The sequence below is a fragment of the Myodes glareolus genome, chromosome 23, assembly GCF_982192425.1.
Source record: "Myodes glareolus chromosome 23, mMyoGla1.1, whole genome shotgun sequence".
Taxonomy (NCBI): domain Eukaryota; kingdom Metazoa; phylum Chordata; class Mammalia; order Rodentia; family Cricetidae; genus Myodes; species Myodes glareolus.
In genome coordinates this window covers 21310756-21382844 of record NC_142048.1, presented here as the reverse complement: position 1 = coordinate 21382844, position 72089 = coordinate 21310756, and positions in this window count along the sequence as shown.

Genomic DNA, 72089 nt, shown 5'->3' with positions numbered 1-72089 from the left:
GGTTTTAAATAAAACTTCCCATTTTTGCATTGTTTGTTTATATTTAAAATTCCATAAAATGATGACATTCAGAGAAATTATTTCATGAAAAATGGCACGTCCTGCTTTGGTACTGGATCTGAAACACCATAAATTAAAATAAGGTCTTCTTTTGGGAGTGTATTATTGGGGCCTCATGAACAATTTATAAGGAAACTGAGATTTTGATATATAACTCAGTTCAACAAAGGTAGCCACCTAAATTGTTCCGGGCATATTTCAGGCTAAGATTTCAATCTTAGACAGAAACATCAAATCCATCTATAACTCTTTCTGAAACCTATTATCAAATGAAAAAAAAATTCCTAGCTGACTTCCTTATCTTATGATGGGGCTTTGACACTTGAATCAACTAATAATTGTAACTGTTTCATAGAAAAGGTCAAATTTGACAAATGGCCCCTTGCACATGGCGAAAACATTCTTTCACTGTCAGGTGAAGGTTTTACTCGAGAAATGCACTATTACAGTATAAAAGATATTTAGGAAGTTGACAATATATACATATGACCTTTCAAACAAAACAATGTTCTCATTTATTTCTTCAAGTATCTCCTTAATGATAAAAACGCAAATTGCCACAAAAGACCATCAGAAACAGAGTGGATGAATCAGTCCCTGAGGCCACAAAGGGAACCATCTGATCAAGGGGAAAAGAAGGTTAAAAGCAGGGAAGATTAAGCCGGTATGTAAAAATGTTCTCTGGCAGCTAACCAGCAACAGCAGTCATAGACAAATTAAAAAAAAAAGTAGTGATATCTCACTCAGTGTTACTATTACTGTCATTAAAAACAATGACCATAAGCAAGTGGGGAGGAAAAATAAGGTTCAGTTTACTTACAATTATAGTCAGCCTGTCAACAAAGGAACTCAGGGCAGGTACTCAAGGCAAGAATCTGGACTCAGGAACTAATTAATGTAAAATGCATGAAGGAAAGCTGCTTACTGGCCAAGTCCAATGTTGAGCAAGTTTTCTTACAGCACACAGGACCATCAGTCCAAACTTGGCCCCATTCAGAATGGACTGGAACCTCCCACATCAATCACTACCTACAGACATGTATGGCTCCATCTTATGAGGGAATTTTCTCTACTGAGACTGTCTCCACACAAATGGCCTTAGATTATGTCAAGTTGACCTAACAATGTACAGTACAAGTAACTTCCTCATAAAAGCTTGATTAAAACTGTCATTTAAATTAACATATAAATGGAAGCATAATATATAATACAATTATATATTATGTATATATAATATGTATTTATTTAAGATAGAGAGACTAACTTAACCAAATACATTTTATTTCTCTCATCAGTAAATAATTTTAGCAATGTATTTTTGTTGTGCATAGAGTTATTTCTTTTATTCAATTAAAATCAGTTGAAATATCTTTAGAAGTACTTAAACAACCAAAATGATAATATTATTTTAAAAGAAAGTTTCTGAGAACCAAAGACCTGTGTTATTGACTAAGAATTAAGTCATTCATGGAATCCCCTTGGCCAACATCTTAAACCGATGCAACCCAGTTCCAGTACTAGAAACCTTGCCTGGCTACGAAAGATGGCTGCTTGAGGCTCCCTATCCTTTATTACTAGAAATCCTCACCAGGGTTGCCCTCATAGGTTCCAAGAAGTTTCCACTGCATTAGGTTTTCACACTATTACCCCAATTCTTCCCAATTCCAGCTGTCTCTCCTCATACTCTCTTGCTCCATCCCACCCCCAATACCAGATCCTTTCCACTTTGCTCTCCCACTGCATCCAGTCCACCCACAGAGCTTATTTTATTTTCCCCTCCCAGAGAGATCCATTGTCCCCTTTAGAGCTTTCTCTTTAGCTAACCTCTCTGTGTTTGTCAATTGTAGTTTGATTATCATTTATTTAACGTATAATATCCACAACATCCATTTACAAGTGATTATATAGTATATTTATTTTAGTAGGACTGGGATTACTTAACTTGCTACTTCAGTCTCTGTGAGTCCCTGTGAGGTCTGATTAGGTGATTTGCTGGCCCATCTTCTCTTGATATCTTCCATCCTTTAGGTTCCTCTAGTGTTTCAGCTCCTCCTTCACAGGGTTCTTCGGGAGGGGGCATTTTTCTTCTAGTTCCACCCAATTGTCCATTTCCCTGCAACTTTCACAGTATTTTTTTTGAGTCAGGATTTCTCTGTATAACAGTCTAGCTCTCCTAGTCCTCACTTTGTGGACTTGACCGGCCTTGAATTTACAGAGATCTCCCTGCCTCTGCCTCCACATTGCTGGTATTAAAGGCATGCACCTTGATGCCCAGCTGATGTCAACTTTTTAAGACCTTAGGGCTACTCCATTGTGTAACGATTGGTGAACATCTAGGTGGTTTATAGTTTATGGCTATTATGAGTAAAGCAGCAATGAACTAACTTAGTTGAGCACATATCCCTGTGGTGGTATGGATCACAAATAACCTAGATTGAAGCTAGAACAGAAGGTCACTGAAGCTAGAACTCTCTGAAAACTGACAGCCAGTTCCCATGGCGAAAGACAGCATCCACACAGCTAATTTAAGTTAGAGAGGTCAAGCTGGTGCCTGCACTGAGCCTTCACCCTAACATTCTAGTGTCTTTTGGTACTCCCTACACCACAGAAAGAGACACACAAACACCAATCCAATCACAAAACTCTTGACTTACAATCTCTCCTGCCTAAAAGATGTGCTGGGGCAATGGTGACACAGAACTTGTGGGAGTAGACAACCAATGTTTGGTTTAACTTGAGGTGTTTACTATAAGAAGCCTATGCTCTCCATACACCATAGGGATGACCAGGACATGGAGAATGGATAGTGCAGAGGCCTAGGATAGAACCAAACACAACAGGAATTGTTTTTTTAAAGAAAATCAATGAAATGATTTCTAATGACATTCTGCTATACCTATAGATCGGTGCCTGGCTCAATTGTCATCAGAGAGGCCTCCCCCAGCAGCAGATAAAAAATGTGCAAAGACTCACACACAGCCAGACATTATGGAGAGAGAGAGAGAGAGAGAGAGAGAGAGAGAGAGAGAGAGAGAGAGAGAGAGAGAGAGAGAGAGAGAGTCTAATTTGGAGGTCTTCATAGAGTCCTCTCCTATCAGATTAGAAACTCTGTGGAGGAGGAGCTGAAAGACTAGAGGAGTCTGAAGGATGGAGGATACAAAGAGAACACAGGCCACTGAATCACCTTATCAGGACTCACACGGACTTCCAGAAACCGAAGTAGCAAGCACGGGGCCAGCATGGATCTGGACCAGGTCCTCTGTGTGTATGTTATGTTATTGCTGTTAGCTTGGTACTGTTGTGCGACTCTTAACAGTGGGATCAGGTGTATCTCCGATTCTTGGCCTGCTCTTGGATGCCTTATTCAGCATCAATATGAGGACTTTTACCTTGTTTTGCTGTAGTTTGCCCTGTTTGGTTGTCCTCTCATTGAGACCTGCTCTTTACTGAAGAGGATTAGAGTGGGAATGAATCTGGGGGAGAAAGGAGGTGGTGGGGAGAAGCTTGGAGGAAGAAAGGAGGAAAAGTTGTGATTGGGATGTATTTTATAAGAGAAGAATCTATTTTCAATTAGAAAAAATTTTAAAAACAATCCATCAATATAAATGTTTTATATGCCTATTATATTAGCTCAGCACTATTTGAATATGGAGGAAATAATAAGGATGGCAATTGTTTTACTCTGAAAGAACTAATATGAATGCAAATACAAATTTAGCAAATGATAAAATACAAGATTTTGCTCTGAAATAAAAATCATGCCACAGGGCAGATTTGGTGACAAACACAACCCCAGCACTCAAGAATCTGAAGTGTAATTATGAAACGGAAGATGCTCTTACTTAAGTACAGAAATAAGTAAACAATTCCAGCACAACTGCAAGTGAATCACTCCAAGCACATGAAGATGAAAATGAAAGAGGATGAAGAGACTGTAGTTTTCAGTTTTGCCATCAGAGTATACTAAACTTTCTCTTCAGTTGGGATAAGAATAGAGAAAACCAGTGTTTCAGTGGTGATATGGAATTCAATCCTGGGCATGGTGGCATAAACCTTTAATTCATGACCTCAGAGATTAAATGCAGGAAACCTGGGTTTGAGGCCAGCCTCGTATATGTTTCCAATTCAAGGTAAAGCTGTGCTATATGAGACTCTATCTTTATCAGTCATTCAATCATTCAATCACAGTGGTAAACAATTCTTTAATTGGCAAAATGAAGCCCTGATACTTCGGAGATTAGAACAAAAATGTAAGTGTTGTCACTTTATAAACAAGAGTTATCTCTACTCAAACAAATAGTAAAGAGGAATACTTTGAGAGAGAACTTCAAGAAGTGTGTGCCCCGAACCAGGGGTCAATGAGAGAACTACTGAATCAGAAAGGAAGTCAGTTTAATGATAGAGGAGGGTTATCTGTCTACTGTGTTATTTTCATTGGTCAATAAAGAGACTGCCTTGGCCCTTTGATAGGGCAGAAAATTAGGTAGGCAGAGTAAACAGAACAGAATGCTGGGAAGAAGGCAGTGGGGCAGAAGCCATGGAGCCAGCCACCAGGTCAGACATGCTGAATCTTTCCCGGTAAGCCACACCTTGCAGTGCTATACAGATTATTAGAAATGGGTTAATCAAGATGTGAGAGTTAGCCAGGAACTAACTCTCTAGAGATAATGGGCCAGGCAGTATTTAAATGAATACAGCTTATGTGTTATTATTTCTGGGGCTAAGCTAGCCGTGCAGGAGCTGGGCAGGATGAAAAGCAGGCCTGCCCGCAGCCCCTCACTACAGATGGCGCCCAGACGTGGATAACTAAATCCACAAAAAGCCTGAGAAAGCTTGGGAATGAATAGAGTAAAGCATGGTTTCTTGGTAGCAGCTATTTCTCGGGTCTGCTCTGCTTGCTAGACGCAAGCAAGCGTTCTCATCTAAGAGAGGCTTCTTGACTCAGCTTTAGCTGCAAAATCCTGCAGCTCTTTTAAGAGGTCCTGCCATGAAATACTTAAACCGTGTTGATGAAAAGCTGAATGCATGCTTTTCAGTTTCAGCCATAGCAGGAAAAAACCTGCACTGTTTTAAAATGCTGTCTTTCTGGGCTGCCCTGCCAGGGCAATCTCTGACTGTTTCAGGCAGGCAGTCTGACTGAGTGTGGTCTGTGAGCACAATGCTGCAGCTTGCTTGCCAGCAAGGACCTTGAAACGCCATAGAGTTGTGGCAGTGAACACAGCTCTGGCTGGTATCTCAGCCACGGGGCTGGAAAGCTAAGAAATGGGCTAATTCCAGCCGTAAAAGCCACAGTTTTAGTCCTCTCCTTAAAGGCTCATGTGGTCAGAAAAAGAGAGATATGCAGTAAAGAGAGATTCAAAGAGGAAGAAAACCTCTAAATATTTTACAGTGTGTTAAAAATATATATGCAAGCTAAAAGTTAAAGTTCTTAATGTAAAAAAAAGGAAGAAAGAGAGTAGGACAGATTAAGACATACAAGACCTATAAATGGGTCACAATGTTGGATGACTGTACATAGGCTTGGGACAGAAAAGTAAAAAGTTAATTCCTTTAAAAAAAGGATAAAGTCTTTAAAAAGACAGAATAAAGTAAAATGATAGAGTAAAAATAAGCCACGTAAAAATGGAAAATTCACAGGAGTCTGGATTCTTTGTATTATTGTGTTTTCTTTACAATTTTTGACTATGAAAGAGCTAAGTACAGAGAGACATTTCATTATATGGGCTGCCAAGCTAAACCAGAATGGATATCATAAGGGTATAATGACTTTCAAATTTGGGTCTAAGGATATGATGCTTTGGAGAGGGTCTTTTATTTCACAGAGGATGAGACCCTGTGGATTGCTTCTATCCCAATATGGTATGATAGACCACGTCCTCCTGAAAGGTTGCTGTGAACACCCTCAAGAAATTACTTCATTCAACTGCCAACTGAGATGAACCTGGCAGACAGGTTTTACCATGAAAGACCTGATTAACAGCGCCCCTATACAGCAGGAAGAAGTTTGGAGAGAAATAACTACGTCCATATTCCCAAATATTGTTTATAAATGTTCTTTTACATTTAAAGGGGGATATGATATAGATATGAATAATTTGCATTGGTATGGATTTTAAGGTCAATTTTGTTATATGTATATACATTTCTGATCTTGATTGAGGTATTGCACAATTAAAAAACTATGAGAATAATGAGAGAAATTGAGGCAAAAATGACTCACAGTATAAAATTAAAAAAATATTCAATAAAAATTAATAATTAACCCATGGGAAAAAATCTATTACCCTCATAGAAACGCTCCCTCTTGCAGGAAGGAGGGAACTCAGAAGTTCGTGAAACTCACAAGTAATTTTAAAAGGCCCCTTTAGCTCTGGAAACCCAGGAGACTCACAAAGACCACAACAGATATTATATGAGCAGTAATAATTACTGATTGGGAGGAAACTCCACTGATAAAGTTGCTTGCAAGGTATACGAGAAATTCCTAAGGTGTGGCTTGAAGGATCATCAGCCATGCTGGTGTAGGTTTTGATGATGCCATTTTCAGTTACTCAAGCTCTTGGAATAACACCCCAGGTGAACACTGATCTACCAAGACAGCCTTGGATGGAGTAATTTCTCCATACTGCCATATCTATGGTTATGATTTGCTCACCCTTCTTTAGAAAAACTCATTCGACAAAAGATAAAGAAGCACCAGTGTAGTATTCCAATGCAGTATTATATCTAGAAAATGAATATCAAAATTAGGCTAACTTAGTTTCCTTATGAAATTTTCTCTATCACAGTTTATTTATGTAATTAGACAAATTCGTTTGTCTAGTTTATTGCTTTCTTTTGAAAAAAATACATACATTATAATGCCAAGTTCACAGCAGTATTATGATTTAAAGCAAAAGGATGGAAAAATCATGAATAGAGCAATAATAGTTAATTATTCAATCAATGCTATAAAGCTCAGAATGAAGAAAAGCCCAGAATTGTTCACTGTTCATTTTTGCCTTTTTAAAAGAACTAACACAAATTACCCTCAAGATATGCCACAGAAAATTATAAAGAAGCTATTCAAACTATTTTTGTGAAGTTGAGATGAATCTATTAGTAAAATATGAAAAGAAAGAAAATAATCGATTAATGCCCACAGTGAACATAGATCCAAGAATCTTCAACAAAGTATTAACAAATCAAACATCATGGACAAGCAATCCAGTTGGTTTTATGATAAGGATGCCAAGATGGGTCAAAATGCAAAAATCAATAAATATAACATATTGCATCATATAAAAAACAAAGATAAATTATATAATTACAAGAAATGTAGAAAAACACCTGAAAAATATGAAATTGCTTAATAATAAAAATCTTTGAAAAATTGGTGTGTAGAATGATAATACTTCAACACGATGAAGACTGCATATAAAAAAGATCTGTCTCTAATATCACAATGTAACTGGGGATAAAATGAAACACTTTTCCACTAAGATCTTGAATAAGAATATGGAGTCTACTCTGGCAGTTCTTATTCAAAGTAACACTAAAAAAAATTAGAAAAAGCAATTACAACATGAGAGACACAAAGACACACATATATAAAATAAAACCAAAGATTTTCCAGTATTAAAAATATGATTTTAAATGAAAAAAAAACTAATGTCCAGCACAAGACCAATACTGCTGGGACTGGGGAGGTGGTTCAGAATTTAAGAGTACTCTCTGTTCTCACAGCAGACCCTGGTTTGATTCTCAGCACTCACACTGTAGCTCACAGCCAAGTATAACTCCATTTTCAGAAAATCTGATTCCATCTACTGTCATTCATGGGCACCAAACATGCACATGGTGCCCAGATATACATGTAGGAAAAGAATCTTATATATTAATATTTTTTAATTAAAATTATATTATAAAGCATGTCCCTTGATCAAAATGAAAAAAAGTCAAGTAAAACTTAAATGTATTCTTGATATATAAGCATACCATGTCGAGGTCTATTTGAAAAATATTTTGAGCTACAATGCAAAAATTATACAGAGAAACTGACAAAATATGGCCTGATTTTTAGATGTGTTAATATCAAGGCACAGCGCTGGTTCAGACCAGAGTGGAATGCCCAGGCATTTACAATGCACACCAGATGGAAGTGATACATGCTGAATGGCATATCCTCTTGATTACTGTACTTTAAAGTATGTGAGATTTATTATGAGCCTAATTCCAATGCAATGAATGTCATCAACAGATTGTATGATGGGTCATTTTCACTGTGGGGTGTAAAAGAATTACCAGGAAAGTTGACAGGCAAAGCGTATTAGAAAACAATCTTGTAAATTTGATTAATGACACTTGCAAACCCACATTTATCCAAAAATAATGTTTTCTGTCCATATGGTGACATTGGGAGTCTTAGGCCACCTTCTAGGAGATCATAAAGATGATAAACAGATTTTTTAAAAGAGTCTATTTTGACATTTTACAGGAAAAACATTGTTTAACTATTTGTATTAAAATCTAAGTAATACAGAAGAGGGATTTTTTAACCAATAGAAATCCAGTGCACTCAGCAATCTTTGGAGTCCATACCAAATTGATCACACAGAGAACAGGCCACACTTAATACTGCTCACCAATGGAGAGCCTACACTTTCAGAGCAGCTGCTGTCCAAAACCATTATCCACTGAAATAAGAATGTCATCCACTTCCCCTAGGGTCTAGATAGAGGATGCTTGAAGAGACCCCGAAAATCAATAAGTACCCATATTCTGAGTTATTCAGTTTCCACTGCTGATCCCTAGCTGTACCAGGAGCAACTGGAGACCTTGGAGACTTGTCAGCAGCTTTGAAGATGATTGGTTACAATTAAGCAATGTGTTTTCACAATTAGGCTGCAGGGTATTTGATCAAAGAATATACCAGAAGAGGCAACTTTCTCCCTGTGTTTACAATGAGCTTCAGGGTCTGGATCAGAGTTGTCAAACATATATAGCAAGACAAACATGTAGTTTTAATCTCTAGTGACTTCATTAATAAGTAAACTAAGTGAAACTGATTTTTTTAAAACCATTTGAATTCCATCCTAATTATTTCTACACGTAGTTGGATACTTTAAAACACATCTTCAAAATTCAGTATGTGTTTTAAGCTTATAGATGGCTCAATTAAAAACAATGTATGTAATTTGTTCAAGAGTTGTATAGCAGAATGTGGTCAATTCTACTATTATGAACAGCAAAGATGTTAATTGCATCTGGTACCTAAATTTCCTATTTGTATCCCCATTGTACTTCAACTAAGGCAGATTAAGCAGAACATAAAACTATAGGCAGAAGTTTATGTTCTGCCAGAATATCCCAAATAGTTACTTTTAAATACTTAGAAAGTAGCTCAGGCTTAATACTAACTAACTCTTACATTTTAAGTTAACCCATAGTCCTCATATATGCTCTGCCACATGGTGATACATTTTCTAAGTACAGCATATACATCTTGCTCTCTGTATCTGCAGTTACTCCTCTTTCAGTCCTGCTCCTTCCCATCATTCTTAGTTTGGTAGCCCCACCTACACTTCCTGCCTGGCTACTGGCCAGCCAGGATTTTGTTAAACTAATTTGAGTGATTTAGAATACTAAAACATAGTTTAACTTCTACTACTTTTGATTCTTTTTTTATTTTTATGAAAATAACAGAATATTTAGTTTAGATTAGTTTTCCTTTGTAGTTGTTTTTCATTTTAGGTTTGCTTTATGTTTATGGGTTTTTTTCCTGAATATCAATATACTATGTGTGTCCCTAGTTGCCAGAGAGGCCAGAAGAGGGAAATAAATTACCAGGAACTGGAGTTACACATGGTTGTAAGCCACCATGTGTGTTCTGGCAAGTAAAACTCAGTTCACAGGAAGAGCAATCAATGCCCTTTACTTCTGAGCCGTGTCTCCAGGCCTGAATTGCTTTTGAAAGCTTAACAACAAAAATATTCTGTAGGAAAATAGGCAAACAGGTGTCTTCAATTTAAGTGACTTAAGCTGTTCTTAGAAATATGAAGGAAAGTCTAAACAACCATTTAGAGTATCTATTGATGGGGCTATCTGGGAAGGAGCTACAGAAACTAGAGCAACTACACAGGAGCTTTTCAGCAGATTCATCATTGTGTTAATTGAATTTCTGGATCCAAGATAGAGGTACCACTGTCCAAGATTACCCCCTAGAGTAATTCAGCTTCAAGTGAAGAAATGGCAGAGTTGACTAAAGTGCAAAGTCTAGACTATAATGTAAAAGCAAACAATGAAATATATAAAAAAAATTATTCCCATGGAAACCTACCCAGTACTTAGGAAAGGCAGAAGAAACAATAAGGTTTAGAAAAATAACTCATTCAACAGGTAAGATTTATGTATTATAGGGTTAGTTCTTTTAGTGGTTTGAAAGAAAATGGTCCTCACAGGGAGTGGCAGAAATAGGAGATATGATCTTATGTTGCTGTGGGGCTGGGCTTAATCTCCTATGATTATGTTAAGCCAAATGTCATAATTCTCATCCTGTTGCTTGTGGATCAAGATGAAGAACTCTGAGCTCCTTCTCCAACACTGTGTCTGCTGGCACAGTACCTTGACCCCCAGTGATGATAACAGATTAAACCTCTGAAACTCTAAGCCACACCAACTAAATGTTTATAATCCTTTTTAAGAGTTTCCATGCTCATTGTGACTCTTCATAGCAATAGGAAGCCTAGCGTAAATAGAAGTTAGTACCAGGTACTAGAATATTACTATGATAGGTCAGCCCATGCTTTTATTTGAAGGAATATGGACCGTGAGACTAAGGATTAAAAAGCAGGTAAACACTATAAGTGCTACTTAATGGGTCATACTAGTAGGAACAAAGAAGAAAGTAGTGCTGAATGCGATTTGATCTGTGGAGGGCCGGCCGAGGTCAAAATGTTTCAGAGGAGAAGAATTCTGATACGTTGTCTAGAGAATTCAGTAATATTCCAGTGGGCTTTGATGTCTCCTATGCACAAGTCATAACCTGTGTCGTAGGCCACTTCTTACTGTCTATAGTTTAAAATGTAGAATTCTTAGCTCCTTCTCCACCAAGATGTCTGTCAGAGATCTCCATGTTCCCCCATGATGCTAATGGATTAAACCTCTGAAACTATAATCCACCCTAATGAAATGTTTTCCATTAGAAGAGTTGCTGAGGTCATGGTGTCTCTGCAAAGCAATGGAAATACTAAGACAGTTCATTTAAATATATTTTCTCATTAAAGCAAACATTTTTTAAGGATTTTAAGCTTACTATTTCTTTCATATCTTCATAATAGAATGTTCCTTTTCCCTATTCATTCTCATTAGAGTATTTGCAAGAATTTTAACTTAACTTAAACATGTTTAAATAATTGTTATTATATATAATTATGCACATGTTGGCTTATATAATTATTTTCATATTCAATATGCATTGTGTTATAACTCATTTCAATTAAATAGCATATATAGAGCATTTATTCTATGAAACAAACACTTTAAAATTTGGAAACAAAAAATGTAAAAAGAATCTCTTTCCTGTCCTTAGATCTAGTACTTTTATGCTATACAGTTTGGGAAATAATAATTACTATAATAAATCAATGTCTAACCGAAACTAAATTTTAAAATGACTATGATTTTTTTTCTTCAAATGTGGAGTACCCAAGGATTTGAAGGACATTTTTATAAGGCCAAAGAGGGCATCAAAAAGAAAAATAAGACATAAAATCAACATCTAAAGCCTATTTTCTTCTTCATCACAGCCTAAAGAAAGCAAGCATCATGTCAATGCTAGTATAAGGTTTTTTTTCACATGGCAAGCCACACTCTGTCTTCTCATTATATTTTCAAGAATAAAAGTTTTACAAACATTGTTTAGCATGTAATTTCATTTTATGTCATAATTTTATTTCAATTTGTCATTTTTGAAGTTAATTTTAAAGACTATACAAAAATGCTTTGCCTTTTCATTGAATATATGTATTCTTTCCTTTAAGTAGAGATAATCAAATCTACCCTATGCATAGGCCATACCGCCAAGCATAACTCTGAATGGAAGCCTGGAAAATATCTACTGTTCTCAGAATAGTCAAATTTTTTAATGGAGAAGTACTTTATAGTTCTATAAAAGTGCCTGATATAATCAACAAGCAAAGAAAAAAGACTGATTTTGTTTTGTGGCTTTAAACAAACTCTCCATGATATTTTTCCCTATTTTTTGAGTCTCTGGGAAGGAGGGCACAATTATATGACAGAATAAACCCATCTGCCTTATATCTTAATATTAAAAAAAGGCAAGAAGTGACCAATATTCTGTACTTCCTCTAAATGTAAATCAGAGTGATCTAAAGCCTGCTAATCTAGTCTTACCTTTGTGTGAGAAGTCCTTCTGTCTCTGTGTTGCTTTTATTAAATAATGAATAAACAACTGGCATGGCATAAAGCATGGAAGGAAGAAGGTAGAGTCAGAGAGATGCCATGGAGCCACTGCCATAGATAGACATGTTAAAATTTTGGTGGAAGACCATAACCTCATGGTAATGCACAGATTACTAGAAATGGGTTAAAATAATATGCAATAGTCAGCCAATAAGAAGCTAGAACTAATGAGGCAAGCAGTGATTTAAATAATATAGTTTCTGGGTGATTATTTTGGGTCTAAGCTAGCTGGACCAACAAGTGGCTCAACTTGCAACAACTTGGCAGACCAATATGGTGAACTAAATCCATGTAAAAGCTGAGAGGGCATGGAAAGAAACACTAAACACAAAAAACAAAGTTTAGCTATATTTTTTTTTCAATTGGCAGGTTGCCACAGCTCCTTTAAGAGAGGTCTTATAGATTCAGCAATAGCAACTGCATGGTTTCGAAACAGCAGATTCCTGGCCATGGGCTATGCGGTTGGCATGAACTCTGGCTATTTCTGGAGACCAAGAAATTGAATGGGGTTTGTGAGCAGAGTGCTGCAGCTCACTTGATGGCAATATCGACCAGCTGAGTGTCTGGAAGCGGGATGGCGTGTGGCTCTCACAAGCAGCAAACAGCTCCACCATGATGGAATGGGCACAGCAAGCAGGAAGTACCATATATATATACATATATATATATATATATATATATATATATATATATATATATATGCTGAATTTGCCTAAAGGTGAGATGGTCCTTCAGGGTTCCTGCTATATATATCATAGTAATGGTGCAGCTTAAGTTTTAGACTGGGCAAACAAGGAAAAAGTATTATATGTGCCATAGCAATGGTGCAGCTTAAATTCTAAGAAGCACTTAGCATTTTAAAAAGCACTTTCGGATAGTAAAAAATTACAGATATGCAATAAAGACAAATCCAGAAGAGTCATAGTATTGTATAAATATATGTAGGTTTGGGAGAGAGAAGAGAAAGAGTATAGAGAGTCATAAAATAAAGTTGATGCTTTAAATAAAAGGTGAAGTCTTTAAAGAGGCAGAACAGATAGTCATAGATTAAAAGGAATATATAAAGAACAAGGCATGTAAAGCTGAAAAATTCACAGAGAGTTTAGATTATGTATATTATTGTGTTTTCTTTGAATTTTTGACTATGAAGGTGCTAAGTACAGAGAGACATTTCATTGTATAGACTGCTAAGCTAAACCAACATAAATGTATCTTGATTCCAAAATTTGAGTCTAAGGATATGTTGCTTTGGAAAAGAGGCTCTTCTTTTGTTTTCACAGAAGATGAGAACCTGTGGAGTACGTCCAGATCAATATGATTTGATGGAACAAGAGCCCCTGATGGTTGCTATGAACACCCATAGAAAGAAAATACTTTGCCCAAAAAAAAGGAAGCACTTTAGAGAAAATATGCCCATATTCCCAAATATTGTCTATAAATGTTTGTTTACATATAAAGGGAGATATTATATAGAGATGGATACTTTTCATTGTATCCATCATGGATCGTTTTTCATGGATCTTGGTTTATTGATACACATTTTAGGTAAATTTTGTTATATGTATATTTCTGCTTTGATTAAGGTGTTTTGATTGTGTAGTTCATTTAAAAATGTAATGTATAATTAAGAAATATAGGTTAATAGATAATCATTTATAATAGTCAAGCTTCTAGTCATGTTAGTTAGATTTGCTAGGTGTATAAAGATATATTTCAGTTCGATAGGTATTCTTCAAATCTTTCAGAGGCCTTCAGAATATGGCATTTAAAATGTTTAAGAACTTAAGACTTTTCATGACAGTGAGACACGTCTGCTCCTGGCAGCACTAGTTACATCAACAGGAAGATGGGCATCAAAGAAATCCTTATGAAGTTTGCTAGACATTTGGGCAAGAAACTGCTCTTGCCTATACTGCTTAACTAGACATGCAGTACCCACAGAGAAATGATTGCTAGATTTGCCCAAATGTGAGATGGTCCTTCAGGGTTCCTACTACATGAAAGAGTCTGCTAGACATTCTGTACGACACAAAAGAAAGTGACTGACAAACTGTCAATGTAGGTGGAACTGTCTTTCACATTTCCTGCTTCATGGATAAGTCTGCTGGATACTATGGGACTGTGGGCTGAAGATTGGATGCCCCAATGGTACAGAAGAACTTTGGGTGACTGTCCAGACAGTGAGATGTCTGTCAATTCTAGAATTTTGGAAGTTGCTTACAATGCACTTCCTGTTTGCCTAGGTAATAAATCCTTCTGGAGTCTTTGATTTAGTTGAAAAATTTCAAATTATAGTTACAGTTTTCCTTAATTATGATAAAAGATAAAATAGATATAAATAATATTGTAACTGTAATTTTTGCTTAATAACTTTTTTGTTATATTTAATTTTACTATGTGAAAGTTAAAGCCTTTCTATTTGTTTAAACAAAAAAGGAGAAATGGTGTGGGAGATCCTTCTGTCTATGTGTTGCTTTTATTGGTTAATGAATAAAGAACTGGCTTGGCCTATAGCATGGGAGGAGTCAGAGTCAAAGAGTCAGGAAGATGCCGTGGAGCCATGGTTGGAGATAGATGTGCTGAAATTTTGCTGGTAGACCATGAACTTGGGGTAATGCACAGATTACTAGAAACGGGTTAAATTAATATGCAAGAGTTAGCCAATAAGAAGCTAGAGCTAATGGGACAGTGATTTAAATAATATAGGCTCTGTGTGATTTATTTTGGGTCTAAGTTAGCCATGCAGCTGGGAACCAACAAGCAGCTCATTACTTGCAACATTACCCTTTAAAGGTCTTACCAACTGGTCATTAGTCATACAAGCTAAAGAACAAGCCTTCATGCTTTGCTTGACAGTTGAGTAGATATACTCATATTAAAACCACATAATAAATAGTATCCACAATTATCTTGCACTACCTAGTATAAAAAAAATTTGAAGAGGACCATATGAAACTGCATGAAGAGTTTGGAAAAGAAATAGTTCTGTACAATATATTCAGGGACCTTTTTTTAGATGTCTAATATGTTGGTTGCATTTGAATCTCCATTCTCTCCACCTACATATTATTTTGAATTCTTTCTATTCCTTCTCTCTGGTGAATCCCCTCTCTTGTGACACTTGTGTTCTTATTTGACAAAGAATAATAATATTATCATTATTGTTTGAAGTTCTGTTTATAGTGTTATTAAAAACAAACAAAAATGGTTTAAGAATTTCCTTGTATAAACCCGATTTAAAAAATTATTCTTGAAGGCCAGTACTCACTACACATCTGTAAGTGTATTGAACTAAAAAGTAAGAGAACATGAGTAATAATTATAATAAGATTTGCCCTTGAATTTTGTCATTAATGTAAGTGTTTTCCCTTAATAATTTGTGAGACAGAGTATAAAGGACTTGGCATTTTCTCTAGAAAGGGAAAAGAATGTGCATTGCAACAACAGTAATTTTATTAGCTGAATGGGCAAAGAATTGAATAGTTGACCTTTTTAATAGAAATTACCTACAAATTCAAAAATGTACTATGTCACTGCCAAATATTTGTTTCTACTGCAAAATGTTAAATATGGTGAAATAACAGGAGTAGCATTTAAACATCCGATGTGAATCTTTCTAAATAAATTGGACAGACTTGTTACAATTTCCCAAACAAGATAAATAATATCAGCAATTTCAAAACGTACTATTAGTACCAATTTATTAAAATCAGGTTTTAAACCTTTTTTTAAATTGTTCTTATTGAGCTATACATTTTTCTCAACTCCCCCCTTCTTCCTCCTCCCTTCTTCCCTCTCCTGTGACTCCCATGCTCCCAATTTACACTGGAGAACTTGTCTTTTTCTCCTTCTAATGGAGATCAATGTATGTCTCTCTTAGGGTCCTCTTTGTTGTCTAGATAATCTTGGGTTGTAGACTTTAGGTGGGCTTTTCTTTGCTTTATTTCTATAAACCACTTACAAAGGAGTACATATTATATTTGTCTTTCTGGACTTAAAATGACAGAAAATATACTCCAAGTTCAACCATTATCAATGCATTCTATTATAGCAGGAGAAATTTTTCTGTTCTGTCCATTCCTACTGGACTGGTTTCTCTACCACCTGCCAGTCCTCGAAGTCACTTATAAATAATCACTCAGAGGCTAATCTTAATTATAATTGCCTGACCACTCTTTCAGGCTTCTTATTGACTAGCGATTACTTATAAATTAACCCATTTCTTTTAATCTACACATCAACACTTGCCTCACTGCTTAATGAAAATGTTCTGGCATCTGATTCCTCCAATGGCTGCTGGCTTCTCTCTTAACTTCACCTTCTTTCTCCCTATATCTAGCTTGGCTTCCCTACCTAGCTATATTCTGCCCTGCCATAGGCCAAATCAATATTATAAATCAACCAATAAAAGCAATACATATTCACAGCATACAAAAGGACAACATTCCATATCATTCTACTAGTGAAAAAATGTTCTATCAATATTAATATTTATATCAACTATGTCAATACATGCCAACAACATAACAATTCCATAGTGATACATCAAATGAATGACACTTAAGATACAGCTAGATCTAACATTTCTTCTTTACCACTCATCAAAAATTTTTTATTTCAGAATAATCATTCTTCTTGAATTTACTCTTGCAAGAAAAACATTATCACTCATGATATCTGAAACTAAGATGACACCAAAATTTTTAACACTACCATGAGCAAAAGAAGACAGCAGATATTTATGTATAGATGATAAGGAAATCAAGGTGCTACTCACTTAGAAGTTTCATCCCTACTGTATAGCATTCACAAAGCTGAAAGACAATAAACATATTGCTATAGAAAAAACATCTATAATCCCACCTAGATATGAACCCCAAAAGGTACAACAATGACCAGACTGAAAATATATACAAGTTAATCCCTTTCCTTTTTATTTAAACAAAACCACGAAACTATTATGGAATAATCTTTTTGTAAATCATAAATGTCGCTTGTATGTGTTTAATAATAAAATCTAAATAGCTATTAGCTAAGCAAGAGGTATTGGTGGAGAACCAAAATGAGAAAATTATGTTTAGAAGAAGGGCAGAGTCACCGACCAGATGGAAAGGAGGCAGCATGGGCAGTACAGAGTAAAATAAGACAAAACTTAGATTGAAAAAATGGGCTAATTTAAGATGTAAGACTTAATTAGCAATGAGTCTAAGTTATGGCCAAGCTTTTCTAATTAATTATAAGTCTCTGGATCATGATTTGGGAGCTGGCAGAAGGGATAGAAAATCTGCCTACATACACTAATGCAATAGTGGCATGAATGTTACAAAAGTAGTCAATCGTTTCCTAATTGGTTCTAAGACCTGCTCCAAGAAACCATACTTGACACTGTTAAAGGAGCCAAGAACCTGTGACTAGATGGGGTATAAGCAGTAGGTCATAATCTAATACCATTATTTTGCTTAATGAGCATAGTATTAATATGCTTCCCAATGACTTATTGCTATCTTCATAGATGAGAAGAACTCTCAGCCTTCATCAGAGAAGATTTTCATTGCAATTGATAGAAATTAACACAGAGGACCCTAGTTGGTGAACATGGAAAAAAAAAAACCAGAAACTGTAGAATGCTCAGTCTTAAATGGGACATACATTTAACACCACTCCCACAAAGCTCAGAAAATCATTTAAGAGAAGGCAGAAATACTTTTAGAAACAGGCTTGATCAAAAAAATCAAGGAAGCAGTATTTTTCAGATAAAACAGTACTGGTGCATATAGAAAGTCACAGGTTTTATGACGGCATGTACAAGACTTTCACAGAGAAAATCCTATCACAAAGGTGGGGAAGGTGAGCGTGAATTTCCAGCACTATCTCTAGGTTTATTGACATTTGAAAGCTTCTGGGAGAGAGAGAGTCAGTTTTCTTCATGATGAGACTATCAGTAGGTTAAATATATGTCACAGCAGGTCCCACTCCCAAGACTAGCTGAACAACACTCACTGTACATAATAGGAAAAGATAAAAGAAATCACAAAGCTAAAGGTAATTATGGGAGGTATTACAGGGGAGTAAATATGTTCAAAATACATTGTATAAAATTTTTAAATAATATATTGTTTTTTAGTGTTAGATTTCAATATCATAAAATTGACCCACCGTGATCAAGTAAGCTTCATCCTAGAGATGAAGGGATCGTTCATAATATGAAAATCTATAAATGTAATCTTGAAATAAACAAACTGAAAGAAAAAAATGATTATGAATATCTCATTAGATGATGAATAATACTTTGGTAGACTCAACATCTGTTCATGACAAAATCTTGGAGAGATACGAGGAACATATCTAAGCATAATAATGGTAATTTAGAGTAAGCTTATACCCAACATCAAACTAAATGGAAAGAAACTCTAAGCAATTCCACTAAAAATGGGAACATGACAAGGCTGTGTACTCTCTCCATAACTATTGAATATGGCACTTGAATTTCTAGAGAGAGGAATAAGATAACAACTGGAGATCAAGAGGATACAAATTGGCAAGGAAGAAATCAAATTATTGCTATTCACAAATGGTATGATAGTATACATAAGTGACCCCCAAAATTCTATCAGGGAACTCCTAAAACCAATAAACACGTTTCAGTGATGTGGCTGGATACAAGATTAACTCAAAAAAGGGGGGAAAAGATCATTAACCTTCCTATATACAAATGAAAAATGGGCTGAAAACAACACCCTTCACTATAGCCTCAAATAATGGAAAATGTATTGGTTTACCTTTAACCAAGCAAGTGAATAACCTGTATGACAGGAACTTTAAGTCTTTGAAGAAGATATCAGAATATGGAAAGATATTTAATCTCACGATTAAAATAGTAAATATGGTAATCTTAGCAAAATAATCTACAGAAATAAGAAACTCCCCATCAAGATTCAAACACAACTCTTTACAGACCATGAAAGAATAATACTCAACTTCATATAGAAAAACAGAAAACCCAGGATAACTAAACCAATCCTGTAAAACAATAGAAAAATACACATACCTATGGATACCTGATTTTTCCTAAAGACTCCATAAAAACACAGTGGAAAAAAATAAAGCAGCATTAAAAATGGTACTGATCTTTGTGGGTTGGTATTGAAGAATGCAAATAGATCCATATCTATCACCCTGAACAAAACTCAGCACTAAATGGATCAAAGACCTCAAAATAAAGCTAGATAGATGCACTGAAACTGATAGAAGAGAAAGTGAGGAATAGCCATGAATGCCAATAGTAGAAGCATTTAGGCCAATAGTTAAAAAATGGGACGTCATGAAACTGAAATGCTTTTCTAAGGAAAAGGATGCTAATGGTAGGACAAAATGGCAACCTAAGAAATGTGGAAAAGTTTCCACCAACTCCACATCTGACAAGGGACTGAAATCCAAAATATATGAAGAACTGAAGAAACTAGACATCAAGAATAAAAAAATCCACAATACTCCAATTGAAAAAGGAGCTACAGATATAAACAGAGAAAAACAGAGAATTCTAAGCAGAGGAATCTCAAATGGCCAAGATGAACTTAAGGAAGTGTTCAATCAGCTAAGCAGAGGAATCTCAAATGGCCAAGATGAACTTAAGGAAGTGTTCAATCAGCGAAATGCAAATCAAAATGATTCTGAGATTCCATTTTACAACTGTCAGAATGGCTAAGATCAGAAACACAAGAAACAGCTCATGCTAGTAAGGATGTGGACAAGAAAAACACTCTTGCATTGCTGCTGGGAGAACAAACTTGCACAGCCACTTTGGAAATCAATAAGGCAATTTCTCAGAAAATTGGGAGTCAATCTACCTCATGATCCAACTATACCACTCATGGGCAAATACCCAAAGGATTCTCCATCCTAGCACAAGGATATTTGCTCAGTTCCATTAATAGCAGTTTTATTGTGATAACCAGAATCTGGAAACAACCTGGATGTCCCGCAACCAAAGAATGGATAAAAAGAACATGGTCCATTTACACAATACAATACAATATTACTCAGTTCTTAAAAAAATAACATCAGGTAAATGGCTGAACTAGGAAAAAAAAACCTTCCAACGTAGTCCATTTACTCAGTTCTTAAAAAAAAAAATAACATCATGAAACTTGTAGGTAACAGCTGAACCAGGAAAAAAAAAACAACAAAAAAACCTTCCCATGCTGAGTGATGTCATACAGACCCAAAAAAAGACAAACATGGTATGTACTCACTTATAAGTAAACATTAATTTTAAACTAATGATAATCATGTTACACCCCAAAGACCCAGAGAGGCTAAGTAACATGGAGGGCTTAAGGGGGGAGGTCAGATTTGGATCCCCTTGAAAAAGGCAAATAGAAGAAATTTCACAGGTGCACTGGGTGAGGGTGGGCATGGAAATAGGAGGTACCTGATGAGGTAAGTAAGAGGGGAGTAGTTGGAGAGATGCTTGGAATTGGGGAACATTTCTGGGGTAAGGTGGTGGTGTGGGAAGTGGTTCTGTATATGTGTTGCTTTTATTGGTTAATGAATAAAGAAACTGTCTTGACCTGCACAGGGCAGAATAGAGGTAGGTGGGGAAAACTAAACTGAATGTTGGGAGAAAGAAGTCAGAGTTAAGAGACACTATGTAGCCACAGCAAAGACAGACACAGATTAATGGAGATGAGTTAGTTTAGGATGTAAGAGCTAGCCAATAAGAAGTTAGAGCTAATAAGCCAAGCAGTGATATAATTAATACAGTTTTTGTGTGGTTATTTCAAGTCAGGGCAGCCAGGAACAAACAAGCGGGCTCCTAGAACAAGATGGAAACCTAGTGCAATGGAAAGTCCCAGAAATCTATGAGTGTTTCCGTAGCCAAGACTCCTAGTAATGGGGTTCTGGAGCCTGAACACTCCATCTTCTCTAACCAGGCAAGGCTTCCAGAGAGAGATTGGGAAATCAACCCATCCACAAAACCTTAGACATACAATTTGCCCTGTCTTCAGACATACAATTTGTGCTTGAGTAAAGGTGGGAATGACCAACCAAGGACTGATCTAACTTGAGAAATATGTCACAAAAAAAGAGACCATGTCTGATGCTTCCTGCAAGGTCAGAAACCAGAGGCAGCCTGGAGGCCAAGAATAGTATTAAACACACAACAGGCAAAAAAATAAAGAAAAAATAAAAATAAAAAAAAATTCAAATGGTCCCCCCCACTGCTGCGGGCCCTTTGTCTCCTGAGTCCTGGGAAGACCAGCTAGCCCTGTTGCCCCGCAGAGCAGTTCTTCCCAGAGAGGTGAGTGGGTGCTCACCGGGGCAGCCTGCCTGCCCACGAAGAGAGCACAGCCCCCCCCCCCCCCCGAGCTTCTGCAGCAGGGTCTTCGGTGTTCCAAGGGACCCCTCCCCTCCCCCCACTGCTGTGGGCCCTTTGTCTCCTGGGTCCTGGAAAGACCAGCTAGCCCTGTTGCCCTGCTGAGGAGTTCTTCCCAGAGAGGGCTGAGGAGCTCTATCCAGAGAGTGCTGTGAAGTCCTACCCAGAGAGTGCTGAGGAGTTCTATCCAGAAAGTGCTGAGGAGTTTCATCCAGAGTGGGGGAGATGGGCAGGCAACAATGCAAGAATTCCTCCAACAACCTGAAAAGCAACATGACATCGCCAGAATCCAGGGAGCTCGAAACTAGAAGAATTGAACACCCTACTCCAGAAGAAATAGAAGAAATCGACTCTAAGCGCTTCTTTATGAAAATAATAGAGGAACTTAAACAGGAGGTGAAAATCTGCCGTAAAGAAATGGAAGATAAGTATAACAAAAAAATTGAGGAAATGAGTAAAGAAATGGAAGAGAAATATACCAAAAAGTTTGAAGAAATGAGTAAATCCGTAAATGAAATTCTGGGAAACCAAGAAAAAACAATCAAACAGGTAATAGAAACAGTTCAAGATTTGAAAACTGAAATGGAGTCAATGAAGAAATCACAAACCGAGGGCCGGCTGGCTATGGAAAATCTGGGTAAACGAACAGAGACTTCAGAAACAAGCTTAACCAATAGAATACAAGAGATAGAAGAAAGAATCTCAGACTCTGAGGACACCATAGAGAAATTAAACACTCTGTCCAAAGAAAACAGCAAATCCAACAAATTCTCATCACAAAACATTCAGGAACTGTGGGACACAATAAAAAAACCAAATCTAAGAATAATAGGAGGAGAAGAAGGAGAAGAATTGCATTTCAAAGGTCCAGAAAATATACTCAACAAAATTATAGAAGAAAACTTTCCCATCCTAAAGAACGATATTCCTATGAAGGTTCAAGAAGCATACAGAACACCGAATAGACTGGATCAGAAAAAAACATCCCCTCGTCATATAATAATCAAAACACAAAGCATTCAGACTAAAGAAAGGATATTGAGAGCTGCAAAAGAAAAAGGTCAAGTAACTTATAAAGGTAAACCTATCAGACTTACACCAGACTTCTCGATGGAAACCATGAAAGCCAGAACGTCCTGGATAGAGGTACTGCAGAAACTAAGAGACAATGGATGCAAACCCAGACTACTTTACCCAGCCAAGCTATTGTTCACTATCAACGGAGAAAACAAAATATTCCAGGATAAAAACAAATTTAAACAATACGTAGCTACTAATCCAGCCTTACAGAGAATACTAGAAGGAAAATCACAACCCAAGGAATCCAACATTCCCAACACTGCCTACATTAACTCAGACATCTAGCGACCCTTCACAAGCACAACTCAAAGAAGGAAAACACATACACGCTACTACCCAAAAAAATGACCGGAGTCATCGATCACTGGTCATTAATATCACTTAATATCAATGGTCTCAACTCACCTATAAAGAGGCACAGACTTAGAGATTGGATACGAAAACAGGATCCAACATTCTGCTGTCTACAAGAAACACACCTCAACCACAAAGACAGACACCTACTCAGAGTAAAGGGTTGGGAAAAGGTTTTCCAAGCAAATGGACCTAAGAAACAAGCGGGTGTGGCCATTCTAATATCTAACAAAATCGACTTCAAACTAAAATCAATCAGAAGAGATGGAGATGGACATTTCATACTCATAACAGGAACAATTCATCAGGAAGAAGTCTCAATCTTGAATATCTATGCCCCTAATATAAAGGCACCCACATATGTAAAAGAAACTCTTCTAGAACTCTAGGCAGTCATCAAACCACACACACTAATAGTAGGAGACTTCAACACTCCTCTCTCACCAATGGACAGGTCAATCAGACAGAAACCTAACAGAGAAATAAGAGATTTACTGGAGGTACTGAATCAAATGGACTTAACAGACATCTATAGAACACTCCACCCAAATAGGAAAGAGTATACCTTCTTCTCTGCAGCTGATGGAACCTTCTCGAAAATTGACCACATACTTGGTAACAAAGCAAACTTCCACAGATACAAAAAAATATTAGTGACCACCTGTGTCTTGTCAGATCACCATGGATTAAAATTAGAATTCAACAACAATGGTACCCCCAGGAAGCCAACAAACTCATGGAAGTTGAACAGTCAACTACTAAATCACCCCTGGGTCAAGGAAGAAATAAATAAAGAAATTAAAGTCTTCCTTGAATATAATGAAAACAAAGACACAACGTATTCAAACCTATGGGACACAATGAAAGCAGTGCTAAGAGGAAAGTTCATAGCACTAAGTGGCCACCTAAAGAAAACAGAGAAAGCACACATTGGAGACTTAACAACACACTTGAAAGCTCTAGAAAAAAAAGAAGCGGATTTACCCAGGAGGAGTAGAAGACTGGAAATAATTAAACTGAGGGCTGAAATCAACAAAATAGAAACACAGAAAACAATTCAAAGAATCAATGAAGCAAAAAGCTGGTTCTTGGAGAAAATTAACAAGATTGACAAACCCCTATCCAAACTAATCAAACGGCAGAGAGAGAACTTGCAAATTAATAGGATCAGAAATGAAAAGGGGGACATAATCACAGACACGGAGGAAATTCAGAGAATCATTAGATCTTACTACGAAAGTTTATATGCCACAAAGTTGGAAAATGTAAAAGAAATGGACTTTTTTTAGATAAGTACCATATACCAAAGTTTAACCAAGACCAGGTGAACAATCTAAATAGACTTGTTAGTCGTGGAGAACTAGAAGCTGTTATCAAAAATCTCCCTACCAAAAAAAGCCCAGGACCAGATGGTTTCAATGCAGAATTCTACCAGAACTTCCAGGAAGAGCTAATACCTATACTCCTTAATGTATTCCACAATATAGAAAAAGAAAAGTCACTGCCAAACTCCTTTTATGAAGCTGCAGTCACCCTAATACCAAAACCACACAAAGACACAACCAAGAAAGAGAATTACAGGCCAATCTCACTCATGAACATCGATGCGAAAATTCTCAATAAAATACTGGCAAACCGAATCCAAGAACACATTAGAAAAATCATCCATTATGATCAAGTAGGCTTCATCCCAGAGATGCAGGGATGGTTCAACATACGCAAATCTATCAATGTAATCCATCATATAAATAAACTGAAAGAAAAAAATCATATGATCATTTCATTGGATGCTGAAAAAGCGTTTGACAAAATTCAACACCCATTTATGATAAAGGTGTTGGAGAGACTGGGGATACAAGGATCATACCTAAATATAATAAAAGCAATATACAGCAAGCCGAAAGCTAACATCAAATTGAATGGAGAGAAACTCAAAGCCTTTCCACTAAAATCAGGAACACGACAAGGCTGTCCACTCTCTCCATACCTCTTCAATATAGTGCTTGAAGTTCTAGCAATAGCAATAAGACAACATAAGGGGATCAAGGGGATTCGAATTGGAAAGGATGAAGTTAAACTTTCGTTATTTGCTGACGATATGATAGTGTACATAAGCGACCCCAAAAACTCTACCAAAGAACTCCTACAGCTGATAAACACCTTTAGTAACGTGGCAGGATACAAGATCAACTCCAAAAAATCAGTGGCCCTCCTATACACAAAGGATAAAGAAACGGAGAGGGAAATCAGAGAAACATCACCTTTCACGATAGCCACAAACACCATAAAATATCTTGGGGTTACTCTAACCAAGGATATGAAAGACCTATTTGACAAGAACTTTAAGCCTTTGAAAAGAGAAATTGGGGAGGATACCAGAAAATGGAAAGACCTCCCCTGCTCTTGGACTGGGAGAATCAACATAGTAAAAATGGCAATTCTACCAAAAGCAATCTACAGATTCAATGCAATCCCCATCAAAATCCCATCAAACTTCTTCACAGACCTTGAGAGAACATTAATCAAGTTTATATGGAAAAACAAAAAACCTAGGATAGCCAAAACAATCTTATACAATAAAAGAACTTCTGGAGGCATTACCATCCCTGACTTCAAACTCTATTATAGAGCTACAGTATTGAAAACAGCTTGGTATTGGCATAAGAACAGAGAAGTCGACCTATGGAATCGAATAGAAGACCCAGATATTAACCCACAAACTTATGAACACCTAATTTTCGACAAGGGAGCTAAAGGTATACAATGGAAGAAGGAAAGCATCTTTAACAAATGGTGCTGGCATAACTGGATGTCAATCTGTAAAAAAATGAAAGTAGATCCATATCTATCACCATGCACAAAAATCAAGTCCAAATGGATTAAAGACATCAACATTAATCCGTCCACTTTGAACCTGATAGAAGAGAAAGTGGGAAGTAGTCTACAAGATTTAGGCACAGGAGGCCTCTTCCTAAGTAGGACCCCAGCAGCACAGACAATAAGAGAAACAATGAATAAATGGGATCTACTGAAACTGGGAAGCTTCTGTAAAGCAAAGGACACTGTCAGTAGGACAAAAAGGCTGCCTTCTGACTGGGAGAAGATCTTCACCAACCCCTCATCAGACAAAGGTCTGATCTCCAGAATATACAAAGAACTCAAGAAACTAGACACTAAAACTCTAATTAACCCAATTAAAAAATGGGGTACTGATCTGAACAGAGAATTCACAACAGATGAACTTCGAATGGCCAGAAGACACTTAAGGTCATGCTCAATCTCCTTAGCGGTCAGGGAAATGCAAATCAAAACAACTTTGAGATACCATCTTACACCTGTCAGAATAGCTAAAGTTAAAAACACCAATGATAGCCTATGCTGGAGAGGATGTGGAATGAGGGGAACACTCATCCATTGTTGGTGGGAATGCAAACTTGTGCAGCCACTTTGGAAATCAGTGTGGCGGTTTCTCAGGAAACTGGGAGTCAACCTCCCTCAGGACCCAGCAATACCACTCTTGGGAATATACCCTAGAGATTCCCAAACATACTACAAAAGTGTTTGTTCAACTATGTTCATAGCAGCACTATTTGTAATAGCCAGAACCTGGAAACAGCCTAGGTGCCCCTCAATAGAAGAATGGTTAAAGAAGGTGTGGAACATATACACATTAGAGTTTTACTCAGCGGTAAAAAATAATGACATCTTGAATTTTGCATGCAAATGGATGGACATAGAAAACGCTTTACTGAGTGAGGTAAGCCAGACCCAAAAAGAGGAACACGGTATGTATTCACTCATAAGTGGATTCTAACCATAATTTAAGGTCTTTGAGCCTATTATTCGTGATCCTAGAGAAGCTAAATAAGAAGACGAACCTGATGAAGATTATTTAGCTATCCGCCAGGAGGTAGGAAATAGTCAAGAGTCCCAGGTAACCTTGGGTGCATGGGGGGGAGGGTTGTTGGAAGGGGAGAGGGTTAGAGAGAAGGGAGTAGGAGAGGAATGGTGAAAGCTCGGTTGACCGAGATGGGGGGAAGGGAGGAAGGATGAATGTGGGATCAGGGAAGAATATATTTCAACTAAGGGAGTCATTTTAGAGTTTACAGGAAACTTGATTATATATGGGATCCCAGGTCCAAGGAGAGATCCCCAGATTGTTCTCTGGACAGAGGAGGGGGTGCCTGAACCGGCCTTGGCCCGTGACCATACTGATGAATATTTTGCTTATCACCATAGATCCTTCATCTGGCGTTGGATGGCGATACAGATGGAGGCCCGCGTTGGAGCACCGAACTGAGCCCCCCAAGATCCAAATGAGGAGCAGAAGGAGGAAGAAAATGACGAAGGCATCTGTGATTTTCAATAGGGAATCTGATATTTCTCAGTAATAAATTCCAGTAGAATTTAGGATATTCAATGTATAAACAGCTAAAAATATAAGAAATTGCTGCTTCAGAATGCTAAGAGGGTAAGGAATAAATATTATTGAAAAGTGATCTGGTCACTATGAGTCTTATAAATTATCCCTCTCATTAAATGAGCCTTAGTTTAGATTGGTGAGAAATGAGCATGAAACACTTCTATCAGGGGGATGATGAAAAAGTTTGTCTCCAGTCTGAATTAGGAATCACAAGAAAATAAACACCAATATATTCTTTGGTAAATACTCGGCAGTTCCATGTATTGATATAATTACCTTAAAGGTATCATAGCGTCCTGATAGGAAGATAATTACATGTCTTCATAATAATTTTTCTAGTATCAGGTCTTTCTGTGAAAATACATTATGACTTAACATGGGTAAATGAGTTTCTAGGTAGCCACATTACTCAATATTTTCTCTAAAGATTGATATTCACAAAACCATAACAAATAGTTGAAAATAATTTATTACTACCAGTTTAAACAAAAACATACATTTTCAAGAACTTATCTTCAATAGGCATATATTAATTGTCCTTAGCTTTTAATTTTGGTGTGTAGACTCACCACTTGATAATTGTGTTAAAAATGATCACATATATCAATTACATTCATGATCCTGTGAAGTGTTTTTAAAGGTTAACTTTATTAAGTATTAACTACATAGTATAAATTAATAACATTAATAAATATGTATGAAAGAAAATTAAGGTCCAAAATACAATGCTTCTAACAGCACATGTATATGTTTTCTTTAAATATAATTCAACCTCCAGTTTTATTAACAAATTTCTTATCTTTAGTAATGAATATGTAAACAAGTTCTCTACATATAATTATAAAATAGACAAAGCTATTTTTATTTTTTGAACACAATGCAAAATACAAGGTATGATAATGGTCATCAGGACTGTAGCCACTAAAACCATTTTTTTTCTTTTTGTTGCATCAATTTTGAGTGATTACTTCTTAATAAAATGCTAGGCTAACAATTTAGAAAAGAATTTATGAAAATCCAGTTTTACATCTGTTCCATCTTGGCCAAAGAACGTGGAGTTCAAACCTATACTTGCTCATCAAGGCCAAGAAACAGGATGTTGGGCCAAAGGAGTAGCTATGGGATGTTTTGCTCCTCAAAGACCAGACAATGGGGTTTTTGACTTAGGGTGTGACTACTGGGTGTTTTTGAGATGTAAGCAGGTAATTTTGCTTGCTTGTTTCTTGTATCATGGAAAGAAAGTCTTTTGTCCCCCCCTTTTGGATGGAATATATAAGGAACATGAGTAAAATTATTGTGGTTGTTTCACTATTCACTTAAAGCCCTCTTGACTGACTCTTCTATCTCTTGTCTATTACTTTCCTCAATTCTCACTATTCTTTTCAGGCACATGTGAACAGGTAGGTCAGTCCCAATAAGAATGAAATTCCTGACATGTGTTAGAAATTTATAACATCAATTATGTAGAATGTCCTTAGCATATGGGCTAACAAGTATTAGACTAAATATCCAGAAACATAGAGGAAGCACAATTAAAAATATTTATCCAACTAGCTTTATATTGAAGATAGAGTATTCTTTCAAATTTAAACTAGTATTCAATCTTATAATCAAGGTCTTGGGAAATCACTTATCTTTTTATTTTATATAAATTCATATGTACTTATTCATACACATTGCACACATACACGTGAAAATGAGGTTTCTCCAAATAAAGCTGAGTTTAGTATATGTCTATGTGCATAGACAAACATCTTTAGAACATAGTTTGGTTCTAAATCAATTTTAATAAACAACTGAGTTCCCTCCATCAGCTCCAAGCAAAAGCTTTTAAACAGTTTTGCTGTCCCACATATGGTGTCCCTCAAATGGAGCACAATTCAAATCAAATTAGAGAAAATTCCTGTATCCAGTGGCCATAGTGTCACTATTGCACGAGTGGGCATATCTTTTCTTATAGATATTTCTCATAGTTCATATAGCTCACAATTGGATAAGACCACAGATGCCTTCTTCTACCCCAGTGCTACAAAAATTTAATCCATATACTAATTAAGGAATTTTAGGTACAGTTTTCCACTGGGTTTCTGTCTCATTATCACTAAGCTTTTACAGTTTCTTAGTCCTCTCCTTAGAGACTTGTAGCATCTCAGCACATCACATCATTGCAGAATCTCTACTCTTTTTACTTTTTGCCAGAACAAATGTTGACCTTTACAGTCCCCTGAACTTCTTCATTTTCTTCTTGTGTTCCTTTTACTTTTAACAGGGAGACCGCTCTCTTTTCATGAGGCTGTGCCTGTAAGTATGTATTTGAGATCCTTCTCTATAGAAAGCAAAGCATGTTGAAGTCATTGTCTTCCTACCATCAAGACCAGTTCTGAATCCAAATACAATGTTGGTTTGGATAACTGTTGCGGTTCTGGATATTTTGTTCAGTTTTTCCTGAATTTCTGTCTTTATTATCACAGCCTTTCTAGAGTAAAGGACATCGATGACCATTATGATCATTTTTTTCCTTTGAATCAGATCATTAGTCATGAACTAACTGGTTTGGAATGTTACTGTGTCTTTCTTCATGGTGACAGCTTCTATTTTTATATCAGAAAGTACAATTCATACTATCTCATTCAAATTCTACACTTATTTCTTTTAGTTCCTTGATATGGAACTGTAGGCAAATAGGTAGATATTTCACTTGATGCTTCTTTTTTGACAAAACAGAGATTACTGATTTTCAGATCTTGGTTCAATACATGTTATCTTTCATGTTAAACTTGAAGATGCTCAGTCGTTAACTGTAATGCCAACTATAAGTGTGATTTAGCATAAACATGTCAACAGTTCCTTAAGGATAGCACTGTAGACACTTCACTTTAAAGGGGAAGACTTTTAGGTTAGATGAAAACATATAACTTTTAGGCCTTTAAAAGAAATGCACTGAAGAAGGACGCTTGAAGGAAATCTCACACTATCTCAGAATTGAGAATAATAGAGGATTATTTATTTAGGGCTAGACTCACAGATCACAATCCTCTGCTGGAACAGGGAACAGCAACTGAATACAGCAGCCAGAAAAGAGGCCGGGCATGTATTTTTACATCAGCATCAATAGTATAAGAGGCGATACCCAAGAGGGCAGGTAACTTAAAGGCTACTGGTGGTAGGAATTTCTACAGCAATACACTTTCAATCTTAATAGGTAACTGAAAAGGTAGACATCTAGGCTACAGAGATTTTTATAATTCAATTTTTTGTTTCTCAGAATTTTATACATGGAATTATATTTATATCGTTTCTATCCCTCTATTACCATGCCCTGAAATTCCTTCTCAAGTTCATGAGGACCTATGTTCTTCATAATTATCAGACACATACACACACAAAGAAAGAGTGTCTACTTAACAAGGTTCATATATGCTTGGGTCATCACTTGGGATTGGATAACCTAAAGGGTTAATTTCTAGAGAAAACTGACCTTCCTTCTCTCTCAGCAGTCATTGATTGCCTTTGCTTTTTATCTAGCAGTGAATCTTGAAAAACATTCCCTGTTTATGTTGGCATGTCAACTGGCATTCTCATCATGCAAGTCTTGTTTTGGCAACAAATGGGATGTAATTTCATGGTGCTGCTTCATTGTCACCTTGGGAAAACACCATCTCACTATAGGCATCCTAGTCCTTTGAATGTAACAATCCCTTTCCACACCAGTCTTCCCAGTATTCCCCAAGATTTTCGTAGATAGTTGGCCTTGTAGATGTTCCAATTATTATTGAGCACCCTCACAATCACTTTTTCTGCTGTTTTGCATGTGTGATTCTGTATAATAACCTTTGTCTGATGCTTACTTGATGAGAAATAAGAGTTATGCTTTTCTGAAATTATTGAAAGGATTATTAGAATAATGTTTGAAATTATATTGATTTAGGAAAATGGATGTAGTAGGTTATTCTCCAAAATCTAGGAACTCAACAATCCTGAGTTGTTTGTTAGATTTACAGTACCTGTCATGAATTCCCTCTTATTTATCAGGCCAAAAGTTAAATTATATAGCTATTCGCTTCTCAAAAGATCAAACTGTCACTGTTAAGGATATCTTGCAGAATTGGCCATTATTGTGGTTCCATAGGTTTTACTATTGGTTGGGACTGTTGGTAAAATTCTCTTGTGTCAGCTTTCATAGTGCCTTCAGATGTGATGACAGACAGTGCTCAGTGAGGGGACTTCCATGTCAGTGGAAGCTAGATTCGTCTATCTGCTGTGTCAGAAGTGTGTGCCTTCTATAATATGATCTTACTTTCAAGTGTGTGAGTCGACAAAGGATAATGGTAATGCCATTGTTAATTTATGAGTCTCGTCAATCCCATGAAAAACCACCCAAAAAGGAGGTTTTCTTGAGTAGCATTGGGAATTTTATAAGATAACCAATGGGGGAGAGGAAACCAGTATTATTACCTTTTGTGGCATAGCTTTTTTACACACATATAACAAATAAATAAGCTGTAATTTTAAAGTGTTTTAAGGCAATACTATATGTATATATATATATATATGTGTGTGTGTGTATGCTATGATATATGTATATATATATATACATATTAACTTTTATTTGTTTAGTAAAAAAGCCAAAATAAAAAAGGCATCAAACTTGATTAGAATGAAAAGTGGGGAATCACATGTGAAACTGATGTTGAAGATCTCAATTCCATACTTAAGCCTAATAGATAAAAATAAACAGAAAACTTCCAAATCTATGAAAGACAAATAACGCAACTAATCAAAATAAATCAACAGAAAAAGTTAGAACAAATCAATCAATGGCAGATTATACCCTTAATAGTCAAGAACTCATGGAACATTTTCTAAGAAAAAAAAATGCACGTAAGGCCATAACCCAAGCATTATTAGATTTTAAAGTATTCAATCAATAAAATGTATGTTCTCCAACCATGGAATTACACGTTCTTAATTAAACAGCTGGTCTTTTCCAGTTTCTAAATGACACACAATCAAAGCAGAAGATATCAAAACTGAAAGGGGGTATTTATTTTAAGTAAACATACTGCAAAGGGCAAGGTGTCTAAGAAAGCACAATATTACTAAAGACACACACAATCATAAACTTACATTTGAAACTATGTTAGGACAAAAGAGAATGTTTACATAATTTATTCAGGATTAAATCTAGTATCATACACAGTCTAGGCAAGCACTCTATTGTGAGCTACATTTCCACCAAGGTCTTAGGAGAGAAATCCCTAGGACAAATCTAGTAACTTAAAAAGGCAAATACAAGTAAGTCTATTATATTATAAAAAGTCGTATCTACTAGGTTATCTATGTAAAAGAGTAATACATTTTTATTTCCAGTAAATGAGAAAACCTAACAGGGCTTACTGCTGGTGGGAATAAAGAGGAGAAGTAATTGTAAAGGTATAATGTGGCAGATATGCAGGATGAAAAGGAAATCTAGAGATATAGAGTGCAAGATGAAGACTAGAGCTAATAAAATTGGGTTGTATCAGAGATTCTTGTTAAGATGATTTTAGGTACTCTTTTCTGTATAAATGAAATGCTACAATGTAATAGATATAGTAATTGAAATTATTATACTGATGATTTTACTTTTTCTATATGACCATATAATGCTAGATTTCTAAGTTCAAATATACATAATTAAACAAGAGTGACAATGCCAAAGGGCTAACAAGGAAGTGGAAGGATTAGAAGTCTCAAACATTAATGATGAAAATGTAAAATAACTTAAACATTTTATAAAACAATTTAATAGCTATAATATGTTAAACATATACCTATCATTTGATTCTTTCATCCCTAACTCTGGTCTTTATTTAGGCACTAAGAGACTGAATCAATACAAAATAGATATATCTACAATCATACATTATGTACATATAATTATTAAAAATAGAAAACATCTTAAATGTTCATCAGCATGTTGTAGGCTGAGGCTGCTTTCTCATTTCCTAATAGCCCGGACCTAAAATAACCACACAGAAACACCTTTATTTGTTGACTGAGGTTTTATTTCCCACCAGGTCCCACATACATTTAACCACAAAGAAATACAGAGAGGTCAACATTAGTTATAAACTGATTGGCCCATTAGCTCAGGCTTCTTATTAACTATTTCTTATATCTTACATAAGCCCATAATTCTTGTCTGTGTTATCAACGTGGCTTGGTATCTTTTTTGACAAGGCAGTCACATCTTGCTTGCTCTGTGTCTGGATCACAACTGCAGACTGCAGAATCCTCTTTCCAGAATTCTCCTGGTCTCATTGCCCCACTTCTACTTCCGCCTTGTCACCCCAACCTATACTTTCTGGCTGCCAACCAGTTAGCATTTTATTAAACAAGTACAAGAAACAAATGTTTACAGGGAAAAACCATTATCCCACAGCACTTCTCCCCCTTTTTTAAAAAGAACAAGAACTCTGAATCTAATATCCTTTGTTTAGCCTTCTCCCGACCATTATCTATAACCAAAATTCTAAACAAAGGAAAATATCCATAGTCCATTTTAGTCCATTTTTTGGGAATGTGGACAGTTTTCTGGGTTACTTTCAGCTGATTGGGGGCATTAATAATTTTATGGGGACCTAAAGAAAATTTAGAATTATGATCAAGTCATGACTAGAGTATCCTGTGAGACTTGATCATCTCAACCAGCAGTCTTGAGGCTGCTATCAATGTAAACTCAGACATCTGGGCCATCTGTTCCTATTGGAGATTTCTCAGGGGTCTTCCTTGATCAATCTTTATTTTTCTTAGCTCAAAATAAATCCATAGCCTCTCATTTCCTGTGGAAACAAAAGCAAAACCTCTTCTCTAAAATAACATAGCTTTTGACTGCAACTCTGAAATCAAGATATTTGCAAAATATTTATGTTTTATTAATCAAGCAACATTTATATTCAAATGTCTTTTACCAGTTATTGCTCCTTCCTCAGCTGTCAAGCAATTAAAAGACAACATAATAATATATAGTATCCAGACTCTCTTTGTATTTTCCATCTTTATGTGGATTTACTTTAAATTCTATTTATTTCAGTTTTACTTTTAATTTTTGGCTTTTTGAGACAGGGTTCCTCTATGTATCTTTGGCTATCTTGGAATTCACTCTGTAGACCAGGTTCTTTGAAACCACAGAGGTCTGCCTGCCTCTGCCTCCTAAGTGCTGGGATTAAAGTTTTGTATCACCACACCTTGAAATACCAGAGATCTGTCTGCCTCTGCCTCCCAAAAGTTGTGATTAAATATGTGTGCCACAACACCCAACTACTCTATTTCTTTTTTATTTTGAGAACTTTGTCTTTGTATTTCTCCCAAGCCTACATATGTTTTTAAACACACTGTAAACCATTTAGAGGTATTGGCTTTGAATCTATTTTTACTGTATATCTTTTTTTCTCTGATCACATGAGTCTTTAATTTGCTTAGTGATATGGCTAGAATTAAAGCCATGGCTTTGATGGCTGGATCCAGCCCATTCCTTAGATTTCTGAGATTCTAGTCTCATGGTAGAGGTACCAGCCAGAGTCATGCTTATTGCCACAACTCTATGGTTTTTCAAGGTCCCGGCCACCACCAAAAAGCATATGGTCAGCTTTACATGAACACCATTTAAGTGTTTCATGGCAAGACCTCTTTTAAAAGCTGCAAGGTTTTGCAGCTAAAGCTGAGTCAGACAACCTCTCTTAAATGAGCATTTGCTTCTAGCAAGCAGAACCCATCCAAGAAAGTGCTGCAGTGCTGCTATCAATAACCATACTTTACTCTATGTTTTTTGTCTAGATTTTTTTCCCAAGCTCTCTCAGGTTTTATGTGAATGCAATTGTCCACACGTTGGTCATCTCTTAATTAAATTACTGCTTGACCTATTAGTCCTAATTTCTAATTATCTAACTCTTACATCTTAAAATAACCCATTTACATTATTTTATATTTTACCATGAGGCTCGTGACCTACCAGCAAAATTCCTACCAGCAAAATTCCAGCAAAAAGATGCAAGATGGTAGCTTGCATCTTTCTCCTCTGGCTGCTACATGACATCTCACTGACTCAGCCTACATTCTCTCAGCATTCTATTTAATTTACATGCCTATCTTATTCTGCCTTATCACAGGCCAAAGTAGTTTCTTTATTCATTAACCAATAAAAGCAACACATATACAGAAGAACATCCCGCACCATTTTTCCTTATCTGTCCAAATAAAAAAAGAAAATTTTGACTTTAACATCGTCAAATCACATACAACAAAACAGTTATCAAGCAAGAATTATAGTTATAATATTTATATCTACTTTATCTTTTATCATAACTAAGGAAAACTATAACTATCTATTCTTCAACTCCATCAAAATCTCCAGAAGGATATAATATTACCTAAGTAAACAGGAAGTGAAGATATCTGGCAGAAATGAGAAGACATGAGACACAAACGAACCCACTTAGGAGTTTATTAAGAAGGGTTGTGCTCAACGGGCCTGAGGAAACGGTGTGGAAGGAAAGAGAGAGTGTAAAAATGGTGGGCGGCATCCAGCTTTTAAAGGCTTCTTAGCACATGTACACAGCGGGAAAGACATGCCAACTTCAGATGCTGAGGACGGGTGACACTACTCCTTGCACCTGCATACAGGGGCTTATGCATCAGATGCTGATGATGCAGATGGTGGGCAACCCACAGATGTGCACACAGAGGGTACATATGCCTGCTTTAGAACCCAGAAGTGCAACCTCATGGGTAGCTAAAGAATTACAGGAAGTGCATTGTAAACAGATTCCAAAACTCTGGAATTGACAGAGACATCTCACTGCCTACACAGTCATCCAAAGTTCTTCTGTTACATTGGGGCACTCTTCTTCAGCCTACATGCCCATAGTATCTGGCAGACTTTTCCATGAAGCAGTAAATTTCAAAGACAGTTCTGCCTATTTTGACAGTTTGTCACTCACTTTCCTCTGTGTTCTGAGGAAACACTCTTTTATGAAGCTGGAATCATATAGGACCATCTTACTTTCAGCCAAGTTTAGCAGTCAGTTTTCTGTGGGTCCTACATGTCCAGTCAATACAGCATAACATCAAGCAGTCCAGGCAAGAGCAGTTTCTTGCCCAAATAGTTAGCAAACTCCATAAGGAGTCCCTTTGATTCACATCATCCTCTTGAAGTAGATTGGTGCTGCCAGATGCAAATGTGTCTCATTTTCATGAAAAGTCCTAGTTTTTAAAAACATTTTAAATGTCAAATTCTGTTAGTGTTTGAAAGGTTTGAAGAATAACTATTCACCTGAAATTTATCTCTGTACATCACTACATGTACATCACTACATGTTTGACTATTATAGATGGCTATCTATTAACCTGTATTTCTTAATTATACATTACATATTAAATGAACTGCACAAACACAATACCGTAATCAAGAACAGAAATATATATATGACAAAATTGATCTAAAATTTGTATCAATAGGCCAAGATCCATACCAATGCAAAGTATTCATATCTATAGCATATCTCCCCTGAAGTGTAAACACATATTTATAAATAATTATTTAGGGAATTTGGGCACTGTTCTCTAGACTACTTCCTGATGATTGGGGACACTGTTAACCAGGTCTTTCAAGGAGTATCCTGTGTGGTAGGTCCATCTCAACCAGCAATTCTAAAGTCATTATAGATGTTGGATCATCTGGCCATTGTTTAAGAGGATTTGTTTGATCAAATCATATAAGTCTGGAAAGAATTCACAGGATCTTATCCTCTGTGGAAACAAAAGTAGAACCTCTTTTCAAAGTCAACATATCCTTAGACCTAAATTTTGAAGTCAAGATGCCTTTAAAATATTTGTGTTGGTTTGGATTAGTAGCCTGTAAAATGAAATATCTCTCCTCATTCACAGTCAAAACATTCAAAGAAAACACAATAATATGCCTAATCCTGACTCTCTGTGTATTTTCCATCTTTATGTGACTTATTTTCTGTACTCCTTTAATCTGTGACTGCTTTACTCTATCTCTTTAAAGATTTTGTTTTATCTTTTTTAAAACATTTATGTCCTTTTATAACTGTCATATTCTTTTTCTTTTCTATCCCAAGTCTATATACATTCATCCAACACTGACACATTTAGAGGGTTTTTTTATCTGAATCTGTCTTTATTATGTATCTGTATTATTATTTTCTGACCAGAAGTGCCTTTTTTATGCTAAACGAGTATGGCTAGTATTAACACCATAGCACTACCTTTTGTCTCCACCCAGTCCAACATGGTAGAGGGTGTGTTCACTGCCTCTGAGAGCCATTCTTTCCACCCTAGATCCAGGGTTGGGTCACAGCATGTCTGTATTGCCATTAAACAACTTGTAGCACTCTGTCTACAAATCCTATTTAAATACTCCATAGCCAGACCTCCTGAAAGAGTCAGAGCTATTATTTTCTGGTGAACTAAGAACCTGCTGTTTTTTTTAAAGAAGCTGCTTAGGTTTTTACCACATCTTTCTAAAAGGAGCCGCAGTGCCCCTGCTCACTGCAAGCACATCAAGAAAAAAAATGTGGCTACCAAGAAACTGTGCTTGGCTCCTGTTTTTATGGGTATAATAACCCTCTTTTTAAAAATAGTTTTTTAGGCCTTATGTTAATCCATGCCACAGACAATGGGCATCATTCACCTATATCCTGTAAAAAGACTTAAATATATTTCATTGATGGTAGGCTACCTAGAAAGAAATGATAATTGTTTGCATATACAGTGATATTTGTCAACCTCAAAATCACATTGAATAAGAAGACTCAAATGTTTTATAAATTTGTGAGAAATGAAATGAACCCATAGAATAAGATGGTAGAAAATCTGTGATCTGGAAATAGGAGGGCACAGAGAGTACATGGATACAGACATGGGAAATTTTAGAGACTATGGGTACTTTCATCACCATGCTTATGCCTATGCTGAATGTATATACATGAATATGTTTAATTGAGTTCACAGAAACATTGGTGAAGGATACATAGACTTAAATGTCTTTTGTCCAAATCCAAAATATATTCAGGATGAACACTTTTATAACAATTTCAATTTTAATTGAAAAGTATTATTTTAAAAAAATTCCATTCCAAGACATATGTTTGGTGAATAGTTATTTCTTAGTCAAGTTCATGCTCCAAAGGAACAACTAAAATGACATTTACTTGGATCACAGTGAATTAGACAGTAAATTGAATCTTACATAGAAATTTTCAAATAAGAAATCTGACATTACAGAAAATGAATCTATTATCTGAAACTACTTGAAAATAGTGACTGATGCAAGTTATAGTCCAATAACTTTGTCCAAAGAAGTATTGTCATTAGCCTAGTTGAAAAACAATGCATTACTAGGAATTAACTTTAGTGACATTTCAAAGGTAGACTGAACCAGAGTTCAATGATAGAGGACCCAGTTTCGTGCTGTATTTATAACAATATTCAAACATGGAAAATTTTAAATCTACTGATTTTAAAATTCTCAGTGAAAGGCAACTTGATATTCACTTTGTTGATCAAACAATAATTAGGATGACTTGAGATGTTTGCATACCTAGGCAAATGTGGTTCTGAATCAAACATACACAATTATTTTGCATGACATATTCATCCCTTCTTGTCTAATTACATGTTTAGTACATGTGCAGTTCCCTTGGAACTAATCCAGATCTCTGGCAATAAACATGATTGTATAGTTTAAGTGTGACAGCAAAATTAGTTCATTTGCTTTTGTGTAAGATACCTGGCTCAAACAAGGTGAATCAGGACCAAGGTTTGTCAATTGTTACTCTAAGAATTGAACAGTAAGAGGACAACTTACCCAACCACTGATTTTGATGCTTAAGAAATTAATCCCTCTGTGGGAGCTTGGTTTGTTTGGATGCTCACCTTTATAGACTTGGATGGAGAGGGGAGGACCTTGAACTTCCCACAGGGCAGGGAACCCTGACTGCTCTGAGAACTAGAGAAGGAGGGGAAGAGGGGGAGGGGAATGGAAAAGGGAGGCGGGAGGAGGTGAAAATTTTTAATAAATAAATAAATAAATTTTATAAAATGAAATTAATCCCAAATTACAGCTCAACAAAAACCTTGAATGTTAAAGGTAGCCTTCACATAATGGGAGTACTAAACAAGTTAAACTACAAAGGACTTACTCTCAACACAGAGAAGAAAGTTTCTGAAAGCATTTGAGCCACCTAAATTTAGCTATGCCTAAACCAAAGCCAATTTGATGAAAGTTTCTGATCTCGATGTATCTTCCTTAAGACAAAACTCTCATAGTATTCCTAAATGTATTAATTTTTAGCTCTGACTTTTTACTTCTCAAGTTGTCTAGAATAAGTATGAGAGTTATATTTATTAAACATTCTGCTAAGCTGACATCCACTTGAATTTCAAGCAAAGACTGAATTCTAATTTAAAACATAATTATCAGTTAAGCCCATTTTATTATGACCCACTTTAATCAGAAATCTTACACTCACGGTGAGGTCACAAGCTTCACAATTGAAGAACACTGACTTGGTATAGGCTATTACATTGAGACATTAGCAGGAGTAATGAAAAACCTCTTGGGCCATGCTTTGGGCATGATTTCAGCTGCTGCCATGCCTATTCTACCACTTTTCTGAATCTTTGAGTTGCCTAATAGTTTTACAATAAACCTCTCGTCTGCTTAAATTAACAGAGAATTTTGTTGCTTCACAATGTTGAAACTTAAAAAAAATGTAATTGGGTAGCCTTTTTTTCTACCCTACCATTCTTCACATTAAAATTCAGGCATTTACTTTTTAAATTTCTTTCTTAACTAAACTTGGGGTACAATACCATTGTTCATATTTATATTTTTCCAATGCTTGCATATTATCTCCATAAACTAAGATCTTATGTAAAATCAGTATTATTTTCTTAGTAATATAATTTTCCTAATGTATGATGCTCTCTAAGTCTAACTTCAGTAAAGAGTGTGTGGGGCAGGAATATTCACAAAGTATATTGCCATTGTTAATTTATTTTGGAATGGTCTTAATCATCATATTTGTCTGTATTAGTGTGACTCAGAGAAGACCCATTTGTATTTCAATCTAAAGTGACAAAATGTTAGAAATGATTGACTGAACAATTCTTACTATATGCAGAAAATTCATTCTTTTGTACGATTTTTAAAAAATTTATTTATTTGTGTGTGTGTGTGTGTGTGTGTCTATGTGAAAGTTATGTCATGAGTGTGTCAGTATCCACAGAACCCAGAAAATGGTGTTGGAGTCTCTAAAGCTGGAGTTGCAGGTGGTTGGTTGTGAGCTGCCACATATGGGATACTAGGAACTTAACTCTGGTCTTCTGCAAAAGTAATGCATAATCTTAGTTGTTGATCCATCAGTTTGGCCTCAGAAAACTCACTATTTATACATTATTTCACTTGTAAATGAGACACACTTTTTTCTCTGTGTCATTTTGATACAAGCCTTTGCTTATCCAGATGGGAAAAAATATCACAAACCATTCGAAGTTCTGATATCTAGATTAATTTTTTTTGGCACTAAGTAAATACAGCATTTTGCTAGTGTGGATACTAATCTTCCAGACAGTGCATAATTGCCCTGTAAGAAACAAAGCTCTGTTTAACTTTTTTTCCTCACTTTCATTCATAGACATTATTAAATGTATGAACTGTTAAATATTGTATAAAATGAATATATTTATTACATGTGACAATATTACCTAAGTTAGAGTGCATAAAAATATCTAAACATATTATTTCTGTATTTGGCATTATAATAGTATAAAGATATTTATATTAGTTTATCCAATAAGTTGGCTACAAGCATCATGTATAATCAGTTACAGAAAGGTAAAATACAAAATGATATCTGGATTTATTTGGTTTCTCTTTCCAATTGACAAGAAAAAGTCTCAATTAGTTGGGGATAAACTAGCCTTTCCTTTTCTGTTGTTGATTAAACCATTCTCCTGAGAAAGTGTTATGATCTCTTTGAAATATATTCATCAGAATTTAAGTAGAAGATGGACAAATACACTTTAATAAGGTTTAATAAAATGTTTTACTGTGCTGACTGTATTATAAACAATAGGAAGCTGGTGAGTATCTAGCATGGCATGTTCTAAACTAAATTTCTAGTCAAGGAAAATTATGAGGAATCCAACCATGCTTTTAATTTCTTCAAGAGAGATTACATTGACACCATCTTTATTATGTTTAAGCAGCTATAGAGTGATAGCCAAATTGATGGTCTAGAAGGAAAAACATTTTATTGAAGTTGGTGACAGCTTAAATAGAGATAGGATTTGCAAGCTGAGATGCCCATAGCCTGAACAGGTTCAAAAGAACCAATGAAAACCTTGAAAGACAGGTGACCATGTAAGAAGAAAATAACCCCAACCATCAAATTACCTCTGTATAAAGGCAGCTGTCTTAGGTTTCTATTGCTGGGATAAAACACCATGAACAAAGCACCTTAGGGAGGGAAGTGTTTGTTTCGTTTACTTCCACTCCACAGACTGGTGGCACACAACAGTTGCTGCTGTCCAAAGTGGCCAATCCTTTGTGCTGACATCTTCAAAACACGTAGATGTCCATGGCAGGTACGTTGTACCTTCATCAATAGTACCTCCTGGGTGTCCTTAAAGAACACTGACTGCTATTTGCTGCCAAGCATCAGTTTCTCTCTATGAACTTTTCTGTCCCAGGACTTCTACTACATCTGAGACTGAACCTTCACTGATAGCTTCTTCTGGCCTCTCTTCAGAGTCTCCAGCCCTGAGACAAACAGCCAAGGCCCAGTTGCTGTGATCCCCTTCAAGCCTTCAAAACCAGTAACACTTGGGCTGGGTGACTCTAACACATTATCAAGTTCAGCTGTCAGCATGCGATGCAGGACTACTACCCACAACCATAGCTTCTGTGTGCCGACCCTAAGGAAATACTTCCAGAAGATTCCTCCTCAATGATGCTGGTCTATTACTCACGGATGATTCTTCTGCCTCAGCTGCCCAGCATTCATTGACCCAGAAAATCAACAAATTTACTGTAGTAATTCTTAATTGAAATCATCACACAAATGACTTTGATAAGTTATTTAATGGACTGTCAAACTTTGCTCTGAAACTTGGCAAGCCAGGCCATGATAGTCTGAACTACTGTCAACATTATCTTATAAGTTCTCACAACAGCTCAGAAAACTCTGAGCACTCAGTTGCTTTTCTACTCCAATGTTTCAAAGTCCTTCCATAATCCTCCCCAAAATACATGGTCAGATCTGTCAAAGCAATAAGTCATGACTTGATACTAATTTTTAGAACGTAAATAATTTTTACCTCCTCCTTTCAACCCTAGGCACCCACAGCAGGTGGGCGACCTGACCCAATCCCTCACCAGCTGCAGAACTCTGGAGAGTGGGCCCTGCACCTCACTTGGGCAGCACAGTACAATTGACCCCGTAGACAGGTATGTGAGTAAGCCAGTCCTGAAAACATGAGACTAGCATAGCTGATATTGCCTCCCTGTCTGAGGTATGGTAATGGGAGTGAGGGAAAGGTGTCCTCCTCCTTGCCCCTAGTGCCTCCAGGTGGTGAGGGAGCTGACCCCCCCCCCTTTATCAGATGCAACACATAGAAAAGCTGGCCCTGAACTCAGCTAGACAATCACAGTGGTGCTGACCCTGTTGACGGGAGCACAGGTGAGACGCCCTGAGATCTTGAGCATGGGAGATCTAGTCACACTTCTCGTTGGCCATAAAGAACCATAGACAAGGAGATGGGGATGTCCTCCATCTATCTCTATGCCTGAGGCAAGAGGGAGAGTAGGCCCTGAAGTCATACAAGCAGAAGAGTTGTTCCTGCCCCTGCCAGCTGTAGCACTCAGGTGAGTGACCTCTATGTCTTACCTGGGCAGCACAGTAGAGCTCACCCTGAAGGTGTAGATTTGGGAGAAGTAAAAGCAGAGCAGGCCCTATCCCTCACTTATTGCTGCAAGGGGTGAACTAGCCAGGACAATGCTGAAGAGCTCACCCTGGTGGTAAAGGCGGGGGAGCATTGGCAGGATCACTATTTATGCAATGACCCAGGCCTAGAACCCAGATTATGAGTTGATCCACCCCAACAATCATCCTAATCTCTGAACTACTAGAGCACGTGAAGAAGACAGCTCTGCAGACCCAAAACTGCAGAATCTCCATGACACAGAGCAACAGGAGAATAACTAAGAGGAATCCCAGGGAGGAAGGACCCAGCATCATTAGTGTAGCAGAAACCAGGGGCCTAGCACCAGACCAAGGACTCTTTGCAGTGAACACTTGCAAGTTAAAGATAGATGGATAAAGGGTTTACTGTGTGACTCACTGTGTAACCCTACAGCTTCCATGATGAGATTTTTTTCCTTTTTTCCCCATTTTTCTCTTAAATTTTATCTTATTTTTTGTGGAGAGGGTGGATACTATGAGACAGGTAATAAATGAGATTAAGAACCATGATCTGAAAGCCACAAAGATTAAATAAAAAAATAAAAATAAATAAGTAAACAACTTTTAAAGTTATTGACATTTTAGAAAGATTTTTGTACACTGTAGAGATACTACAGATATTTTAGAGTACACAGAGGCTTTGTAAAAGATAACGTGCAAGAAATACACCCAGGTGGGAGGGGGGGCGGAATTGGAAACTTTTATAATTTAATAAAATTTACTATAAAAAAAAAAAAAAAAAAAACAAGAAAAAAAAAAAAAAAAAAAAAAAAAAAAAAAAGAAATACACCCAGGTCCACTTGTAGTCTTCAGGAATATTAGAAATGCTTTTAATTTTTAATATTAAATTTACATCACGCAGACTGAAAACGACAACCTAATCTGTATTTACCTCACTTTCTGCAACAATATTTTTTTCATTTTTCTAAAATATTTGTCTTAGCAAGACTCTGCAACTTGTTGAAATCATGTACCACACTGCATGTAAATGAAGTACTAAAATTTGCTGCTAAGATAACTAAATTCTACAGAGCACGATAATTTTGATGAGGAATAGCGACATCACTGTCACTCCTTGCTGAAACTGAAATCAGCTCTTCAGGCTGAAGAGACTCTCTTCTCAGCAGCTGCTACACCTTACAGAATCCTGGGGTGCAACCTGCTGTGCGTGGGACTTTTCCTGGGGAGATGCAACATCCATCTTTTCACCCAGAAAGGAAGTGTTTGACCTACCAAAGTGTTTACAGCACCAAAGTCTAACATTGTGAGCCACTGATTTTTATTGGAGTTGCTTACAAGAATATGGGTGTCTTAGTTTCTTTTTTATTGCTGTGATAAAAGACACACACGAAGACGACAACTTCGAAAAAAAGAGTTTAATCAGCTTATGCTTCCCGAAGCTTAGAGCCTATGATGGCAGAGAAAAGGCATAGTGAGTGACTCTCAGCAGCTGAGAGCTCATATCTTGATCCTGAAACAGGAGGCAAAAAGATCTACCTCAGAATAACATGGGCTTTTGACACCTCAAAGCCCAACTCTAGTGACACCTCTTCCAAACAGGCCACACTCATTAAACTTCCCCATGAAGTGTCACCAAGTTGGGGACCAAGGTTTCAAACATACGACTTTATGGGGACTATTGTCATTCAAACCACCACATTCAGCATGTGGATCTCATAAACTTGTAGCTATATCATCATGCAAAATTCACTTAGTCAAACTTCAAAACTCCCCATAGCATTTCACAGTATCAACACTGGTCTAAAATCCCAAATTTAAAGTCTCTCCTGAGACTGAAGGCAATCTCTTAACTGTAATCCCCCATAAAAACAAAAATCAAATTATATAGTTCCAACATATAATGTCACAGAATATACATTACCTTTCAGAAAGGGAAGAAATAGGACATACTAAGAAAATATTGGAACAAAGAAAACTGGAAACTCAGCAGGGCAAACTTCAAATCCTTTGGCTTGGAATACATTATCAAAAGGCTTAGATGTCTCTGCCTTTCCATCTTTGCTGCCTATAGCATGTTTCTCTCTCTTGGGTTTGTTATATTCTTTATTTACAGACCTCATTGTTGGATATTCAATGACTTTGGCATTCTAGCATCTTGGGGCCTCCAACACAGTCCTAATTATTCTTGCACCAGTTTTATGCAATAGCCTCTCAGGCCCTTCATGAAGCCACTGCCATGTCACACATTGACTGACCTCAGCATAACTCCTTAGCTACAGAGGAGGAGTCTACAACCCCTGTACTCTTGAATCCTTTGTATCTCTAAAGTTAGAACCATTTGGACAACACTGCCGTGTTCAGCTGCCCTCTTGAAATCATGCCTGCCCCTTAGGTTACATTTGCAGCAGCTGCCTTTCCTTTTTACTTTTTCATAGTAGAAAATCCTTAGACTTTTTCTTTCACAATTTGGAAACTTAGCTGGGTGTGGTCTTACCCTGAGGATAGCTTTCCCATCATAACAATATAGATCAGGCCTTGCCTTGATCTCCTTGTCTCTTTATCTCTTTCAGAATAATCATTGTCTGTGGTGTTCTTTATCTCTTCAAACTAAAGGGTTTGCATTTTTTCCACATATGCTCATTTAAGTGTAGACCACCACAACTATGATTGCTAATAACTATGTGACAGAGGCAATATTATCGTCCTGAAATCCTCTCAGCCATTAAAAAAATTAACTTATTATTTCTAAATTTATTCTCAGGCAAATTCTAAGACAAACGCAGAAGGCAGCCATATTTGTCTACAAAATATCACAATTATCGTTAACGCTTTCGCCAATATTGTTCTCCACTGAAACCTTTTCATCTGGTCCTCCATATTCCACAATGTTCTTAGCGCTACAGACATCCAAGCTCTTATCAGGATGGCCTGTTAAGCCCCACCTACAGTGATCAAGTTTGCTAGTCCAAAGTCCCCAAATCATCCGCATTCCTAAAGTAAACAAACAAATAAAAAACCCAACAACCCCCCACCCCCAAAAGAAGACCTGTCGCAGCAGTAACTCATTTCTAGCACCAGTTTCTCTTAGATTCTTTTCTATTGCTTTGAGAAGACTCTACAACAAATCAACTTATAAAAGAAAGGTGTTAGTTGGGCTTATGGCTCCAGAGATTTAGAGTCTATGATGGTGGAGGGAAGGCACAGTGACAGATGGCTGTGAATCTGGATCCACAAGCAGGAGGTGGAGAGCACATTAGAAATGCCATGACACCAAAAGACTGCTCCCAGTGACAAACTTCCCCCAACAATGCCACATGTCCTAACACTTCCCAAATAATTCCATTAACTATAAACCAAGTATTCAAGCATATGAGCCTATGGAGGCCATTCTCATTCATCCCAGAACACTGAGTGAGGAGGAGCTTCCACGAGCAGAAGTAACTCAAAGACAGCTGCATCACCAAGCCCACCCTTGGTGGGCTTGAAACCTGGAAGCTGGAAACCTGGAGCACCCTATAGCCTATATGCCTATTTAGGCTATATGCCTATATCCGCTCAACACATTGTCAGCTGTTGTTTTTCAGGCTGGATAGCCCTGGCCTCTTCCAAACAGCTCAGCTGATACTGTTTCTTCTAGGTTGTTCAGCTAGTCTCAAATTCTTCTAGGTTTCTCTGACTTTCTTTCAGCAGTCTTTATCATTTATACACTCCTGGAGAGGAAGGGGTCTAGTGACACAGGTTGGCTTCAAGGACTTCCTGAAGCTTTTCTGTGTTGTTTGTGTCCTTTCTTAATGAGCTTCCCTGTGGAATAGATTGTCTCACCTCCCTGCAAACATAGTCTTAAATACTTTTTCAGATGACATTGTATATTCTATGTGTATTATTAAGTTTCCTTCCTAGATGTATGGCTTAACTATTGGAAGAAATGAATACACATGCAGTAGCCAATAAGAATCTCTTGAGTTTTCTAAACTCCATCTAGCAATCTGGCGAGTTATTTGAGTTTTTCTCCTCTCTCCAGGAAGAAGTATTTCTGTTTGAAAAAAAAATCCTCATTACAGCAGGCATCAGATACAAAGCCTGAGAACTGAGAAGTTTTTTTTAATTTTTTAATAATATAATTGGCTGGTTTTGAACTAATTTTTTCGGGATTAATCAATGCTAAGATATGCTCATATTCCATTCATAAAAAACTTAGAGATGCTTATTATGAGTTGCTTAGGTTTTCCTGCCCAATTTATGAATATAATTGTTGCTGCACTCACACAAAAAAGAGAGCTTGGGAGGGCAAATTTTAAAATAATGTTGTCCTATACAAGATAAGAAATTATAATCCCTTTTAATAAAGTAGAAGAAATTGTGATAAAAATAGTTTAACCTGAGAGTGTGTTTCAGAGACCAAAGTTGCTTTTGGAGTTATATTTAGTAGAATCTTTCATGGTTAATATACAAAAAAAATGTAAAACAGAACTATGCTTACTTGAAGATCTCACACTCACCACTTGAAATCAAAATGTCAGATAAACACCTTTCACCATGATCATCAAATGAGATGAAAACAGTCGAAAATCTCTTTGAGTGATTCAATACTTGAGAGACAAAAAGAGACAAACATAAAAAGAAGGTTTGTTAAACAATAAATCATGGCATCTTAGAAAGCAATATGTAGAAGAATTTTGAGATGGAAGGAGTGGTCATCTGTATGAACGGAAACTGAAAAGTAAAAATATAGTTGGAAAAAGTCAAGTACAGTGACAGGAGCTGTGTATTTGACAATGTAAATGGGTGATTAATATGATATCCTGGTAATAATGACAGGGTGGTTCTCATGAATGATTTGAGAGAGGAAATGGGAGAAGTAAGCTGTCCTTCAACCAGTTGTTGTAAAGAAAGATAGAAGCTGACACTGAGTAGAAGAAATATTGACAAGGGGGCGATACAGATATGGTAGTATATAAAGGTAGATTATTCAATCTACTCTGAAAAGAAGTAAGGGGGCATACAGAAATAGGGTTAATAAGTAGATTATTAAATCTACCTTTTAAACCAAAAAAGCAACTACTAGTTTTAAATGTTTTACATTGGCTCGGAATTTTGTATAGTGATACAAAGTTGGAATTATTTTTGTGAGAATATATTGTATATACATTTCTAATCTTGTTCAAGGTATGGTACCTCTGAAAGTCATTGAACAATGTCATGCAATTTTCTAGCCATTGAAATTTATTATTATCAACTATTTATGATAATAAGAAAATGCAGGTTAACAAATAGTCATTTGTTACAATTGAATTTGTAGTCATATTAGGTATATTTTCAAGATCCAACAGAGATATATGTTAGATAGATTGGAAGTCTACAGATACTTCAGAGACCTACAGAATATGTCATTTAGGATGGTTTAATAATGTGAGTCCTTTTTCCTTTTTTTTTTATAACAATGACAAATGTCTGCTCCTGGTAGCACCAGTCTACTACAAAGAAGATGATGGGCATCAAAGAAACTCCACATGGAGTTTACTTTCTTTGTGGCAAAAGTTAGCCACTAGGCAAGAAACGCTCTTTCTTCATCTGCTGACAGTATACCGTCCAAATCATACAAGCAGGACACAGAAGAACAAACTGCTAAATGTTGCCAAGACAAGGTACAACAGCCCTTCAGGAAACCCTGCTTCAGAGAGAAGTCTGTCAGATGTGTTAGGCCTATAGTCTGGAGATGGATGCCCTGACATTGCAGAAGAATCCTGAGTGACTGTCCAGGCTGCTGGCTGTTATTCCTTATAATTTTGGAAGTCACTTGCTTGCACATTCTGCTTACTCAGATAATATTATTCCCTTCTTGGATCTCTCAAACTTTTTAGTTTTCCGTGTTGCCAGAACCAGAAAAGAAATCCACTAACGAAATGGAAAGTGAATAAGGTAGAGAGACATGAAAAGATAGTTTTGGTGATTAATGTTAAAATAGAAAGTAAACAGGAACAACTTTTGGACTCACCAAGATAGGATAGATATACAGTAATTTCTCTGAATTTGTCAATTGTCAATGGCAATGGACTGCACATTGTTGATATGTTTATTGCATACATATATATATATATATATATATATATATTTGTGTTTATACATATATATTGTATATAGCTATTGTACTTATTGTATATAGTTCTTCAATTAGTTATAACCTTCCTTTTTAATTTTGAGATAAAAAGGGAAATATGGTAATACCTCTTTTGTATAAATAAAACTTGCCTGAAAATTAGAGGGCAGTGCTAGCCACTAGCTAACCATAGTGGTCTGTAGGATCGTACAGACAGACAGGAAGTGATATGGCTGGACAGTAAGAGAATGTAGTAAGGTGGGAGAAAACAGGAACTTGGTCTCTTTTCGGCTTGGAAGTGGAGAGGTAATATGGCCCATGATTCTGTTCCTTCGTCTCTCTGATCTCTCAGTATTTTCATATTATGTCTAACTGTTGACTTTTATTTTTAAGAACTATTAGAACTCGTGCTTCAAACCAACATATTTATTGACATTTAGTCCATGTTTTGAATTGCTTTCCTAAGTAGAATATACAATAAGTAGTCAATTTGGGTTTGCTTTTTTACTCAGTACATTTGACTTTACTGTATTTACTCTACACTAGAGCAGTTTATTATTTTAACTCGCAGATTTTAATCAGTGTGTGCACATTTAATTTCATCTTTTATTATCCTTGTTGATACAATAAACATTTGCCTTAGTTCTGCTCATTTTTAAATATTAGGTATGTACAACTAAATTGATGGAATAATAGACTATATTTTAGTTGTAGGATCTATTGCCATCAGGGCAGGAAGCCCGACAGCAGGGCGGCAGACATGGTGCTCGGACAGCAGTTGAGACTTCACATCTTGATCCAAAAGCTGAGGCAAACACAGGAACCAGGGGTGGTGTAGGCTTTTGAAATCACAAGTGACACACATCCTCCATCAATGCCACACCTCCTAATACTTCCCTAATGTTCTACCAACTGTGGACCAAATAATCAACCATATGAGGTCATGGGGAAGTGATTCTCATTGAAATCACCACATCAACCTAGTTAACATAGCAGAAAAGACCACAGAAGCCACATCTGTCAGCTATGGCTCCCGCAACTCTAACAATCCTGGCATGTGTCAAAATACCTAACTAGCTTTATCACAATGGATCTTTCATGTTCCAAACTATTTAATGCATTCCATGTGACCTTTCTTTGTCCTCGAAAGATCGAGCACTTTCCACAGTATACTCGCATGGAATCTGTTTTCCTATATCACACCCTACTTTCAGATTAGTGAAGAACAAACCCTGACAGAAAACAGATGAAAGTTGGTATCAATAATGCCTTACATTAAAAAAGACACTTATGTTAAATGACTGAATTAGTAATACAATAAACAAAGCTATAAAATCGAAGGGAAAACACATTTTCAATTAAAGCCCTGTAACTTTTAATGTCCACACATCTGCATAATGTATTCCTCTGCATCCCAGCTAATTAGGTTAGGGTACTCGTTAACAGCAGGCCCCTTGACTTAGGTGCAAGTTAAGAACCAGGAATAAAGAGACTTGTAAGGGACAACTAAAGAGAGAAATAAGAATTCTGAGTATAAAGGGTTGAGTCTGTAACACTTAGATTCTTCCCCAGGTAAGTACTGCCACCTATCTACCTAATATGTGGAGAGTAAGTAAGGGGTTTGTTTTAAGGAAATAAAATTGATAAAAAGAGTCTTGAGTTTTGATAACATGTAACGTATAAAGTAATAAGGTTGCTGTATCACTGAATTATAATCCTACCTCTTAATTTATAAAACTTTTGTTAGAAAGGGAGAGATCACCTCAAGAAGACAGACTGTAAAATTTGTGTCCTTGATTTATCATCTGTTAACAACACAGTATGAGACGCAGGAGGCAATTCTCCCAGAAGCTGGGGAGAGAAAGGAGATGGTGAGAGACATGGGCTACCCCAGAGACAATCACAACAATAAAGACAAAACATAACCACAGTAAAAGGCACAAGGTAAACTCTCCTGTTTCCATTCTTGTGTTTAACTAACAGCTTTGCTTTCATTATGTTTTTACCTGATGTCAGCTAGTTTAGCCCATAAAGTCAGATGTTGACAGACTAGAACCTTGCATGACTAAGCCAAGCAAACACCAGTGGGGCTGCCTAAATGATGAATACAAGAGAGAAGAATGACGGGTTTTATCTTTCATAGTTGACTTCATCAGTATTTCAGAGGTTACTCATCTGGACATTGCATTGCTAGCTTTCCACTTCCTGTGATGACATCTGTAAGGTGAGGATAATAACAGTGGAATATGGGACCTTTTCAGAAACCAAAAGTCACTTTCGCTAAAAGCATAGGCACTCAGAACACAAGGGCATCTGATAGATAAATTCAATAGGATAAAATACTACTCTCTCTGTTTTTACTTACTGTTGCCCTTTTTGATGTTTCAAAATCTTTAGGTAAATTGCAAAACCACAACTAGCAAGAATACACACAACAAGTGAACATGGATTGCCCGACCCCAAGGGATACATCTACGACACAACTCCTGCCCCTAAAGCTCGGGGAACATCACAGAATAGAGGCACACGTAGTGTATGAGCCAGAAAACTAGGAAAACTGCTGTGAGATCTTGTATCCTAGAAATGACAGAGAAACTTCATCCGTGATCCCTCAACGATAAGGCTGCCTAAACAAGACCTGAACAAGAACATAGACTTGCTAATGGGGAAGAAGATGGGAGAAATCCCATGGGGTACCAACACAAGCAACAGGAGAAATTCAACATCTCTTGGTGAAATCACTGACCACAAGTCTATCAAGTACAAGACCAAAATGTTGTGTACAAAAGCAAACCAGGTTTTGAAACCATGCTCATGAATAATAGGCAATTAAAACACTTTAATCCTTATACCAGTTCCACTACCCCTACCTCTATCTTTTCTTCCTCAAACTTTCTCCACTCCAATCCTCCAAAAAAAAAAAATGAAATAAAAGTCTACTGTTTGCTTCCTTTTGTGAGGCATCTTTTCCATTGTTTTTCTGTTTTATTTTGTTTTACGTTGGTTCTATTATTGTTTTAATCAGTATTAACTCATGTTTGTTCCCGATAAAGACGTTCTGAGTGTCTTACAGGTAACATAGCTTGATATCATTTCTACTGCTTTCATGCCACAAGTTTCCATTGACTGTTATACCGTGTACAGGAGGTAGTCTCCCTGTGTCAGGTTTAAGTGAGGTCATCAGGAGAAAATAGTGCCATGTTGACAATTGAACCCCATCTAGTTCAACAAGTCAAAGACAGATTCCTTCTGCAGATAGGGAACAGGAAGAACCTAAAATTTACCGATCCTTCTGAGAAAAGCAACCATGATGATTGTGAAGAGCAAAATTTATATATAGCACCTAGGGAGAAAAACTTCAGAATATACACAACACCCCATAAACAAATCAGTTTCTGGTGGTAGAAATCTGGTGTCCATAGGTTTTGAAGGCACCTCACACTATGCACCTCAGCCTGCACCGGGACTTCGAAATTGCACAAAAGAGAGTTGCTGAGTCATCATTTAAATCCTCTTCCTCTGAGGTTGTTCATCATTTAAACCATTGTCATCAAGGTTGTTCCACAGAATGGAAACCCCCTTTTACAAAGTGCTTCTCTCAACCTAAAGCTGCTTAATCTTTCCTGGGAGGAAGCAATTAAGTTCAGAGTGCCTTGAAATATGTACTTTAAAAAGAATTGTCATCCATGGTCAATTGAAAACAAAGGGATGTTTAAAATGATTGTTTTTCTGTCTTTGCTATCACATTTAAAGTTCAAAAAAAAATCCTAAAAATAGAATTTTCAAAGACAGCATTTTTCTCCATAAACCATTTTTCCTAATTATAGACATTACAATAGAGTTTTTATTTTAATTGCATGTTTCATTATCACTAAAGGGATTCAACCTGTAGTCCTCACCTCGTAATCAGCAGCCTAAAAAACACATTCAGCCTTCTAAGATATTCTGCAAATCTCTTTAAAAAAATGCAGACAACCCACTCAGCACTTCTCCCTACCAGGTACCTGTTCCTCTATGGAATTCGACTCTTGGCATTGATAGGAATTGTGTTCTTTTTCAACATCATATTCCCAAACAAAACTTTTCATTTTCTTAGACACTAAAATGAGTATGACCCTAAGACAAAAGGCTTGTATTTGGTCTTGGACTTTTGTTAACAAAGTAAGTATTTAACACAGTTCTAAGTAGAACTGTGTTCGTAGTAACTGGGCTGTTAATACTCTCCTTGCAAGGAAGCATAGTCATTTTGGATTTCAGTCACTTCCTACAGGTGATCTTGGGGTGTCCTATAGTCTATAGGATATGGATGGCCATATGAAGGAAGGACTCCACAGTGAAAATATCATGAGGTCCTCAACCAGGCAGAGGGACTTTCTGGAGATGTGGCTCTTTTTGTCACCAATATACCTAGATGCAACGCCTCACACCTACTCCTTTAAGTAAATTCAGTGATCTCATTTGTCCACTGAACTGAATGTCAGCAGAATATTTTTTTCTTGTTGTTCTTTTTCAGGTGTTCTGTCTGTGGAGAATAAACTTTAATTAGTACCCCACCTAAGGAAAAGTTATGCAACAAAAGTGTTCTTAGGTAAGAATGTTTGCCTAAATCTCAATTATGTATACTTACATGTCTTCGCTAGGACAACCAGAACATACCCTTCTCAAAATACAGAAATTTCTGTATCCATAATTCAGTCATAACTGTCTATATTTCTGTGCTGAAGAATTAGTCTATTTTCAACCACAGTTTAGTCAACTCTTCTTGAGTTCAATTTGGACTGAATCTTAGAGCTTATATTCCTTTATGCCTAGTCTTTCAGTACAATGCCTTTTAATATTCACTCATCTGCATGCAATAATAGTTAATTCACTTTTATGGCTGAGTAGTGTTTCATCTACAAGTATAGCTTTGAAGAACTTAGAGTAAATTAATGAGAAATATATTGAATTCATAGCATTGACTCAAAAAGAGTTATTGTAAAATTAATATTTAATTCATAGGAACTAATAACTTAATCTCTATGTCTAAAATAAAACATTTTAAATTCTATGTAATTATTTTGTTAAAGCATAAGTCCACATTACTAGTAGTTATAGGATGTATATGTACCAACATGACTCATAAAGCAAAGATTAATTTTAACAGTTGCTTCGTGTGTGGTTCTTTTAGACTTTTAATTTTCCACTTTCAAACTTAGATCAAAATGACATTTTCAGTAGTATTACAGCACATTCTAGATTTAGGGGTTACAAATGCAGTAACAGTTAGTCAAAATACTAGCGTTCTGTGTACACATTGAGAGAGTTAATCATTTGTATATATAGGAAACACAATGCACTGTGTTGTGGTTTGACCATGACTGTTACACAGAGAGGCATAAATGTTGTAAACATCTTGCCTAAAAGGTTATGATCATATTCTTCCAAGAATTTTTAAATGGATTTGGAAAGATAAGAGCAATTTTCCTCAAATGGCAACCATGAGAAGATAAATAGTTGTCAGCAATTTACAGACTTGCACAAGGGGCATGTGTATTTCTTATGTCCTGGTGGGAATTATCTAAAATAGTATGATTACAGGAAAATCACGGGAGATATCTTTTATACAGTCCCCTAGCAGCTATAATTTTTTGATTCCCCAACAGCTTTGATTCTAAATTATGGGATCAATTTCCACACAGATGGAAGAAGCAAAATGTAACAACCATCCTAATAAGAAAGATGAGAAGGAAACCCATCTCTTCTTGGTGCTGAGCAAGCACTGAGTACTCTCAAATTCTACCTTAAGGATATTTATTAGTGTCAATGATAAGTTTCTATATATATATAAGCATTCTTTCTGATTTTCATTTTTCTCTAAACATGTGAAAATGCTGGACAATAGGAAAATTTGAATTCATAAATAGCAGCTGTTAAACTATGGTTTTGCCTTGAGCATAAGGTAAGTTCAGCTAGACAGTTTATCATCACACATCAAGAAAATTGTACAAATGTCTTCAGAAGACTATACAATAATTGAAATGAATTATCCTGTCCCCAGAAGATGACAACATGTGACATTTATCTTTCTGGGTCTAGGCTACCTCATTCAAAATGATCTGTTCTATTTCCAATCATTTACTTACAAATGTCAAGATTTCATTTTTCTTTATAGCTGAATAGTAATCCATAGTTTATATTACCACATTTTGATATCCAGCCATCAATTGAAGTACAATTAGCTGATTTCCCCTTTATAACTATTGTGAACCCAAAACAATAAACAAAACTGAGTAAGTATGCATGGCCTAGGATGTTCAGTTCTTTGGGCATATGCCAAGAAATGGTAGAGTTGGTTCATATTAATGAGAGATTTATTTTTAGCTCTTGGAGAAGTCTCCACAATGATTTCCAGAATGATGAGAGTTAGTTTACAACCAACAGTAAATAAGGGTTCCTCTTCCTCACATCCCCTTCAGTATTTGCTGTTCATTGGTTTGTTCATCTTTCCCTTTCTGGCTGTGGTAAAATGAGACCGGGAGGCTCTTTTGACTGCTAGGAAAAATAACATTTTTGAGGTATTTCTTAGGCAATCTTTTCTTTTTTTTTCTGTACTAACTCTGATGAGATCTGAGCCTATTTTTAAAAATGGGTCATTTGGTTTTGGATTTTTTTATTTACATTTTTTCAAATACTGTATGTATTGTCAGCTTACTAATTCATGAGACAAATAGCTGGCATAGATCCCCCCCATTTGATGGGATTCCTCTACACATGACTTCTCTGCATCAAATGCTGCCCCACACTAAAACAACAACTCACACAATACCTCAAAGATATGATCTTGAATGCTGATAAGAAATTAGTCTCCTGTGCTCATGTGTTGCAGTCTACTTTTCACTTTCTCTTCTATCAAGTTCAGTGTGATTGGATTTATATTGAGGTCTTTAATCCATTTGGACTTGAGTTTTGTGCACGGTGGTAGATATGGATCTATTTTCATTCTTCTACAGGTTGACATCCAGTTATGCCAGCACCATTTGTTGAAGATGCTTTTTTTCTTCCATTGTATACTTTTAGCTGATTTTGTCGAAAATCAGGTGTTCATATGTTTGTTGGTTAATATCCTGATCTTTGATTCAATTCCATTGGCCAACATCTCTCTTTTTATGCCAATGTCAAGCTGTTTTCATTACTGTAGCTCTGTAACAGAGTTTGAAGTCAGGGATGGTAATGCCTCCAGAAGTTCCTTTATTGTATAGGATTGTTTTGGCTATCCTTGACTTTTTGTTTTTTCATATAAAGTTGATTATTGTTCTCTCAAAGTCTGTGAACAATTTTGTTGGGATTTTGATAGGGATTGCATTGAATTTATAGATTGCCTTTGGTAGAACTGCCATTTTTTCTATGTTGATCCTACCCATCCAAGAGCATGGGAGAACCTTCCATTTTCTGGTGACCTCTTCAATTTCTTTCTTCAAATCTTTAAAGTTCTTGTCAAATAGATCTTTCACTTCCTTGGTTTATGTAAGTCCAAGATGCTTTATGCTATTTGTGGCTATTGTGAAAGGTGAAAGGTGAAGTTTCTCTGAATTCCCTCTCTGCTTCTCTATCATTTGTGTATAGGAGGGCTACTGATTTTTTTGTATTGTTCTTGTATTCTGTCACATCACTGAAAGTGTTTATCAGCTGTAGGAGCTCTTTGGTAGAGATTTTGGGGTCACTTATGTACACTATCTTATCATCTGCAAATAACGAAACTTTGACTTCTTCCTTTCCAATTCAAATCCTCTTGATCCCCTTATATTCTCTTATTGCTGTTGCACAGGAGACCACCTCCTATGTATAACCCCAGTAGCACAGACAACAAAAGCAACATTGAATAAATGAGACCTCCTGAAACTGAGAAGCTTTTGTAAAGCAAAAGACACTGTCATTCAGACAAAAGGCAACCTACTGAATGGGAGAAGATCTTCACCAATCCCACAGCAGACGAAGGTCTGATCTTCAAAATATATAAAGAACTCAAGAAACTGTACATGAAAATTCTAATTAACACAATTAAAAAATGGTGTACTGAACTGAAAAGAGAATTCCCATTAGATGAAGTTCAAATGGCCAAAAGACACTTAAGGTCATGTTCAACCTCCTTAGGGATCAGGGAAATGCAAATCAAAACAACTTTGAGATACCATCTTACACCTGTAAGAATGGCTAAAATTGAAAACACCAATGATAGCCTATGCTGGAGAGGATGTGGAGTAAGGGAAATACTCATGAATTGTTGGTGGGAATGCAAACTTGTGCAACCACTTTGGAAATCAGTGTGGCGGTTTCTCAGGAAATTCGGGAACAATCTACCCCAGGACCCAGCAATTCCACTCTTGGGAATATATCCAAGAGATGCCCAATCTTACTACAAAAGCATCTGTTCAACTGTGTTCATAGCAGCATTATTTTTAATAGCCAGAATCTGGAAACAACATAGATGCTCCTCAATGGAAGAATGGATAAAGAAAGTGTGGAATATATACACATTAGAGTACTACTCAGCAGTAAAAAGCAATGACATCTTGAATTTTGCATGCAAATGGATGGGAATAGAAAACACTATCCTGAGTGAGATAACCCAGACCCAAAAAGATGAATAAGGTATGTACTCACTCATTAGTGGACTCTAGCCGTAAACAAAGGATACTCTGCCTATAGTTCGCGAGCCTAGAAAAGCCAAATAACAAGGTGAATCCATAGAAAAACATAAATAGATCCTCCTGGAAATTGGAAGCAAACAAGATCGCAGGGCAAAACTTGGGAGCATGCGGGTGGGGATAAGGACTGGGGTGGGAATGGAGGAAGGGAAGAGGAGGAGAGAGAAGGGAGAAAGGAAAGACTGGAGAGAGTTTGGGGAAGTGGGAGGGTGGAGATGGAGGAAGGGAGTTTATAGGAGCAGGGAAGAAGATATCTACATTAAGGGAGCCATTTTAGGGTTGGCAAGAGACTTGACTCTAGAGGGGATCCCAGGTGTCCACGGGGATGTCCCCAGCTAGGTCCTTGGGCTGCAGAGGAAAAGGTGCCTCAACTGACCTTGCCCTACTATCACACTGATGAATATCTCGAATATCACCATAGAGCCTTCGTCCAGCGATGGATGGAGATAGAGACAGAGACCCTCATCAGAACAATGGACTGAGTTGAAGACCAGAAGGAAGGAGAAGATGGGCAAGAAAGTCAGGACCGCGAGGGTTCAGTCCACCCACTGAGACGGTGTGCCTGTTCTAATGGGAGCTCACCAAATCCAGCTGGACCGGGACTGAAGGAGCATGCAATCAAACAGGACTCTCTGATTGTGGTTGACAGTGAGGGCTGACTGAGAAGCCACTGATAAAGGCAGTGGGACTTGTTTTTACTGTATGTACTGGTTCTTGGGGGACCCTATTCTATTTGAATGTAAAGCTTACTAGGCCTGGATGTAGTGGGGGAGGAGGGCCTTGGACTTCCCACAGGTCAGGGTCCCTGCCCTCTCTTAAGGTGGAAGCAGAGACAGGAGGGTGAGTGGGGGAGCAGAAGGGGAATGGGAGGAGGGGAGAAAGTGCAAATTTTTGGATGAAAAAAGAATAAAAAAGATTAAAAGAAAAAAAAGAAATTAGTCCCCAAGGAGATGAGTGACGGATGTTAAGTGATATATCTTTATGTCTCCCCGGCCTGAGAGAACATGTGACTAGAGTTTCAGGGCTACGTTGCTATATAGATGGTAGTTAATGTCTCTACTAATTGTCACCATCTTTGAAAAATAGCAATACCAGATTGAATACAAGGGATATAGATGGAGCTCAGTATGAGAACTAAATGCAGGGATCTTTAATGGCCTTTAGATTGATAATTAAAGTGTGTCTTCTGCATTTCAAGCTTTCTCTGGTCAGATAGACAAAATTAGTCTTTTCCGTGGTAGTTAATCTGCCTCCTTCACCAACTGACCTGGTTCTCAGTAAATTAGCACATGAAAAATATATCAAAGGCTGTTGGTATAGGATGATTACACAATCTTGTCTTACCCAGACTTATTTGGCTATTATTACTACTGCATATCCAATATGTCAACAACAGGAATGGCTGTTTCTTCTTTGATATGGCACCATTCCCTGGAGGGAAAGACAGCCAACTGGTGGCAAATTAAGATTGATCACATTGGAATTCTTCCAACATGGCAGGAGCAGCAATTTGTCCTCAGAAAATTAGACACTTATACCTAATATGTAGTTGCACTGCCACCACATCCATCAATATAGTTTCTAAATACCGTATTCATCATTGGGATACTTCATTCAACATTTGTTTTGACCAGAGACTTTATTTTAAAATAAATAATTTGGCAATTGGCCTTGGGACCATTTCTAATTTTTCTTTATTCACAATAAAACTCAATTTCTAAACCAATAGCATTGATAGATGGGCCCTTGAGAGCTGTATAAAAAATTTAAAAAGAGCACAAGCTTATTTTTTCTTTCTTTTGCATAATCAACTCTGAAGAACTACAAATATGAATAGAAAAAGGCAAGCAGCAGGTGCAAGTGATGCTTCCTATAAAAAAAAGAAGTATAAAGGTAAGAGGGACATGCATAGACCACAAGAGAATAAGGCTTCTGAATGTTGATATGTGCCTACATCATCACTGAACACACACTGACGGGTGTGATCCCAGCTTCATTAGATGGACTTCCAATGTGTTCTCAGTCAACTCTGTATAACAGTGAACTATTTCCAGTATAAATTTTTACATGTTTGTTTTCTGGTCACTTGGGATTAAACTGACTATAATATAATTTGTTCCATTCATGCAACCAAAATCTGCCCAGGAAGCAACCCAGGGATAAAAGCTTTATTTTGGCACATGACTTGAAAGTATAGTCCATCATGGTGGGCAGGCAATTCATTAAGAACAGTGCTCTAGCTTTTGGTGCCGAATGAGCCACTTTACTCAGTTAATTTCCTACCTCATTACATTTTGTAGAAAAAAAAGCAGAGAACAGACAAGAAATGGAGCTATAAATCTCCAACGTCTGCCCCCAATGAACCCCTTCCTTTAAAGGTTCTACAATATTGACAAATAGCTGAGAACTAGGTATTCAAAAGCATACGTCTATGACAACAATTCATGATCACACCACAACAAAAGAAATGCAGCATTTACAAGAACACTTAAAAACTATGAGCAAATACTCTGCTCACTACAAGACACAGATTGTGAAATGCATCATATCATTGCAATGTGGATTTTTCTCAATCAAATTTGGGTTTTAAATGAAGGCTATTTATTAAATAGTAATGCTGTAGTTATTTCTGGATGGTGGGGTTATGATCAAGTTTGAGTTGTTATTTACTCAAAATAATTTTCTGAAATTTTTAAATGATATTTTAATAAACCTTTGAGAATTTCATGCAATATATTTTGGACATATTGAATCTGTCAGTACTCCAAGACTTACCCCCCCTCCCTACTAACCCAATTTCATTTCTCTTCTATAAAAAATAAAATAAAATAAAACCACTGAGACCTTGTGGACTTTTTCCCATCCATTTTACTATGCTAGCCACACACAATGAACTACATAAACAATGGAATGCTGAGAGTCGAACAGATAGCCTTCTTCAGGGGAGAGCACACCAATACCTTATTCAATAGCAAATGATCATCCCTGCAAACAGACATACAAGCTATATTGTGCAGAGTGTATTTATGTATAAAGGAATATATATGTATGTGTGATATATGTATGGTCTGCCCTGTGCTATTAGAACATTAGGATTGAGTGGGTGAAGGATAATCACTTGCACAACTGGGGCTGACTGCCCAGGGAAGAGAGAAAAAACCATCAGCCTTGAGGGGCAAGATGTTTGAATACCATGATTGAGCAATTATATGGTCAACTAAAGTGGATAGAGAGAAACAGAGTGGTTCAGGTTATGTGGAGAGAGATAGATGTGAAGAGGTAAAAGGCGGTGAAGAATGGGCAGATATTGGTGGCATGGTGACATCCAGGAATGACCTGCTCCCAACAGCCATGTGTGGGTCCATGACCCTACTACAAACAAGTTTGGTGCTGCTGTCTGAAACTCATGCCATCAAAGGTTGTTTAACTGCCCAGGGTGTATGCACTCATACTTTCCTAAGAGGAAAAAGATAATTCTGGTATTTTAAAGTATGAAATACCTTTTAGTATTTTATGTTTAATCATAGATTATATATATTTTCAATAATTGGATAATTCATAAAATTATTACATATAATTAATATAAATATCCTAATTTTTTGATTTTTCTCATGCAATTCAAAGATAATAAGTATCTGGGGTACTGGGTATTTTTATTGTATCAGCACGAAGAGATCATTGCATTAATATAGTTTTCTATATATAACATATAGTAGAAATCAAAGCACTCTTGATCACAGTCAACATTTGTACCTCCCAGTTTTTATTGTAGAAACTTGGATCAATAAAACATTTCAGTGTGGAATTATCCTTTTAGAATACATGTCATAAAATCAATCTTACATACCAAAGAAAATGAATTTTCATGAATAAGTATGGGTAAATTTTCATTAATGTATATGGTTGCTGAAACTTTTAAACTCAATGAAAATTAGGATTTTTCATATTTCTTGTATTTCACTTTTAATCATTCTTCAGAGTTCTTTAATTTACCAATCATCAGACTCTAGGTTTAATAAAAGGCACCCATGAGGAAAACATTTTGAATGTCACTATGAGATCTTTCTAGCTAATTAGATAATAATTTAAAATAGCAACACTGGAATTCTTGTACATACACTTTTAAAAACTCTGAAATTTCATAAACTTTCTTTTTTGTTGCTAATGACAGACTCTACAAACAGAAGACTAACAAGAACAAGCATGCAGTTGAAATACTTCTGGTTTGTTTAGTTTGCTACTGTAACAAATGATATGTGAAAATAATCATGAGATATTTATTAGAAGATATGAGGGAAGGGTTCTTATAGAAATTGGTAGGTTGAAGTTAATTATAAGTTTTCCTTGCAAAGATTAATGAGCACATATAAAATATTCAGCAAAATGCTATACTGGTTAATGACTCAACCCTAAAATATGTGGTTCCTTGTAGAAGTATAGATTTTTTTTCCATTCTTTTATTCCTGAAATATATAGATCTAATCAGTCTAGTATTGTGATGTGTGGGTGTATATTGTGGCTTTGATTACATTGTCCATTTTGTGAGTAGTATGTCAAAACAGTTTGCATGTCTTGATTTCTAATTCATTATCAATCTCCTAGCTATTACCAGAGATGCTTTTAAAATTTTAAATAATCTTACCATTAAGTTGGTCTTCAGTCCAAGGGGAAGAGTACGCCATCATCCGCTAAGGATTTGACAACATTAGTAATCCACAACACTTTTATAATCATGATATTTTGACCTCTTCGAAAGAAATCATTTCCTGTTGCTTTCTACAATATTTCCAAATCTGGTCTGATAGTAAATTCTTCTGACTTGGAGATTTTCAGCAGTAAGGGTTTGCATTACTGTGATTTCATAAGTGGCATATCTACTAAGAATGCAGTACTTTTACCAAGAGAATAAAAAAGAAAAAAACCCTGCTCTTTGTAATTGATTATATATTAGTGGTTTCTAGAAATTAAGTTTGTTTAACATTCTACCACATAGGATCATCCAGGATATTTGGTATTTTTTTTTTATTTCTGGGTACTGTTTGTGTCTGAATGTTCATTAGGGAAGTTAATCTAGTGTAGATTTTTGTTTGTTAATTTGCTTTACCTTGTTTATGACAGTTTTGGTTATGAGCCAGTTATTATATTGAGTTTTTACATCTGTTACCCCTAAAGATATTCCTAGCAAGAGTCTTTTTCTAATGATACTCTCAAAATACCCAATTATTTAAGATCACATAGCAGCTAATTAACTGGTAGTTAGCAAAATAAGGTGTTTCATGATTGTTATTACTAAGATTCACTTTTTCTAAGTTAGTTTATTACTGTGAATTATCAAAACTGAGGATCATGGAATTTTCCATAAAGAAAGAATCTCACAGTTCTTAAAAACATCATTAATGATTTATTAATGTGTAACTGTTCAGAGTGTTGTTAAGGACTTTGTGTTTTGGTATCTCGGGAATTTAAAAATAGAATTTCCATCATTTAAACTAATTTGTAATATACTTAGTTTATCTATAAGTCATTTTGAAACTACCCAACATGGTAAGAAACACTATAATTTCAGTTAAGCTAAAATAGTGCCAAACAAAAAAACTGCATTGTTCCTATAATTTGTATGAAATCAACTCTATGTGCCTTTATTGCTGTGAGTAATTTAAGAATCAATCATAAATCTTATGAATGGTGTTTCCACCCTTGCAGGCATAGGCTTATTTGTGAATTAGCAGGCACATGACTATATAAACCACAATTATCTTTGTTAACATGACAGGGATCAACCTTAAAGCAATTCTTTTCTTTGTATTCACTCATAATCTCATAATGTATGCCATATTTTTTAAAGATTACTTTATTCCATATGTTCCCCATAGATGTAATTGACTCATGTATTTCTGATTCATTTTATTCTTTGCCAAAATATCATAACAATCCTACAACACGAAGATTGAAAATATTACACAATTGAGTTTTCATAAATCTAAAGGTGATAGCTATTTCGATAATTGTAATTTAATGCATCAGAACTTTAGTTTTCACTTTATCTCTATACACTCATATAAATGTAGAAATTTCAATCTGCGCTTTTGAATAGTTTCCTTAAATAGATTCTTTTATAAAACATTAACATATGTATGAGTTACCATAACATTTCATTGCCCGATACAAGCCATTTAGAAGAGGAAAGTTGATCTGTGGTAATACAGGGTCTCATGTCTTTACAGAAGGAAAGACATGAAGGAGTTGTACTTTAGAAACATGTGGTGGAGATGCTCAGTGCGTCAGGAACCAGAAAATGGCATTTGAAGAATGGACCACAGTGACGACTCTGCCACGCCGGTCCCAACAACTCAAAGCTCCACAACTTTCAAAATAAAATCATGACCTGGAGATCCAGTGTTCAAACCATGAGTCTATGGGAGACATTTCCGACTAACTACAACTATAGCAATGATCAAGTCTTAATTAATTGTGTAATTTATGTGTAGAAAGAATTGATTAGAAAGTCATTAATAATTAATAGAATGTATAGTCAAAAAAACATAAAGCATTTCTAATAACACTTAAGTGACATCAATTATATACATGCAGGGTAACTTTATATATGCAGGGAATAACTGTTATAAATTATTGCATCTTTGAACTTGATAAAATATTTTACAGTGATGTTGCCTGCAAAACCAATATCTTAAAAGTTTGTACTGAGTAAATAAGACTCTAGGCATGAATTATTGTGAGAAGAAATCCTTGATTTATGAGTATAGCACTTTATAATACTTTTCACAGATTTCCTCAGAAAATTATTTTTATATAATTTCAAAAATGACATATATCCCTTTCTGGCAAATATTTCCAGAAATACCAAGTGTAGAATAAACCATAATATAAAATGGACCACATATAAAAACAGATATGTAGAATAATATATGAATCAAACACTTTTTTTCTAAATTGCTTCAAGCCATCATAATCTACAGAATTCTTAACTTTCCAGACAATAAGAGGTGAGGTTGTCTTGAATTGTGCTTTAAAACTATTGTGTGTGCTTGCTGTGTTCAACCTACAAATGGCTAATACCTCACCAAATGCATTGTATAGGAATATTGCAGCTCACTGTCCCCTGTGCTACATGCACTGCGCTAATGTCTAAAGTCTCAGGATTCAGGTTGTTCACTTCTCACCATTCAAGTAGTTGTCATCGGTCTGTTCTCTCTATAAGATATGGTCATAAAGTCAAATATATAAAACTTTTCTAAGTCCAACTCTTGAATTTTCTTAACTGATATCTCCTTTGTTAGTTACTTTATTTTATTTTTATATATTTATAGCTTCGGTTTTTGTTTATTATTTTACAGGAATTTTTTTAGCTTGTTTCTTTTGAGAACTTCATCTATGAGAACTATATTTAAAATCCTTCATATGCTCCCGTCGCCACCAACTACTTCCATGTGTTTCCCACAACCTCTCAAATTCAGAACCACTTCTTTAATCTTTAGATGCATATTCTCTCTCTCTCTCTCTCTCTCTCTCTCTTTCTCTCTCTCTCTCCCCCCTTCTTGTGTGTAGGTGTGTATACAGAGAGAGAGCAGAAAGAAAGACACATACAGACAGCCAGACAAAGACACCAATAGTCATGCCCTGTTATGCTTTGCTTGTACAATTGGTTTGTTTTTTGTTTTCTCTCTTTTTTTAAAATTATTTATTTATTTATAAGAATTTGCACTTCCTCCCCTCCTCCCAATACCCTCCCGCTCCCCCAACTCCCTCTCCTCCTCCCTCACCAGTCCCAAGAGCAGTCAGGGTTTCCTGCCCTGTGGGAAGTCCAAGTTCCTTCCCCCTCCCTCCAGGTCTAGGAAGGTATGCATCCAAACAGACCAGGATCCCAAAAAGCCAGTACATGCAGAGGAAACAAGTCCCAGTGCCATTGTTAAGGGCTTCTCAGTCAGCCCCCATGTCAGCCACATTCAGAGAATCTGGTTTGATCACATGCTCATTCAGTCCCAGTCCAGCTGGCCTTGGTGAGCTCTCATTCGATCACCCCTTGTATCAGTGGGTGAATGCACCCCTCGTGGTCCTGACTTCCTTTTTCATGTTCTCCCTCCTTTTGCTCCTCATTTGGACCTTGGGGGCTCAGTCCAGTGCTCCAATGTGGGTCTCTGTCTCAATCTCCATCCATCATCGGATGAAGGTTCCCTCTGGTTCTGCCTTCCTTGCTCACATTCTCCCTCCCTCTGCTTCTCATTTGGACCTAGGGAGTTAAGTCCAGTGTTCAAATATGTGTCTCTGCCTCTATCTCCATCCTTCGCCAGATGAAGGTTCCGGCTTGTGTGGCGGGTCAGGAGCACACTTCTGTTTTCTCTTTTAAATTTTGTTTTGCTCTGGATCGGAGATTGCAAGGGCAGAGTGCCGATGCAGCTGAAGTGTATGGAAATGGGAGGTATGAGACTGCAATACCGCAATATTATATCTGAATGTTGAACATAGTAGCAAAGGCACATCTCTCGTTTTTACTGTTGTATGGCAGGTTTCTCAGTATCAGCCCTATTTATACTTTAGAGTACCTAATTCTGTTACTTGGGATCATTCTACACATGGTTGTACATTTAACAGTGTCTTTGGACTCTACTTGTTAAAAAGCTAGAAATAGCTGTGTTGTGACTACTAAGAGCATCTCTGGATATTTCTCAGAGTGAGGAATAAAATTGGTTAAGGCTGCAGAGTGCGGCTATACAATACACTACTGTCACATCCAACTAGTGAACTATCTATTCAACTACAGCTGCAAATTTGGTTGGTTGGTAACAGTCTGGAGCTATCAAGAAATAAGACTACTCAGTCATCCTGACAAAATAATGTTTTCAGATAGGAGCCAGACTTTACACAAATTTAGTGAGGATTTCTCAGTTGGAAGGGCACAATTACGAACACGTTGGCCTTACATGTAAGCAACAATAAAGAAAGTTGTGGGGGCTGATACTGGAGAATCTCTACCTGAGTCACAAAACAGACAGTTCTGGAAGGCATCTGGGAAAATACATGGTTTCAAGGATGTGTGAGAAACAACACACTTAGTCTGCAGCAGCAAATTAGATTGTCAGTGCTTGCTATGAAACTGCTGTCAATCACTCATCTAACTTGTCAAGCTGCGACTGATTTCAGTGGAAGTCCTGTGCAAATCATTCCTCCTCCAGTTCCTGATGAGAAGTACTCTCATCGGCAAAATTCACGTCTGGGAGAGAGAAGAAAAGGGACTCTGGAAAATGCCAGTCACAATGTTTCTCTTGTTTATTTGGGTTTTGTTTTTTTGTATTTTGTTTGTTTTCTATTTTGTTTTGTTGGGGTTTTATGTCTGCATTTTGGAGGAGGGACAGAAGGACAGAAATTATTGTCCCGTGAAGAGAACTTAAATATTCATTTGAATGTGTCTTTAGAGCAAACATGGTCTCTTTCATCATAAGTTATACTAAGCTAATGTCAGCAGACTGGAGAGTATGTTATTGAATTTGTAGATATTTCTCAAGAATTTTCCAGAGTGGTTCATCAGTAACATGAGAGAGCTCTAATTACCTGGCAACCTCTTTATCATTTTCCTTATGCATGCTAGACACAGAGCTAACCCCTTGTGTGTAGTGCCAGTTCAAGACTACTGCGTTTTTATGAGCTGTCGTTTATTTTTTAATGTTTTCAGGAATATGTATATGGATACACACACAGAGATAACTATTTTTAGATCTGCATTTATACTGATATGCATATTCTGATTCAGGCCTAGACAAAGCATTAAGATTTATCTTACAATTTTCTCAAATACTCAAATTTTCTTTTATGTCTTGCATTGAAAATAATGGTAGGGTCACATGCATTTCTAGGTAAAAATATAGAGTTTGTGGTATAGCTATAGATATCTATCGCACAACACTGCTAAGATATGACTATAATAAATAGTTTTTTCTTCTTTTCTATTGATTTCTCAGATGTGAACTTCTAAGAATTACTTCTTTCTAATTCCTCTGATAGCCAAATATATTGTTCATACAGTTTTGCTTTCTTTTTCTAATTCTGTGTTATGGATGTCCTTACACAAGGCTTTCAAAAGTAACCACCTTAGCTGACACTATTAGTCCCAGAAACTGAAAGAGAATATTTTTATATATTTAAGATTTCAAGTAGTAATAGTATTAAAGAGTCCTTGTGAGACACATTTCTTTCAAGAGTCTAATTACATTAATGAGGGAAGAATGTTAAAATCTCTTTGCTATCATATATATGTGTATATATAGCTATCATATATACATATACTTATACATGTATATTTGTGTGTGTGTGTGTGTTCTGATTTAATACAACTTTATAATAATAGCATCTTTCTGGTGCATTCATATTTTTATTGTGGTGATAGATTCCTGTTTATTTTTTCACTGATGCTTACCTTAAATATCATTATATCTGGGACAAATATAGCACCTCAGTAAATATTTTAATAACAGAAAAATCCTTGGTTGGCAGTTAGGCTTTTAAAAGAGGATGGTTTCTTGCTCCTGTTGTTTCTGTAGAAAACACCAGCAACTATATTATTTTATTTCAACAAAGGAAATGCAGTGTGTTGTTTGACCACTTTGAAGATTTTCTCTTCATGATTTAGTTCAGCTTTTTTCCAAGACATCCTTTACTGAAATTTTTCTTTGTATTACTCCTAATTGGGGTTCATCAGTGTTCTTGAATTCTGTGTTTGATGGTTTTGTCTTTGTAGGAAAACTGTAAATCAATATGAATTCAAATACTGTTCTTTCTTGTACTTAATTTCATTGAATTTCTTATTCTTCATATGTGCTTTTCCAAATGTTTGCATCATATTACTGTATATGTTAAAGACTATGAAGCTTTTTTCAGCTCCCCAGTTTCAACTTCTGCCTTCTATAAATCGTTACCTACATTAATTCTTTAATCAGTATGTTTGGTCTCATATTTCCATTCAGTTGCATAATTCTAATTTTCTAGCAAGTTCCCATCTTTCCATTCTTAGTTTAATAATCACTATTTAAGTCATTGTTTATAAGTAATTAAATCTCTGAATCACCAGTGCTTTGTGTGTGTGTGTGTTTGTGTGTGTGTGTGTGTGTGTGTGTGTAATTTATAGCTTTTTATCTAGAGAATTATCAAATTTTAGGACAATTCTGTTAATTTTTATTAGATAACAGGTAGTGCATGTAAATTATAGTGTACCCAACTGATGACTTTCTTTAATGGAAAGGTCCAACACATTCCAGATATGGGTGTCTTTATTTGGTTCTGTCTTCTAAATCACAGACCTTGTATGTAATGGCATTTATAGTTTTCACTGAACACTGCACATTTTCAGGATTCCACTCCTCGGTTATCTATATACTTACTTGATTCCATTATCTTCTGTATATAACCACAGACATTATTCACCCAAATATCCTAAACTATGCCATGATCTTTGACTCTTGAAGTCTCCCACTGAACTCCATAGAGTACAAGAACTGATCTAAAGCAATCACACAGTCTGGTACTCATTGCCGTGTGCCGTCCCTATGCCTCCTTTGATTTCACTAGAGTTTGGACCACTCTAGTCACGGTCTGATGCCTTCTATGTACTAATCTAGCTCTTATGCTTGTTCAACAGTGGGTCACTCTGATACAAAAAGGTTCCTATGTCAGCAAAAACTACTGAACTAAACTTTTTTCATTCCTTCAGTGAATTGGAGTTCCCTGAATGCCAACCAAAATATTGTTTCAGTCATCTCGTTCCATGTTCCTTTTATTGTCTCTTTAACTTTTCTTTGCTATTGTGGGTCCATAGTCCTCAATTTATACCCTTGATATTAAGCAACTAACTATGTCATTTTATTAAGTTTAACATAAGCATTTGTAATGATTGTGATGTTCCTAAGATTAGCTCAAGTAAGTATCCTCCCAAATGCAGTTCAGAATTTCCTAGTTAACTATTAAACATTTACTATGGCAATGCTACATTTGTTTAAGTTTGTTTTCCATTAAAAATATTCAAACATGCATAAGCTTATCGACAGTGCAGTTATCTGTTGAAATCTGAAAGAAAGTAACCCTCAGGAAGTCAGGAGAACATTTCAAGCTGCTCTGAACTAGGTTATTTAAAATCTTTTATCCATAAACTACTTGAAGCATCCATAACTCAGCTAACTCAAAATATAGCCACACAATGGCACTTTATACCTCACAGGCTAAAGTAGCTCACTGAACAAAACCAGTGCATTAATGTCTACTATGCAGAGAACTTCAATGTTAATTTTCTGAGCCTCAGTCAGTAGAATGTACTAAGTCTATTGTGGTAAATGTGAGGTATTCAAGTACCTGTCTAGAGAAATTGGTCTGTGAGAGACTATTTTCCCACTATGGAAATAAAAAAATGATGAGAATGATGCAGAAAATGTTTTCTTTAAAATGAAGGAAGGTGATAGGATTAGATTATAAAAGCTTAAATTATGTCCCTATGAAATAGGAAGAGAAGTTTATGGAAAACAGTAAGATAGATTAACACTTTAAATTGCATCTTTTCAGTTTTCCTGCAAGTTGAACATGTATCTAAACCAAACAATGCCATACTTTAGAGCCAAAAATTATTATAGGACTATCACATCACAAACCATGAAACAACCAAAGAAAGACATGGTGAATAAAGCTAGTCATTATGCATGAAAATGATGCTCATCAGGGATTATTTGGACGCAATGCAAAAAGCATTCTACCTCACCTGTAATAAACACTAAATTATAGTCATATTTTCTTAAGAACACATAGATACCACACCTCAGAATTGTAACTGAGGAAAGTGTTATTGACTAGATTTTTTTTAGAAAAAATGGGATGCAGATGTAAGTAAAAGTATTGATTTATGAAATATGAAATAAATTTAAGGGCACAAGTTTTATGTGCAACTGGGGAGTAGCTCTGAGTATTTATCTGAGGTATACATACATTTTCCAAGAATAACAGTGGAATAGTAGTTAACACGTTGCCTTAGTTCACAGGGAAACAGTGACTCCTGTAAGCAGGAGTATAAATCTAATTTGCCTAGTTTGTCCCAAACTTTTAAAATGTATTTTTTATATACCAGAGAACATACGTTTATTTACAAAGCAGTCGATTAAACATCTATTACTGCCACTCTGAGCATTTTTAATAAATTAAAATTTACTTTTATGAAACATCTAATTATTAATCATTGAAAGGTGTTGCATTTATTTAATTAAAAATAAATGACCTGAATAATGTGTAAATACATGAATGATTAATTGCTCAAATTGCGATGATATTATGAAGTGCTTAGGTCAATATCTGTGGTTGAATGCATGTATACATATCTAACTGCTTGATGCATTTGCTTTTCTTCTCATGGTCATTTAAATAATAATTATTGGCTCTATTTGAAAAGGATAGACTCCCTTAGTCTTTAGGCTTAATATTTCTGCTGATATCTTTAATGTTGGATACAAATTTAGAATTAATAGGCAATTTATTAGAATACTAGAGGAATTCTCTTTCACAGAGGTGTTTT